Source organism: Vidua chalybeata, chromosome 6 (assembly GCF_026979565.1).
Source record: "Vidua chalybeata isolate OUT-0048 chromosome 6, bVidCha1 merged haplotype, whole genome shotgun sequence".
Classification (NCBI taxonomy): domain Eukaryota; kingdom Metazoa; phylum Chordata; class Aves; order Passeriformes; family Viduidae; genus Vidua; species Vidua chalybeata.
In genome coordinates this window covers 47,558,590-47,613,395 of record NC_071535.1, presented here as the reverse complement: position 1 = coordinate 47,613,395, position 54,806 = coordinate 47,558,590, and the positions used below count along the sequence as shown (strand labels likewise).

Genomic DNA, 54,806 nt, shown 5'->3' with positions numbered 1-54,806 from the left:
AGAGAGGAGGGAGCTAATGAGATCTGTTCACTGCAAAAAATCCCATCTTCCATTTCAAGGCTAATGGAGGGGTCATGGAGCATCCAGGGAAAGGACTGCTGCAAATTGTTGCCCAAGTGCCTTCTTGAGCATCTTGTCATCTGTGTGCTGCCACATCTCTGCTGGTCTCCTCTGATCAGAAACCAACACAGCCCAGCAATGGCATGGGGGCGCCTGGGCAGGCTGGATGGGGAGCAGAAAGAAAAGAACCAAATTTTGTGGAAATTTTGGTTAAAATTAATTTGGATTAAAATTCCTCAAGATTTTAAGGCAGAATGTCACAAAATGAAGATCACTTCAGCCTCAGGAGTCTGCCATAGGATTACCAAAGCTTTGCATTGTATTTTAGAAGTCTGTCACTCCTAAAGTAAGAAGCTCATTCCTTGGGTTATTTCCCCTGCAAAAATATTACTGCAAGTGCAAACCATGTCCTAGGACATTTCATAGAATCATATAATAGTTTGGGTTGGAAGGGGTTTTAAAGATCAGCTAGTTCCAACCCCTCTGCCATGGTCAAGGACACCTCCCACTAGATGAGGTTGCTTAAAGCCCCATCCAATTTGGCCTTGAACACTTCCAGGAATGGGGAGTCTACAACTTCTCTGGGAAACGTGTTCCAGTGCCTCACCATCCTCACAGTAAAGAATTTTTTCCTAATAACTAATCTAAACATCTCTTTCTGTCTAAAGCCGTTTCCCTCCTTGTCCTCTCACTACATGCCCTTGTAAAAAGTCCTTCTCCAGCCTTTTTGTAGGCTGCTTTGGGGACTGGGGGGTTGCTCTAGGGTCTCCCTGGAGCTTCCTCTTCTCCAGGCTGAACAACCCCAACTCTCAGCCTGAATCCACTGGAGAGGCACTCCAGCCCCCTAATCATCTTCAAGGCCAGTTTGCAGCATGTACATTCAAAGGAAAAAAGCCAGGTCTTGTATCTTGCAGTAAACCATGAAAAGCTTCAGGTGTGGGCTGCTGTGAGCCTGGAGAGAGGCTTTGCAGCTGTACCCTCCCATTGACATGTGGATATTCTCAGCTCAGTCAGAGAGAAAGAGAAAGGTTTTCTAACCAGGTGACAGCCTGGGAAACAGTTGGGAAAGAATGTAAATAAATCTGTGATCTATCTTGTTATTCACCTTGTTTATAGATATGTTCTGCTACTGTGCGTCATTCACTACACACCAATGGTGTGACATGTTTTTACTCTAAGACAAATGAAATTAGTCTTCTCGATGTTCTCTATATATAGAGTGGTACATTTGAAATAAAGGAGAGTTCATTTTCTTAGCCTTCTGATCTGGAGTTCTCTGTTCCCGTCGTGCTCAACGGCGTCACTGACACAAGAACAGCCGCAGCCCCGAGACAGGGAGAGCCCGACTTCGCTCAGGCTGGCACGGACTCTTAAGCTGTGCCGCTCTTTTGGCAGAGGGGCTTGCGTTTGCTGGTGACCGATTTGGGGGGGCAGCAGCGGGTCTGTCTGCAGCCCCAAAGCCGGGGAGCAGGGAGGGCTGCTGGGGCAGGATGCCCGGACTACCGGCGGATCCGCAGCGCCGCCCGCTGCGCTGCCGCCGCACTGCGCTGCTGCTCCCGCCCCTCACGGCACGCCCCGGCCGCGCCGAGCACCGAGACCTTCCGGGACTGCATCTCCCAAAATTCCGGCCCCTCCTTCGCCTTCCCCGGGGTGAAACAGCCGCAGAGCAGCAGGGCCCTTCTTGCCATTGAGGCACAGCTCCCACCGTGCCCAGTGTGAGTGTCTGTGCCCCTGATTTTGTCCAGCATCACCTGGGCAAAACGTGTGAGGTCCAGGTGGAGCCCCAAAGCAGATCACGGACTGCTCACACAGCCTTCTTGTCCACACAGCAGGCTGGGGATACCTGCCCCGGGAAGCAGTTCACAGAAGCAAGACTGTTTTAGTGAGGGTCTCCTCACTGCTGGGATGGCACCTACCAACCCCGGCTCCTCCTCCCTCATGGTGCACGCTGTGAGGAAGTCACTTGTTCATCACAGCCCACACTATCCTGATAACCTCAGGCATGCACAGATCACCCCTGTCTTGCACAGGTTATCTATTTCATCTGTTTTCCACCTTAAAACACTGCACAGAAAACTACAGATTTCTCTGCATTCACTGTGCCACCGGGTCATTCCTATCTGTAAAGTTTACCACCATTTTCTTTCAGACCCATGATTAAGATATCAAACTGCCTTGGCCAGAGAGGATGCCGTCCTCTCTTTTACCAAGGATGCTTTCTTTATAGCTAATTTTCCATTGTTTTTAACTGCACAACTAACTCCTCTTTGCATTTTAACTACTCATGTCCCTAAACAGAAAAGCTTTCAGTCTGTAAGTTGGGGTACTTTCAATTAAGACTACCTTATTTGAGAAGGATTTACCATGGATCTGTCCCAGACCAGCTCAGAAGCACTGCTACTCCCAAGGTGATGATACCACCAAGACCTGTCTTTGCACTGGGGCAACAACCCTGTCTTTTTCCCCATAAAGAGATCACATCCTACTATTTTATTGTGCCTCCCAATTCCACCTGCCTCTGGTGTCACTACAAAGCACAACCAAAAATCTATACTTCTTCAATACCTTGTGCCTTGCTGAGGACAGTGCTAATAGGAGAGGCAGACCACTTGAGAAGCTGATCAATAGCCCTGCCTGGGTTTGAGGGTAGGTGTCTCAGGGAGCCAAATGCTGTCCAAACCCTCAATTACCCTTCCTTCGCCTCTCCCTGCCTCCTGACAACCATGGTGGTTAAGCCCTCTTCATCACTCGCAAGTGGACTGCTGCCTAATAAAAGGCTGCAAAATGCCAGCACATCCCTGTGCCACTTCAGCAGGTCACTATTTAATGCTGAAAAGAAATACAGTGAAGCAAAACTGACCCATGCCTGCACTTATAAGGAAAGCAGTAACAGCAGAGAAAAGAAGGAAAAAGCAGGTTTAAAAAAAATACATTAAAAGGAACAGGGGGTTTAAGACCTTTTAGAAACAGTTTTAGATGAAGCCTGTGGCACTATTTTTCACAGCAGACAGATATCTAATTTTTCAAAGGTTACTTAAGTGTCCAGCTTTTCCAAAAATTTGGCCCAGAACAGTCACTTCATTACAGGGATCTCAACCAAAACCTTTTTGGGTGGCATGGATTTTGAGTGTGGAGAAAGGGAGAGGGGAAGTGGCAAACCCCTGCCCTGCTCTGCCATGGGATATGCTTATCTTTGGAGCTGTTCCCTGTCTGCTGTCAGGATACATCCCCAGGCTGCAGGTGGGGATGGAGAAGCAGATTCACATTCCCAGAGATTATTGTCAGTCAGCCTGAAGTGAAGCAGGATCCCACTGGAAGTGTGAAAACAAGGGTCTAAGAGGATGAGCGAACATGCTGTCATGAGAAAACGAGGGACAGGAGTTTTCTGTGGGCTTGGGCTGTGCGTCCAGCTGGATTCAGTATGCTTGGCTTCCTGGAAATTCAACAGGGGAATGGGATTTCAGGCTCCCTCATGCCCATCTCTACCCATTAAACAAATTAATGTTTACTGAAAGGCAGAAAGCTATTCCAAGTCCCTCTTGTTTCAGGAAACCACTTCTTTATGGACATCTCCTGAGTTGTAAGAAGCATCTGTCAGTGCAAAGGAGGACAGGAGCATGCCTGAGTGCTGCCAAAGTTTTGCAATCCTCCTTTGATGTGTCCCCCCATCAAGCAGAGCTTGCCTGCCTTGCCTGGCATGAGGGCAGGAGCAGCTCCAGCCTTCTGCCTCCCAGTTCAACCCCTGGCTGACCACCAGCAACCTGGGGCAGAAGCGGGGCTTCAGAGAAAGGGTGAGGAGAAACTTACAACATCAGGAACACTTTTGACCAATTCCTTTTGTGGATGGTGAGTCAGGGGAGCTGAGAGGATGGTTTGGATTTCACTTCCTCCCAGATGCATCTCTGATTACATCTCCTTGAGACCTAACAGAGTTTTGATAGCACTGAGCAAAAGGCAGGGTGGAGTTGGCCATGGGACTTTATATCTGATTTGCATAAAAAGTAAACACAGAAGGTTTCTACATTAGCTTTACCTCCTATTTTAAGGCAAGTTGGCTCTCAGAAGGATATTCCAGGTTCAGGACCATCTTGCAGACTTCTCCAGGCCACCAGTTCTCAAGAAACACAATAATGTAATTCCTTTCAGCCGTGCATGTTGGGATGTGAGCAGAAATTTATGTCCTGCACAGCTGCAGACTCTGGGAGAAGCTGGTCTGCTTTTCAGGCCTTGCTAGCAAGAGTAGAAGCCCAGGGACTGACCTACCCATGGTCAATCCTACCACCTACAGTGAGACAGAATAACAGAGGGATCATGAGAGCTGGTGGGGCACCACTGGGAAACTCAGCCTGTTTTTCTTGCCCTGTGTTGGAGGCCTGACAGAACAACCATTTATAGGAGACAGGGAAGGGAGCAGTGTGTAGTGTCATGATTACAGAAGAGCCTTAGAAAGGATGTGAATATGATTTTTCATGCTACTATTGAACAGAAATGCAGCGCCTTCCTGTTCTAGGAAATCCAAAGCCAGTGATGGACAAATAACAGCCACCTTCTGAAGAATCACGTGAGCCACCATTTGTCCTGGCCCACCTGCGCTAAGAACGGCTGGAGTATGTGGGGGAAAGTTCCCTGGCTATGACTCAGCGTTGGGCCAGCCTGGAGCACTGAGTCACTCTGCCAGTGGAGGGAACAGGCCAGCAGGCATGTCACCAGCAGCAGCCAGTCACCTGTTCCCATGCTTGCTTGGCCCTGCCAAGAGTCCATCTCCACAGCTCACGACTGCCCCACGGGCATCAGGGACCCAATGGGACTGAGTACAGAGCCCCGTGGTTGGTCTGGAAGCAGCTGCAATGTCTCATGGCAATCAGAAGAAGGTAATGAGGTGTCATATTATTAACAAAGGCACTAAGTGGTCCTTACATAAAAGTTTTCCCAGCAAACTGAAAAGTGTGTTGACCAGCTGGAGGGAAGGAGAATTTCTTTTTTCGTTCTTTTATTTTTCTTTCTTTTGGGTTTTTTAGATTTTTGTGGGAGGGATTGTTTCAGGTGGGCTTTTGAAAAGGATTTTTTTCAAGTGCTGCTATATTCCTTTTCTTTTGTATTCTCTGCATTGATGATCCCAGAATGGCAGAGTGGTTGAAGTTGGAAGGGATTTCAAGACTGCCCTGTTCCGTTCCCTGCTTAGGCAGAGCAGCTGCATGGGACTGGGTTCAGCTGGGCCCACCAGTACCCCTAGGGCCTTTTGTGCAAAGCTGCTTTCCAGCCAGTTGGCTCCCAGTATGTGCTGGTGCATGGGATTGTTCCCCTGCAGGGGCAGGACTTTGCACTCTCACTTCCTGGGGCTGACCACTTCTTCAGCCTGCAAAGGTCCTTTGGAAGGGCACCATAGCCATCTGGTCATCCAGTGTGTCACGTCACCTGGAGAACGGAGGATAACCTCATTTCAATTCTAGTTTTTAAGCCCTTCCCGGGAATGAGGAGCCCTCCAAGTACTTTTTGGGTCTGCAGAGGTTACCACTGGTCTCTGTCTCAAAAAGAGACCAGTGGGAGCTACCCACAACGTGTTTTCCATCTTGGAGCATGGATTTCTCTGACAGAGAAGTTCTAAACACCTTGTCACCTGACCAGCCCCAAACATGCTCTATGAGCTGCTTGCACAGAAGGCCTTTCAAATAGATCTGACCAGATCGAGAGGTTAATTTGTGAAAACAAGAAGCTAGGAAGGATAATCTGAGGATTATCTAAGCTTCACTTCTTTGACTGTGGTTTGGTGGCTGCCTGCTGCTCTCTAGGTGGGAGAGCAGTGTCAAGAGAGGAGGTCTTGTGCACAGCCAGTGCACAGCTATATCCCACTGCTGCGTCCCCAAGCTGTGCTAGAAGAAAAGAGCACTCCTTCTCTGGAATTTTGTCCTCAAGGAGTAAACCTTGAGGGAGCAGCATTTTATTTCAGCCATGATCTCCACTGCCTGCCAGCTGCAATTTACCATGAAGACACCCCGTGAGTGGAAACAGGTGCTTAAGTTGGGGGACACCACGAGAAGGAGACCAGGTGTTCTGCCCATCCGAGGTGGCATGGCCTATACTGCTCCTGCCCTGGATGATGTCCCTGAGTCCATGTGAGAAAGGAGGGGAGGGGGTAACAAGGGTGGGATGGTGACCCAAAACAGAGAGTGGAGCCACACCAGCTCTGCACCATTTGCTCATTTAAGATGCCCCAAGCTGTCATCCTCCCCCAGCAGGGAGGCATTCCAAACAGTGCTGATCCAGATCAAACAGGGGCTTAACAGAGGCCTTCTCCAGGAGCTGCCAGGGCTGAAAAGCAGCCCTACGTCATTAAACATGGGGAAAAACAGGCCGTTGTCCCTGCTCCTGGTCCGTGCTGCTTATCGGCAGCTCAGTGGGAACAGCTCCATTTAGGGATGTTTGCTCTGCCTGACTGCAGCGGTGCGATAGGGAACGTGGTGAGACATCAGGGCCCCTGTCACTCTCCACAGCCACTGTCAGTGCTATGGACAGTGTGTGCAAAGGCACACCCTTGGTCCCATCCTCAGCCTCACTGGGTCCAGCCCATGGCCACGTGCCCACCTCTTCCATGCTTCCATGCTTTCAAGCACATCTGCTCTGCTTAAATTTCTCCAGTGTGCTCCACCCTAGCCTCCACAATGGGGTTTCAGAAAGCCCCCTCCCCACCCCCTAACCCCTTAATCTCTTTGAAAAGCAGAAAGGACCATTCGTCTTTTGGTCAGTTTTTTGCAAGCCCCAGTACAAGGGAAGGAAGTTGATCCTGCATGTGGTGCTGGGATTGAACCCTGGTCTAGACCCACTCTGAGCTCCCCTTGTCTCCTCCTCACCTCATTCTCACCAGTTTCTCAGCCAATTTCAGAAATAAACCTCTGGCTAATGGCAGGGGACTCTGACTCAGTGCATGCCTTAATTACAGGTTATCAGCCATATTGATCCTGCTCCCATTTCTGAGTGCTGGAGAGGAGGCTGCAGTTCTCCTGCAGCTCCAAGAGAATGATCCCCATGACAGCCTTCTGGAGCCTGTGTATCCCAGAGCATCCTTTAGGACATGGAGAGCTTTCTTGGGATGATGGGGACTCTTGGAAGAACTGGGGCTGGGTGTCTCTTTTGTGCTGTCATGAAGGGGACCAAATTTCTGCATCTTGGACACCATTTTTAAGCATGGAAATGAGGGGATGGATGGGGTATTACTTACTTGCTGTGCTGTCCGTTCCTGTCAGGTACTTCCTGAACTGATGGAGAGCATGTGTATTAGTGCATGTTCTCTCCTAGTGATGCTGTGCTTGTGTCTCTTGGGGGTCAAAAAGTGCCCTGCACTTTCTTCCAGGTTCTTTCATGGACATGCTTCTCAGTATCCCTATGAAATGAAATCTATTCTAGTGGAGAGAAAACTGCTGTAAAATGGATTGCTTGGGGACCTGGAGAGATGTTAGGTGCAGTTGTGCCGAAGCCAATGGGATGAGTCCTTTTACACCCAAAGCTGTACATTTTCAGGTATGCTAAAGCTCAATCTGGATAAAAATTTGGAAAAGATGACAATCTGGGGAAAGATCCTTGTGTTTTTTATGACAGGAGCCTTTGATCCTCCTAGTTATGCCACATGAGTGACTTGGGAAGCAGAGGTTTGGTTACAGTCCTGAAGAGTATGGGATCTGTAACAGCCAAACCAACCATAGGAAAGTGTTAAACTAACCTTCTGCCACCCCATTATCAAAAAAAGAAAAGAATAAAAAAGGAGATAATCCTTGTTTAAATATCACAAGCAGCAGTTGAGTCAGTGGGAGCTTTAGACTGGAAATGTCAGGGAGGAATTTAGATTTTCTGAGCAGTCGCTGCTCTGCAATTATCATAAGGCACTTACAAGGACCCCTTGTCTCTTGTTGCCCTCAACACACATCTGCAGGGAGGGGCAGCAGAGAAAAAACACATGGCCCTACTGGGGACAGATAAGGAAATCCAAACTCCATCCCACTAAAGGCACAAGGCAAATCCCTTCAGGCTATGGTCAGGCTTCTGCTGCTGTTCAGGTCAAACATAGGTAGGGAGGAAGGGAATGGGGAGGTGGGGGAAGGCAAACCCACAGGAGAGTCAGGGAAGCAATATATATGAGAAAGAGGAGAAAATCACATCCTGCCTCTTCCTATAAAGGCATTTATTTGCTTTTGGTGATGTTTTGGAAGTAGGAACGAGAAGGGAGACAGAACAGTGACGATCTGGGGAGTTTTTAGCCTCTTTGTAGTGCTTTTCCTCTAGACCATCCCACCTCATTGCTATCCAGCACGTCCCTGATGTAAATTAAATAAGGGAAAGTACTATTAAACCTCCTGATGCAGGCACTGGCAGCACTGAAGGGAAAGGGAAAAGGATGAGCACTCAAACCACGTAATTTCTACCACATTAAGTGATGCAGAGAGATGAATTTTCCTAGCTGGTACACAGAGAAAGGCCAAAGACTTCCTCTGCAGGGGTGATATATTCTTACCTGTCTTTTCTCAGGAAAAACTAGAGGTTTCTGAAACCAATCTTGGCCAGGTGCAAGGTGGAAGGACCTCAGCCATGCAGTGCCAGTGTCTTGGGAGGGGTCTGCCTTACCTTCCTGAGGCTTCCTGGCTGGGGGCAGTAGGTATCCTGTCCCAGCTTTGTGCCTTGTGGTAACCACAGCCAGATCTCCTCCTGCACAGCACGCAGGCTGTCCGTCCCCATTAGTCCTGTCCTGTCCTGTCTCAGACAAAACCTTCCAGTGAGGTACCTGCTCTGGTTAGGACAGCTAAGGCAAAGGGGAACACAGCATTCCCAATGCCCATTTGGCTTGCTTGCCATCACTATTAAAAACATATGTCCTGCTGCTGACTTGGACTTTTCTTCTTTGCCTAACTTTCAGCTATTGATCTTTTTGTTCTCTTCTCCACTAAGACCTGTACAAATCTAAAGAGCCGTAGGGATCCATATGTGTAACCAACAGTCCCAGCATTTGGGAGGATAGGAAAAATAATCTCATAAATGCTTTTCCATGACATCATCCCAGCAGCTTAATGGCAGAAGTACTGAAGTCAAGCATATTGTTCCAGTAGAAATCCCAGACTCTTTTCTTTCTTTACTTTCCATGACTGTGAATCAATAAAACATTGTTGATACACCTTGAAGATCCAGAAGAGAAGCACAAGGTTTTGATGAGTCATCCCCTTAAGCCTGCTGGGTGGAATGAACCTTGTCGTGGATGATGCATTTACATTCATCCTCTGAAAAGGAGAGGAAAATATTTTCTCATGCACTTTTTCATGTATTTATTTACTTGATGACTACCTGTTAGGAATAACAGATGAGATCCCAAGCAGATGTGAATCAGTAGGAAAGCACAGACTTCACTGTGAAATTATGGTGATAATTTCCAGTAGAGATCTGGTTGTGTCTTTGTAATAAATCTCACTGTTCTATGCTGAATGCAAAACATCTTTCTGTGTATAAACAGAATGATGAATAAACGTTTGTATGAAGTCAATATGGTGACATTTTCATAGGTCTGAGACCCTTTGTGTGACATGTAATGCTAAAATCACATCAGACCTTTTGTTTGACAGGTGGAATGTTTTTATCTTCCAGTGCCTGAGGAGAGAGGGAACTGACTGAAGTAAGAAGTGGATGATTTGCTGTTCACATGGAAGTAGCACTGAGCTTAATTTTGCTGGTCCACCTTGGTGACCTGATCTGTTGTTACAGAAGATGAGAAAAGGGGTAAGAGGAGGGGGAGGAAGATGTATCTATGTCAGAGAAGTTACATGTTCATGAAAATGGAGTGTGTTGGGCAAACACTGACAAAAGTGCTGATGGAAAACCCTTGTCCTCTTCTAGCATCATTTGCTTCCACAGCTGGAAGAGCAGGGATGGGTGGCCAGGAAACTGAGGGGAAAACAACACTCAGGAAGGGACCAAGAGCTGCTAAGGGGCCAAGACCCATCCCAGCCACACTGTGCAGCCTTGCAGCCAGGTCCTAAGTCACAGGGGACTATGGGCTGAAATCCTTCAGGTTGCATGCCATCAGCTTTGGCCATGCTCAGACCAGTCCTACACACAGTGAAGGTTTCCTTCTGGAAGGGCAGTGGGAACTTGCTTTGGTCCCTCACCAAGGCTTGTCTTTATCCTTTCTGATGCTGCTTTGAGTTACATAAATTCTGTCTTACTTCATGGCATGGGTGAATGAGCAAGAAGGTTAACCATGCCAGACACCATGGTCACCAGCGATGAAGAGACTAAATTCCCCAAAAGCAGCTTTCAGGGATGAATATAGCAGGACTGGGACTTAATGAACTTGGCAATAAAATAGGGACATGTCCTTAACTTTCTTTTTTCATCTACAGGAAGAGTTGAAAAATTAAGGCCACTGCAAATCTCTTAGTGCTGGGACTTGCAAGAGTCTGGAGAAAAATTAGCAATAGCAGGAGTCCCTTTTCCACATGTATTCAGCAATGCAAAGACCAGGACTACCAGGCATCAGGTGAGAGGAATGAAAGGAGGTGAGAGCCAAATATTTCTATTGATTTCTGCATCTCTTGCCCACCATTAATTGGTTCTTCACAGCTGAAGGTCACAGGAATTACCAGCCTGGTGGCAGAAGGCAGGAAATGAAGCAGTGAATCAAATAACTTGCCCAGGGCCATGAGCTGAGCTGTCAGAAAGGCAATCCCTGTTTTCTTTGTTCATGGTTGGCAATAGAATTAGCTGTGGACATTTGATTCCTCTTGTCATAATGTTTTGGATGTTTTCTGGCTGCTCTTTAGCTGCACAATCTTTTTTTTTTTCCCAAAAAAAGCAAACTCACTGTCAAACTCAGTGTTCAAAAATCCTGTGCCAGACCTCCATATGATAATTATTGTTTCTTGAAGGTTTTTCCACTTCTTTGGGAGCTTATAGAATCCTCTTCAGTCTTTCTTCACTTCTCAAAATGATTGCATTCTTTTTTTATTTTTTTTTTTTAAGAATGTAAACTTCAGGAACTGGGAGTAAAATATTTGGTGTCACAGACTAAAATAAAATCAGGAGTACTGGTGGTGTAGAAAGTCTGTTGCAATACACATAAATTACTTTTCTGCACAAAAATGACATTCTCTGATGATCTTGTTAAAGAAATTGTCCACAAGTTGAAATACAGTGGGCCAGAGGTGTCATCAATTAATTTCACAACACCACTAAATGTCAGGTTCCAAGAGGTGTGCATTATATTCTGCCACCTGCTCCTGACTCTCTGCTTGCTGGCCACATTTCCAAAGAGAAAATTGCTTCTAAGTGCTTCCCCATTGATCTGAGACAAGATGGTTGTTTTGGATTCTGCAGTGGCAGGTGAATCATCAACACAATATTTCTGAATTTTCACTTGCCTGTTCCAGGTCCATTTGCTGAAGTAGAGAGCTGGGTTTGCTTCTGAAAATTCAGGGCTAAATTCTCAGTTCCTGAGAAGAAGCTGTTTTCCCCACCCATCCAGGTAGCCCCCAGTCCCTTTGAAAACCCTTTCCCCAAACAATTCACTGTTTTCCTGGAAATCAGGTTATTTTCCTCTGAAAAGTTGATTGCTGCAAAAACTACCCAGAATTCTATTTTCACTGTTTTCCAATGAGTGGAGATTCAATGGGTTTTGAGGCAAGATTCGAGCAATGTGGGTACAGAATTTTGTGTCTGAATATGAAGATGAAAACAAACTTATGTGACCAGCCCCATGCTTCAAAATAGGGGGCAGAAGGACATTTTTTGTGGGTTACAGGAATATTCTCAGGTTTAGATAAAGGCTAATCTGGCCTTCTGAAATGTGAAATCTCTGACATGGATGTTTGCATTCAGCTGCTGAGGGTATTAGCCTTGGTCCTTAAGCCATTGGTTGGCATCTGTGGAGCAAATCTCTCCTGTACACTACACTGCAAAAATGCACTGGCACACACTGAGGCAAAATGTCATTGGAGGAGGTTGCACAGCCCTACACCATCATCTCTAGAAAAGTGCATGGTTTGCTTTTTTTTTTTTTTTTTTTTTTTTTTTTTAATTTTTTTTTAACATAATTTGCTGTTTTGATTTTGCCTTGGAAGAGCAACCCCTGCACAGAGACCCATCATGTCCCAGAGGTTGCCTCTGCAGTGGAGGGGATTGCAGAGCTCTTCTCCCAGGGTGGCACAAAGCATCTCGCTGCCCTGACTGAAGAGTTAGCACATCTCTGCTGCTTGCAACCCCCCTTCCCCAGGGCTCATCTGTTGTGAGACAGCCTGAGCACAAAAGTCCACGTTTTCTAGATAATAGGAGGCTGCGAAGATAAGAGGGAGGTGAGCATTTTAATTATCTCTTTTATTTTTTTTTTCCTAATGATGCTGGCCCAGTCTTAGGGAGGCTGCAATGATGTGAAGGCCTGAGGTGTCATTATGGGTTATTAAACTCCTTTGTGGCACCTGGGGATGTTGAATGGAGCTGTGAAGGGAGAGGAGGAAAAAACATCTCTTGATGAAGCTGGCTCACCCCCCTCTAATTGCTTCAAAATTATGGCAGACTGTAATTATTCATGCTGTGGAGGGGAAGAGGGGGAGAGAGCGGGTGGGTGGAAGAAAGAGCAGCGAGGGCGCCTGGGCACCCCTCATGGCTAACAGGGCTGCCTTGGTTGTGATGGGAGATGGCAGCTCGCCCTCACATCAGAGTACACTGTCCCTTTCTTTGGGCCTTGCTGGGGGACTGTCACTGCACAAACCCAGTCCCTGCAGCTCCCTGGCCCACCAGAGAGACCCCCCACTCTTGCCCAGTGCTTTTGCCACTGGTTCAGCCTGGGGCTTGCTTCAAGATGACAGGTAGGTTCATGGAGATCACTGCAGCTCCCCACAATTAGGGGTGGATGTTTGGCAGGTGGGGTTTCCCCTTGGTCCCCATACCCAACGTGCCCAGAAATGGTGATTATTGTAAACAATGCTTGATCATGGGACATGGTTGGATGATCTACTCGATAAATTAAGCCTTGTACCATGGTGGAAAGAGATTTTAAAGATAGGCTTGTGAACAATATGTTGATTGTCATCATAGTTATGCTTATAGCAGTGCCTTGCCTGCTCCAATCCAGCCACAGATATTAATATCTTGTTTCTATCTCTGCACCACCAATCCCACATCCAGTGGCAGGTGAAACGAGCCTCCACAGGACCAGCAGTACTTTGCACCTTAATGCCTTTCCTGGATTGTTTTTGCGTCTGCTTCACCCTTGAGGGAAGCACAGTCAAAGCATCCCAGTTTATGGACTTCTCTCTCTAGGGACTAGTGCAGAGAAACAGTGGCCAGCCGTATTTGCTATGGCTGCTTTATGTCAGATTAATCCCTTAAAACACACAGCTGGATACACATGGCACCCACACATATTCAAGGATAGTCATGTGGTTGGAGTATGAGAAACAAAGCAGTTATGGAGAACCATCCATCTGTTATATTTCCTTTGTAAAGCTTCCTAAAGGCTCTTCTTCCCTGCTAGCAAATCTGGTAATTAGTCAAACATGACAAAAGCTGAGACAAACCTGTCTTGGTTTAACCAAATAGGATTACACCCCCCTAAAAGTCATGTCTGATATCAGCAGAACTTAAACATAGACCCAGGCATGTGGTTTAGAGAGATGTAGACACATGAAGAGATGAAAAATTCTAAGATGTGTCTGGTTTCCAAAAAGATGGGAATTTGCCTGCGAAGGACACAGGTAGGAAATGTGTTGAACAGTTTTGCACTGGACTGTCTGGGAAAAAGTAATGCCTGTCCTTTTGCAGCTGTGCTGATAATTGCTCTGAAGGACATCCACCCACCTTGCTGCCCAAAAGGAGGACCTGATGCCACATGGCTTCTCTCAGCTTCCCTCCTCTGTCAGCTCCTCCAGGACAGGATAACCAACCTGATTTTCCATTCTTAGTAGAGAGTGAAATTCTTACCATGGCAACCCCTTCACGGCAATCTGGACGTTTTGCCCTTGGTTGCGTGGAAAGCAGAACTTTGGCTCCATGCTGGACAGCATTCCATATAATGCAGGAGTCTCATCACCAAACAGGGATGGGGTGGGCAGGTTAGCAGGGCTTAAAGAAGAAGAGAGTTGTATGCCTAATTTGCCAACAGTAGGAAGACAAGGGACTAAAAATCAAGGGCTTTGGGATGAGATAACTAAGTAGAAGGATTGATGATCTTGAATACAGGACTGAATTTCACAAGGGACGTAACAACATGAAACGAGACAAAAAGAAAACAGAAAATATATTCAGAGAAATTCCGTCTAGTCATACAATAATCTTGAGAACTTGTCTGATGTTATCAGCACATATTAAAGCCTCTGCTTGTCAGAAGAGCTTTCATATGTGATCACTGAATAGGTTACAGATTGCAGGAAGGCTGAGTGGCTTGTTCTATTCCCGTATTTATTATTTTGCCAATTTTCTTAATTCTTTACATGAGCTGACATTTTAAGGCTATTCCCTTAGCAAATTTATTACAGATTTGGATAACTGGAACTTGCTGTGATGGCTGATTTTAGGTTTATCATCACTGGCAAATACTTCTCTAAAGAGACCTTTAAACTAAATCAGTTTCCAAAAAAATAGGTCTAGCAAAATGATTTCTCCTTCTGACTTTAAGGTAAGAAACAGCATGAAGGAAAAGGGATTAAATTAATAAATTAATTTCAATTTTGTCTTTGTTCTTAAATTGAACTGAAAACCTCAAATGAAAAATGTTGTAATTCCACATTCTACATGCTGTTTTAAAGGTAGTGCAAGCCAGAATAATTCGTCCACAGTTAAAACTTGATTTGGTAAATACATTCAAATGCAATTCTTGTAACTCTCCTCCTACCCAAGTCCCTATTTCCTTTCCAAATGAAATTCCACTGAAGCTGGCCCAGTCTTGACCCTTCATTGACAATGCTTCTTTTTAACAGGTATTACACTAGCAAAGTCTCTGAACAAATTTAACCAAATATTTCTGGAGTACCTGGCATAACTATGGCTTTTCATCCTTAATACCTTTGTAGCTTCATCCTAGTTTGTGCCCTTTGCCCTCTTTCTATGTCAGCTTTACTGGCATTAATGATGTTACAGAATCCCCACTGAGGTCTCTTCACTGGTGCCTCCCATGAAAGATACATGAGCGTTATTTCTGTGGCCTCTTTTAGAGTGGGTTCTTTTCTTCCTTACAGTTTTCAATGCCCTGTTCCTGGCATCCCAGCCTTCCAGCAACCATGGTTCACCTCAGCCAGGGACAAAAAAATAAGTCAACCATAGCATTCTGCTAATTTGTATCTCCCAGTAAGAGGGTCCTCAAAGCCACCCCAGCAGACAGGAGGTGACTGAGCCTGCAATGCTGCTCCTTGACTGCCTTCTGGGCAGTGGATTGCCTTGGAACCTGCTCCCAAAATATTTTCTGAGAAAACCTTGCAACACCAGGCAGCATTACCCTTCGTTGCTTTGGTGGTGTTTTAACTTGTGTTTTGAGCATCCAGGGTTTAGCAGAGAGTAAATAGACAGTTTAGGAGACTCAGAGGGGATTAGGGATGAAATTAAAGCAAAAGCAAGGGCTGTTCTCAGTGTGTGAGGTGATACCACATGTGAGGACACAGAGGCTGGGGATAGATGAGACATGATGGCTGCTTAACTTCTTCCTCTGGTTTTTACTGTACTGAACAGCCAAGTGCCCTCAGCACCTGCAATAAGAGAAGATACTCCACATGACTTAAAATCGATTTTTTTCTCACTATTGCACCAATCTTTAGCTGCTGCCAACTGCTTACTTCAGCTTCAACTCCCACCAATGAGCTTCCCAAGCTGCCTTTGTGGGGCAGGGAGTGTTGGTCATGCTGCCTGCTCCCTGGTGTTTGGTAAACATCAACAGCTTTGCATCCTCAAGGATGTCAATGGACTGTTGGTCTTCCAGAGCTTTTGGCACTGCAGAAGTCATCAGCAGGCTGGGACGAACTCAGCTGTCCTGCTGAGTGCAGGATGAGCCACTAACCCTACCAGATGTCAGTGCTGTGGTCAGCAAGGTTGCAGGTGAGCTCTTGGGCAGTCAGCTGGTGAAAGGCCACCAGCTTCCCTCCCACAAGGATTTGTGCCAGTCAGTGGCCTGTCACCAGGATGGAGGTGGCTCACACAAAGCACAGCTATGCATTCCTGCAGCACTTGTTTGGGTGGGACAGCTGCTGCAAATCTAAGCAGAGAAAAATGCCAGTTTTACTCACAACAAAGCAGAGACCCTGGCATGGGTCTGATCTGTCACACACTGTCAGCCCCAGCTGTTCTCAAGCATTTGGTCCCTTAGGAATTTCTGCAAAAGGAGCAAAGCACTCAGGAAGTCAGGACTGCAAGGGTTTTTCAGGTTATTTCCTCTAAAGCTTTTTTTCATTTCTGAGGAGTCAGATTCTGCCCTCCTGCTGTCAGAGTGACATGGCCAAATCAAGCTCTGAGGTGGTGGGGGAGCCCTGGAAGGCACAGCGTTGTCAGTAGCCAAGTGCTGGAAGGTGCACACATTAAAATGGCATCCAGTCCTGCAGCTGCCTTGCGGGAATCAGTGTTATTTTCCTATTACTTTACTGCCTCCATGACAAGGCAAACAAGGGGGGGGGGGGGGGGGAAGGCTGCAGAGGGCTAAATCTCTCCCTTCCTTTTATTTTGTCCTTTCACAGATCAAAATCCTTTGATGCAACTCCCAAGCTGGGGAAGCAAATGTGCCGGACTGAAACATGTAATGAGAATGAACTCCATCAAGAAGTGGGGGGAAGGGGGAAAGGAGAGAAGGGGTAAATTAGAGAAGAAATCTTTTGGATCCAGGCAAACAGGTGGGGGATTGTCTGGTCTGTGAAGGCAGGGTGTCTGCAATCTTTGTAGCAATTAGATTTAATGGGACAGACATGTTTCTCTCCTTCACATCCCCTCCTCCTCTCAGCCCGAGGGGGAGAAAGGAGGGAGGTGGTGATGGGGAGGTGGCAGGGAAAGAGAAGATTTGAAAGAGTCTTTGACGTCAGCCCTGCCCTATAAAAAGCTGGCAAGGAGCTGGAAAGCAGACAGCAGAGCTCGTGGAAGAGCAAAGATGCCAACCCCGAACATCTCCACCTCTGCAGCTAAAGGCTTCCGCAGGGCGGTGTCGGAGCTGGACTCCAAGCAAGCTGAGGCCATCATGGTAAGACAACCCTACCCCACTTCTTTCCCTCCCCCTCCAAAAACCACAGCCTCTTCCATAGCTATAGGCAGAGGAAGGCAAGGATAGATGGACCAACACTTTGTTTGTGGGGCTTCCCCAACATGGGCACCTCCGGGCTCCAGGCTGGCAAAGGAAAATTACTCCAACAGTTCTTGCTACATACTGATACATATGAAATGAAAACATATAAGGGGGTGAAAACTTGAAATAATGATAACACTTCAACCAAAAGTAAGGTGAATAACCCACAGACCTACGGCAAGAATAGCAAGGAGTCCCCCTGTGAAAGGCAATTTGAAAATCTTAACGATTTCCAGGTTTTAGGGCATTAAACTGCAGAGATTTCACCTGTTCTAGCATAATAAAAAAAAGTGGGGCTGCCATTTCAGACAGCACACAAGGCACAGGCAGTTTAACTTGTTCATGACTGCTGTATCCAGTTTATTTCCCAGAACATCCTTCCCCCATTTCTGTTCCCAGTCCTCCTTGATGTGTCCTCAGCCTTGTGTTTACCCCAGGGAAAGCTCCTGCACACACCAAATGTGTGAGGGAAGGGAGAGGAGTGTCAAGTGTCTTTAGAAAGCCAAGCCTGGCCAACCCATCAGACTTGCTGTAGGGACAGGGACATTTCCGCGCTTAACTTCGAAGCCTTGCCAGGCAGGATGAGCTTGAAGACTCCCAGTATTGGACATTCCTGTGGGGCAAAGATGTGGATAGGCAGCAGGTGACAATGCAGGAGCCAGAGCAGTGGCAATGGGTGCATCAGGAGGGGACCTTAGGAATAGAGATGGGTGAGGTAGCAGATATGTTTGGCAGATGTCTGCAGTGTGACTCCGGCAGGTCACTTTTAGAGCTCCCCATTTCTCTCCCTTATACCTGTTGCCTTTTTCACCCACTCTCCTCTTAACCCTGTGCAATGCTCTGCCTCACTAAAATCAACCACTACATTGGCAGAAAGGTGTTTTGAATAGTGGAGTTTGCTGGAAAAGAAGGGAAACATTTAGGAAACAAGTATGTAAGCTTGCTTTCTCTAATAAGTGGAAATCAGGGAAGGCTTCCCTCTCACGCAGTCCTTTTCATTCCGCAAAATAATGAACACTTGAGTGGCCCTTGAAAACCTGATATTTTCCAGGCAACTTGTAAAATCAGTATTTGAGATGCTCAGTGTCTGGAGGAGTGAAGAGTGTTTAGTTATTACACCCTCTGGGGTGTTACTCTGTGTTTTATGAAAAAATGGGCCACTGAACATAGAGGCCAGGGGAGGTCACATTCAACAAGTGGGCTGACAAGAGTGAGGCAAGCTGCTTGGGGTGAGTGGCTCCTCCAGCCTGGAGGATACATAAAACCTTAGCCTGTGATTGTTTTTGAATGAAAATTTTCAGAAAAGGGAAAACAAATGAAATTAAAACTTTGCCCCGTGAGGATCGCTCTGAGAGTTGGATGCATGAAAAGATTTTCCCTTTGCTCTCGCCTAGCACAGGAGATCTCCACAATCCTGCCTTCTACCAGGCAAGAGGCATGATTCTGCATTTGCATGTGCCATGGCATGTCCCTGGCCCTTGTGTTGTCACTGTGCCGTGGGTGATCTGCCCCACAGCCATCACCCACCATCACATCACCTCCAGCAGCTCTGAGGTGTTCCCTTGCCAGGAGAACTGCAAACTGGGGGGAAAATTCAGATCTTTGCAATCCCAGAACTCCTCTACACCAGCAGGTATTTTACATGTCAGCTGGGCCAGCCAAACATCAAACTCCATGGAAAAATCTTTGGTTATGTATTAAGGTTTTCTGCTGCTAATAGTATGTTGCAAGAGACCCTGTGACTGTAGCTGGGGCAGAGTTTGGTTACAGAGCCAGGGAGGAGACAGCCACTGGAGCCAAAAAAGCAGGGAAAAGCACCCAGGAAAGCAGGGGTGGGACATTAATGTCCCCAGTCCTTACAGACCTTCCTGATTGCTGCAAATAATGAGCCAGAGGAAAAAAACCAACAAAATACCTCAGAACACAGTATTTTTAATGACAATATGTCGGATGGGCACTCTGACTTGCAGCAAATTCAAGGAAAGAAAAATGAACATACCCTTCATAAGAGGTGCAAACTAACCTTCAGAAGAGGTGAATGAGTCAGGCCCTGGTTAGGCAAATAAATGCTTTGCAAAATCAAATTACAGTTCTCACTGTAGCCAGGTATGCACTCAGGGAGAGAGTCTGCAAGACAATTCAGAAATATCATGTAATGGTGCCTCTGGAAGAAAGGAAGGCATTTATCATGAGATCAGTTTGGTTATTATATATGCCACATTCCTAATATCCAGCAAAAGGAGAATATAGCCCAATGAGCATAAATGTGAGGAGCAGAATTGAGGACAGTGAGGTGGGGAACATGCAGCCAGGCAGCCTCCAGCTGGCAGAGGAGGCAGCAGGCAGGCAGATTCCTCCCAGCCCTCTTCTCCCAAGCAAAATTCAGCCTTTTTTTGCTTTGTTTTGATTTTTTTTCCCAATTTAGCCACTTAAACTATGCCATCATGCAGCTACGAAACTTCCAGGACTCCTTGAAGGGACCAAAGCCCCCACTCCTGTCTGCCAGGGGCCACCCAGCCCCAGCACATGTGTGGGTCTGGTTGAGTCTGCTTCTCCTGGTGCAGCTTTCCAGTCACCCAACCCTGGCATTTTAAACCCCACTCAGCTGGATTTTAACCTGGTTTACATCCTAAATATGAGGGTCTAATTACCCTCCTCTCCCCTTCCCCAGCCCAGAAGTAAAATCCTGCTGCACCTCGGGGCACAGTGTGACAAAGCACTCTTGGGTAAAGCACTGTCTGGCTTGGGATGGCTGTGGAGCTCATTTTCTGTAGCTGGCACAGGGCATAATTTGCCCTGCTTATTTCAGACACTTTAAAGTAAACACCAGCTTAGCTTAAAACACTGCAGTGATGGAAAACACACATTTAAAGCCAAGCACATACTCACCAGATTTTTAAAGTTACAACTGAGGTCACCTGTTAGATGTCTGCTCTCTTTGGGCACAAATACCACCAATTCAGACAAGCAGCAGCATGCACATATTTATTAGAAGGTGTTTTTCTGTGCCCTGATGAATAAAGGGTGGATCTCGAAATATAATTTTGGAGGTGTATCTTTACTGGAAAAGGACCAGATAGAGGTGTGTGGGCTGGTGCCTCGATGTGCTGAGTTTTTACGGCTGCATTTAAAGTGCATTTAAAGCATCCAAGAGGATTCTCGCAGGAAACATGAGTTACTGATAGTGGGCTTTGAAAATCAGAGAGAAAATAAACTTAGTAGTCAATCAGGCTGTCCTGTTAAAAGGAAAACACTCTTAATTTTCACAAAGTAGGGAAAGCATGGCTTGGTTAGCATGTTCTAAATATTTTCAATATAATCACAGGGAAAACTGCAGCCAGTCCCACTCTGTGTCCTTCTTCAGTGCTGCACCAGGTTTCTTTTAGCAAGCTCTGGAGGTTTGTCATCTGGTTTGGGTCTTGAACACAGAAAACTGGAACCAGATGCATTGCCTCTAAATAGGAAACTGGATGTAAAAAGACCAAGAACAAATAAGTTGGTATATGAGCTATTTGTATAACAAAAGAAACAGCAGTGATTGAAATACTTTGTAGTTCACTATAAGTATAAACAGGTGTCCTGACATGACCTTAGGCACAGAGTTGCATTTTAGGTTCAATTCCAAGTAACAGAAATCTGCAGGAGTTTGTTGAGACAAAACAAATCTACAGATAAGTGGGAGAAATTTATTTTCTGGGGTATATGGTTGTGGTTTCAATTACACTTCAATAGATAAGCATCCACTTAATGTTAAAAGTAAATGTCATATTGGATCCTGGGAGCAGTTTTGCTAAGCTGCCCTGCTAATACACCTGCAAACAGTTCCTATTTCCTGGCCAGGCCACAGCTGTGGGCTTCACCTGTCCCTCACAAAGTATCTTTTCTCAGATGACCTCAGGTTTATCTGATGTCTCTCCACTTGAGTTCATCAGACACCTGAAAACCACTTAAGATTGTTTCTGGGTTTTGTTTTTTTTTCAGAGGATGCTGAAAACTGTTTCTAGGGGGGGTGAGTGGAGAAGCCCACTCTCCAGTTATGCTAAAAAGATATTTTACACAGTTTTTTTCCCCCAAAGCTTCACATTTCTGAAAGTTCAATTCTAAAACCTCAGTCCTTATGAGCAGATCTTTCTTTACAAAGCCAGGCAAGTCAGTCCACACTTTCCCTGCTTCCTCTGCTGACACATACCAGTCACATCTCATCCAGTCACATCAGCTAGTGGGAATGCCTCTGATCTCCTACACCTCTTTGAGCAGTGTTATTTATTTCTGTTCTGCCTTCAGTCTCCACGGTTCATTGGGAGACGTCAGAGCCTCATTGAAGATGCCAGGAAGGAAAGAGAGGCTGCGGCTGCAGCCACTGATGCCACAGAGTCCACAGAGACCATTGTATTCGAGGAGAAGGATGGGAGAGCCATGCTGAACCTCTTCTTCATGCTCAAGGGAGCCAAGACTTCTCCACTGTCCCGTGTCCTTAAGGTATTTGAGGTGAGTACCTAACCTGTTGTGTGGTACTCAAGGAACACACTTCAGGTTTCATGACTGGGCTGTGACAAGCATCACTTGAGTGTAATAAAGAAACCTCAGACTAGGTCTGCCTACTTCAAATTATCAGTTAGTTGTCTGATATCTCTGAAGTCATGCTTTGCTCATGGCCCAGTGTGTCCTCATGTCATCACTAAGAAGGAGGCGTGCCTCTATCTTGCACTGCTGTTAAGCTCTGGCCTTAATTTTGCTTATTTTCATTTTCACACTCCAGTCCACAGCCTTATGGTTTGTACTGTACTCTGACAACCCTTCCCGCTGCTCAGCACTTCAACTTCAGGCACAGGGCTCTGATCCCACATTCAAAGTAAGCTGTGTGCCCTGCCTGTCTACAGACCAAACTCATCCCGCTTGTGGGTCATTACCATACTGGTCCTCAGTCAAATAGTTACAGAAACAACTTTGCCCTGGGTGTAAAACTGGCGTATTGATTTCAAAATTATCTTCTCTATTCTGATTCACATGTTAAAGGTTCTGTTGGTTTCCCTCAGGAGATGCATCCTCTCTATGCCTTTAATACCAAGGAAAACTGGTAACTGAGCTTTTTCCCCCTAGCCAGCAATGTAATGTTGCATTATATAGGATATCAGTGGCATGAATGGAAAGGCTGAGATAAGTGCTGCCTATTTAAACAAAAATCCAAGCACGACAGCTTGCATTCATGTAGTGTGTTTTCATCCAGAATGATTCAAAAGTGTTTTGCAAACTGAGGTTCTGAGATGCGTTTTATCTATGGTAGTTTAATTTCATTGACTTTAGCAGTGAGAGGAGAGGACAATTTGTTCCTATTAATCAGTCATGCGGCTTGTAAGGGGCCCCTGGAGGTCTCTGGTCCAACCTCCTATTCAGAGCATGTCCAGTCGCAGCAGTTTATTTGGGGTCATGTACACTATACAGTAAGCCTGCTACTTAAAAACTGGAAACACACAAAAAGTGTTTTTGGGGGATAAGTATTTCCCTGAAATTATAGGGCATTCTAGTTATTCATTGCCCATTTAGTATTTCCTCTGATAATCTTATGAAAAACATTTAGATTTTCAGCAATTACAATTCCTCTACGAGGACTGTTGAAAGAAAAGCTGTTTTCTGGGCAATTGTCTCAAGACTGACTGGTCCTTGTCTCAAGACTGAAAGAACTTTCATGACAAACTTTTCAGACAAAATCCATGTGTTGCAATGACTGGAGTCTGCTTCCCAGAACACACAGATGCCAGATATAGCATGACAAATCCATCAGTGTAGCATTCAACAGGCTGCTCAGTGGGTATGAAACAGATGTGTAAGCTTTTGTACTTGGTAGATTTTATGTTATACTGCATTTAAATTCTGTAATTTAAACAATTTTTAAAACATCAAGTGAGAATCTGCAGCAGCTTATGTTCAAATATTGTTTGTTTCTTCCTGAAGCAAAAAAGCTCTTTGAGCTTGTCACAGAGAAAGCTTTAAATATAACAAAAAGACAAGCATGTCAAGTCCCAACAGAGGAAGATTCATTTCCCACATCCCTCTGGCAATGCAGGTACAAGATATGAAAGCAGATGGGCATAATGACATTTACCTCATCATGAACCAGGCTGCAGGGAAGCTGGCTTCACTCTTCTGTATGTGTTACATGCAGCTGAAGCATAGGTAATGCAATCACGGCTGTCAGATTAATGCAAAGGTATCGATTGTTGACAGAAAAATGTAATAGTGAACTTGGTAGGTACATTAAAAAACACCATTTTAAATTTAATTTACCTATTCCTTCTCATCTTTTTGCCTCTGATTAACAAAAGAAACCAAGTCCCTTCCTCTAGCAAAGGTCCTACAGGAACTTTGAAAAGGTTGGGTCATTGCCTAGGGCCTTGGGCTTGTACTGCCAGTTTTCACTGAGCTAAAGAAAATACCCACAAATCTACCAGGGCCCCTTGCGAGACTACAGACATAATTTTGTCCCCTTATTCCATGCGGGAGGTCAGTTCCTACAGCAAGTCCAAATGACATCAGTGCCGGTAGTGAACCCAGACCAGCGCTGGTGAGGGCGAGCCGCGGCAGCCCTGGCGTTCAGCACCACGGCCAGCGCCAAGCCGCCGGCCCGCCCGGGCAGCGCCCGCCCCGCGGGACCCCGCCGGACACGCACCCCACCCGCCACGGGCCCCCACTAACACACGCCTCGGGAGTGCCTGGGGTGGGAAAATGTAACGTGGCGCTCTGCCACATCAACTGCTTCTCTTGGTCTTCTTTGCCGTGGTGGAAGTCTTCTGTTGGTAGTTTTTGAACGGCCTCGGTGTTTGTGCAGAAGGAGAAAATGTGGAATTAATGGGTAAGTGTGTTTATACGGGAGGGAGGTGGGGGCATGAAGAAAACGACAAGAAGAAATGCATCCCAGACTGGGATTGTCCATCCTGGAAAAGAGAAGGCTTCTGGGTGACCTAATTGTGGCCTTCGAATAACTGAAGGGAGGTCTAAGGGAAAGATGGAGAGGGACTTGTTACAAGAGCACGTAGTGTCAGGATGGAGGGATGGATTCAAATTGAAAGAGAGTAGGTTTAGGTCGGATAGTAGGAAAAAAATGTTTATTGTGAGGGTGATGAGGCACTGAAATAGGTTGCCCAGAGTTGTGGATGCCTGGGAGTGTTAAAAGTCTGGTTGGATGGAGCTCTGAGCAACCTGGTCTGTGAAAGTTGTTCCTGTCCATAGCAGGGAGGCTGGAACAAGACGATGTTTAAGGTCCCTTCCAACCCCAACCATTCTATAATTCTGTGTCCACATGGGCAGCTTTGGGTAGTAGCAGAAGGTATTTCAAATGTTGCTTAATTTTTTTTTTTCTTCCTTTCCATGTCTCAAAAGACATTTGAAGCTAAAATTCACCACCTGGAGACCAGGCTTAGCCGAAAGCGCCGTGAAGGGATCGCTGAGCTGGAATACTTTGTGCGCTGTGAAGTCCACAGCTCTGACCTCAATACTTTCATTAGCTCCATCAAGAGGGTAGCAGAAGATGTAAGGACCACTAAGGAAGACAAATGTAAGGAACTTACAAACATTTTCACTTGTGTGGAGAGGCTAAGCTCTCCCTGTAGAAACAGGGTGGAGGCTTTGTTATTCCCAGTAAAGGGAAAGGGCTGTTGTGTGCTGAATTTGAGCAAACCAGAAGGGACTGCCTCTGGTATACGTGAATCCTGAAAGTAATTTCCCTCCTTGTCCTTTTCTCAACAGACTCCATTATTCATAGCTCATTCTTCTGGTAAAAGATTGAAAAAAAATAGAAATAGGAGGTTGAATTTCATGCTTTGCTCACACCTCTCCTCATGAGTTCTCCATCCCTACTCCCGCATTTTGTATTATAAATACAGTAGTGTTGCATTTTGTATTATGAATACTAAAGTAGTTTCCTACTTACGTGTTAGGTCCTCTGTACAGGTACCAGCACTAATCTACAAGACACTTCCTGTGCCATCCTGTTCTGAAGATAGGATGATTAATGTAGAATAATATTGTAGGAGAATATCCCTAGAGATCCATGACCAGCAGGATCTCTGGGTGTTTGTTAACGTGAATCATTCAGTAAAATCTAATTTTCATCATCTTCTTTAATTTTGCCACAAAATACTCTGCTGAGAGATGGGCAAGGAAGTAATGAAATGCAGATCATGGCATTAGACATGACTCTAGGAAAAGAGTGCTGAGATTGTGAAACTACTGCCTGGACGTAGCTGTGCCATGTTGTATGTGTGCATTTGGTACAGCAGATGAGGCATATCTTATTCAGCCTCAGAGCCCCTTCTCTTTAAGGGATCTTCACTTCCACAGACAGACTGTCACTTTCTCTCTCCCCATAGTTCACTGGTTTCCCAGAAAAATCTGTGAATTGGACAAGTGCCACCATTTGGTCACCAAGTTTGACCCTGACTTGGATCTGGATCACCCGGTGAGTCAGCCTGTGTGCGCACCCTGTCACGCTGAGCTCCCCAGCTGTCCCACAGAAGCAGGGAGCTGAGAACACCCATTAGTGCAGCTGATCAGGGGACCAGAGTGCGACTGCCACCTTGAGAGATGTCTCTCCAGCCAGAGATGAATTTTCCTGGGTGAGAAACTTTAGCAACTGATTAAAAGTCCTGTCTCTGTTCCTGTTTGTCACCACAGGGCTACTCTGACCAAGTATATCGCCAGAGAAGGAAATCAATAGCAGAGATTGCTTTTCACTATAAGCAGTAAGTCTCCTTCCTAACATTCATGTGGGGATAATGACATGTCAGCGATCCTATTGGGAAGTCATTGTATGTCACCTGTATGACACTTCTCTTCCTTTATGTTTTTTCTCCCCATTCAGCCTTTCCAGCTCCTTTTGTGTCTCTCTTCTCTCTTTGCATTCTAGTCTCTCTTTAATTAAAAAAAATCTGTTGTCATTAATTCATACATTGGTAAAAGTATAGTAAGAATAAACCTCCTGCATAACAAAAGCCAGATATATATCCATCAGACCTCAAACTTCATTTGGAAATGTAGCATCTCTTTAGAATGGCATCTAGTTTTGACTTTGGTGCTTCAAGTACTGAAAAAGATACCCATGCACAGAAAAATTTGTTCCAAAGGTTCATTATCCCGGTCATGAAAAAATGTGAGTTTTATTTCTAAGCTGGACTTCAATAGCTTTAGCTTTTACCCAATGGATCACACATGCCATTCATCTACTAGATAAAATACTGTTATCGGATTTTTTCTTTTTTGCTATGAGGGTATTTATAGGCTAAATTATTTGCCTTCTAGCTCTGCTAAATTAAATAGATTCCAGTAATGTTCTTATCATTGTCTTATATAGATTTAAGACTATGTCTTGTACTCTTAATTAATACTTCTATTCTGATACATGCAGTGATAGCACTCACTGTGTTCACTACAACATCAAATAGAGTCTGATATTCAGTTAGGTTTGTAAAATATTCCCTAGATCCTATTCAGTGACACTGCCTTTCACCGTAGCATTCTCTCTCTGAGCAGGACTTTAAGTGCTGAAAGCAGACTACAGAAATTATATGGGTCACCTGTTTGAACTACCCCTGCAACTGGTGTGATCCCAGCAAGGGTTTCTGCTGTTCTCATGTACTTTGCCAAACTGAAGCCCAGAATATGGACACTGATGGTTTTATCCTGTTCAAATACTAAACATATAGAAAGTCATGGTGCCAGAGGAAGAGTCCCAAGTGACATAGGGTTAAATACTGTCCTAAGATGAGACACCAGTTTAAGAGGTCTTCTCAAACATCTCACCAGCAGGTTAACATTTCTGAGCCACTGTGTAGCACCTCTTCAGGCATCCCTTCAGGAACTGTGCTTTACAATATATGAATATCTCATTTGTCCAAACACAGAAAAGAAAGATTTAGGAAATACAATTGCTAACTATGATGAGAAAACACAAAATTGTCATTTCATCAATGCCCATTTACATCAATGTTGAAATCTTCTTTTCCTGCCCTCCTTAACCTTATTGACAATATATTTTTATGCAGATCAAATGCATTTAGTTTTCCTTATTAGCTGCTTCTATTTCCCAGCCACCGGTTCTTTCTTGGAGCCACCAGCTTTATTTTCACACATGAAGTCTTTCAATCTTTTCCAGAGAAACCCATTTCTTTTCCCCCTGGTAAATATTACACCTGCTAAACTTTTGGTCATCCCTTGTTCATTCGTAATCTCTGACTAGACTCATGCTTTTCTTTGCATCTGTGTATTTGTTGCACCTGTACAAATGACCCACTACTAAGGCTTTGTCTTTCCTGTCACCCCTTTGTTTGGTTGTTGAAGAAGATTTAACTCATGCAGAGCTCCTCCAAAGTGCTTCCTTCTCATAGGGAAGAGGAGCCTGGCTGGGGCTCTGCTCAATAATGCTGCCTTTGCCTTGCAGTGGGGACCCAATCCCTCATGTGGAGTACACGGCGGAGGAGACAGCTACCTGGTGAGTGCTGATTTCATTATTAGTGCTGATTTCACTATTAGTGCTTCACCACTAGAAGCTGGGAATCAAACCCCAAACATTTAGGGCACGACCTCTTGAAAAATGTGTCAGGAGTGCAAGCATCCTACTTAATGGCTTGTTATAAAAAACACTTTCATGCTGCAGCCTTCAGGAGTTTCCTCCAAAGGAGCCTCCCCATAGAGCAAGATAGATAATTTGGAGCCTCACTTCTCTAAGGGTCCTGACTCAGTAGCAGCCTCCAAACAAAGAGCAGTTATCACAGCTGCATGAAGAAGTGTGAGGCCCATGGTGAATATCTGTGTGGTACCTCACAGGCCTCACTTAGGAAAGCACTCCCTTTGAATGTGATTTTTTTCCAGGAGTGTTGCTGCAGGAGTGTTTCTGAAATCAAGGCCAGCTCATATGAGCTGAGTACACAAGCTTCTCAACAAGGTCATCCCCTGGTTCTATTGACTGTCTTCACAGTGCAACTTCAGGAGTTAACCTACTGGGAATATTTTAATTCCAGCTGATACCTTTTATACAGTCTTCTGACCTCCAGGTCAGAAATAGGTCTGTGCAGACACAGCTGCCACCTTTGCAGGTTCATTTGAATGTGTGTCTGTATGTTTACATACCTCTATCAATGTGCAGAGACATAGACTTAGGTGGAGAAAGGCAAAAGGACATGGAGCCTAAAGACATGAGTCCCTGATAGTGCATAGCCAGAGCGCAGGGAAGGACTGGACGCATTAACCACTGAATGTCTGCTGCCTCTCTTCTTGAAGGAAGGAGGTGTACAGCACCCTGAAGAGCTTGTACCCCACCCATGCCTGCAAGGAGTACCTTGAGGCTTTCAGTCTACTGGAGAAATTCTGTGGCTACAATGAGAACAACATCCCTCAGCTGGAGGAGGTTTCCCGCTTCCTGAAAGGTGAGTACGAGCCCAGGGGACCCAGGTTCAGGGTCTGCCAGTGGGGGCAGCTGCAGATGGGAAGCCTGAACCCAAAGGAGTAGTGAGTGAGCTGAGATTTAGGAGGAGAGCTGGTGCCTTGGGCATTGCTGACAGAGGACAGAGGTAGAGCCCAAGTGGTGGGGCCTGCAGCTATACACAGCGGGCTGTGGCTGAAGGGCAAGCCTGTGTTCAAATGATCCCACTGGGCACCTGAAGAGTGGGTGTTGTTCCTTGGAGGAGCAGACAGATTAGGCTGGTGCAGCCCTTTAGCTTCCAGTGCTGGGGGCAGCAGCACAGCCCATGGGCATGCACCTCGCACAGTCGGTGTGTGCTGTTTCAGAGAGGACCGGCTTCCAGCTCCGGCCGGTGGCCGGCCTGCTGTCAGCACGGGACTTCCTGGCCAGCCTGGCCTTCCGCGTCTTCCAGTGCACGCAGTACATCCGTCACGCATCCTCACCCATGCACTCCCCCGAGCCGTGAGTATCGCCCAGCCCCATGGCCTCCCTGCCCACAAAGAACCAGCTGGCCAGCAATCACCCTTTATACCCAACAGATGCACCCTGTCTGCTGCTGACTGTGTTCTCCTCCTCTCCCCCCTCCCATTGGCAGGGATTGCTGTCACGAGCTGCTGGGGCATGTCCCAATGCTGGCTGATAAGACATTTGCCCAGTTCTCTCAGGTAAGGTGGTTATCTGCTTTCTCCCCCTGAGAGGCGGGAATCCAAACCCTGGTGTTGCCACCTAAACCTTTCTTGCTCTTATTAACCATGATGTTCCAGAGCTCTACTGAGGGACCAAGACCTTAATACCGTCTCTGCAACAAAGTGGTTTTAGTCTGATCACGATAAAGTCCCAGCAGATGCCTGGCACTGCAGGGCAGCAATATGTATGGTCTTGAGCCAATAAAACAGAGCAATCAATGTCTAAGGCCCTCAGTCCCGATGTTTGTCCCTTCCCTTCTCTTCCTAGGACATTGGGCTGGCATCTCTGGGAGCAAGTGATGAAGAAATTGAGAAACTAGCAACGGTAAGTTTTCCCCTTTGCTGGATGGGGGGCACAACACTTCCAGGAGTGCTTCTGTGGTATCAAGGGGACCGGTCCAGCCTGGTATTCCGAGATTTGCAGGCTCAGAGCTCCCACCCAAGCTGCCCCATGCTCTTTTCATGATGACTGTGCAGAGCAGAGATCAGTTAAACAGCAGAGCTCAAGCTCACTTGCACATTAACCCAATTTTCTCGGGCACCAGTAGTACCACCAAGCATCATATTTCCAACAACAGCACTGCTGGGACTCTTTGGGATGGGATTGAATGACATCTGCTTCCTTTGGCTCTCTCTCAGCAAGTTGACCTGTCCTACTCCAAGGACACCAAACAGCAGCATCTCACAACAGATGGAACAAGCCCAAGGACACAGACTCTGTCCTGGTGTAGCAGCAACTTAGTTTAGCACTTTTCTCTGAAAGCAAAGTGTGGAGAGGGGACAAAGAGGCAGGTGCCTGTTCCTTTAAACAACCCCAGACCCTGGCCATGATGTAAGGGCTCAGAAGTGACAGAGCAATTAGGATGAGGAGCTGTGTCCCTCAGGAATTTTTATTTTTCTTTTCACAGCTTTACTGGTTTACAGTGGAGTTTGGGCTCTGCAGACAGAATGGAATAGTCAAAGCCTACGGAGCCGGGCTCCTCTCTTCCTATGGCGAGCTCATAGTGAGTCCCACAATAACTTGCCTCTGCTCTAGACCCTGTAGAGAAAAACACCTCCTGTTTCTGCACAATGACATTCCTCAGTGTGTACTCCACCTTTGCATACCCCATATGTGCTCTCCCATCCCCTTAGTTTTATGCTGGATTTTTTCTGCCTTGTTCACAGCACTCCTTGTCAGATGAACCAGAGGTGAGGGACTTCGACCCTGATGCTGCAGCTGTTCAGCCCTACCAGGACCAGAACTACCAGCCTGTTTATTTTGTGTCTGAGAGCTTCAGTGATGCCAAAAATAAATTGAGGTAGGACTGGGCAATGAGAGAGACTTGAACGGTAGGAAATTAAGATGTTATCTATTGAAATAGGGTTTGACATTATGGCTGCTTTCAGTCCAAGTTCTCAGAAGTGCTCTGAAGACTTTGATCAGATCTTCTAAAGTAAAGCAGTTCTCCAGTTCCTACAGGGAACATGGCTGACATGAATAGATCTATCCAGGGGAAAAGATGAACTTTTGCCTCCTAAGCTGGTTTACATGTGTTACTGGACCCCAGATACAATCCCACCATGGTAATTGGGTTTCCCCATCCCATGGGACTGCAAACAGGATGGTAAGGGTCAGCTCAACCCACAGACATCTGTACAGAAGAGCATTTTCTTGGTCATACCCAGAATTGCCCACAGGAGGAAAGCTCAGTCCTTGGACTGCTTTGAGTGACAGAGGAAAACTTTGCCTATAACACTTTTATCTTCACTTAGGAAAGAGACAGGATGAGGCGAACATGATGTACATGACTTTACAGTTCCTGCAAGAGGGGTATTTAATATAAATAACGTGGTGAGGACTGCTATATTTCAACTTCTGTTTTTATTACCCTCACTTGCACTGTTCATACAACCTGGAGTCTAGCCGCTCAATAGCAAGCAGGGGGGAGCCCATGCTCACACACACACACTAGGCTGCTTTAAAAAAAAAACCCAGCTGCTGCCTAATGAGTAATTTCCTTGCATTTAAAAAGGGAAAATACACCACATACACAGATTAGGCTAGAGGGTCTTGACTGTGACAAGCACTGTAAATTATCCTCTTTAAAGAGTTCAGAGACCACACAGATGCTACTCTATGAGGTGAAAACATTAAAGCATCCTCTCTTTTATATTACTGGCAGTTGCCACCACAGGCCTGACTATCAGTGTTACAGCTGGAGAAAAACCTCTTTTCTCAGAAAGGACACACTCCCCCAGTGCCCTTCCAAGCAGCCATGCTGTATCTAGTTGCTTCACAAGGTGTCAAGTGTGCACACCCATTTTGGAGGGCAGGTTTCTAGCCATTAGCAGCCGTGCTACGAGCCATGGCTGTCGTTGCTGACATTAACAAGAGAGGTGAGCAGGACTTTGCCTGGTAGAACTGAGAGGAACCTCGTCGTTTAGGAGAAGGACAATGTGAGTATGCAGAAACCTCCTTTGTTTATGCTTTTTTCCGTTGTTTTCCTGCAATGGCATGGCAGCTCCCTGCCAGCGCCAGCCTGCAGGACCGTGTTTCCCCTTGGCCCTCTGTGCTGTGTTTTCCTCCAGATCCCTCCACTTCCGGCCTAGCCATGAAGTACCAGCTGGAGGAACATCTGTCTCCATCTGGGAAAGGGCTGCTCTTCCCCGAGCCCTGCACCAGAGCAGACCCGCGGTAGCCACAAGAGGGTAGCCTAAGCTAAGCAATCCAGGAGTGAAAGGGTGAAGCCTCAGCAGAGGACAGGAGCATGCCTGTTGATAGTGCTGTTTGTCCCCTTATGTTCCCAGTCCTTTCCAGCATGAGACTGCAGCCATAAGCACCTAATTATAGATTTTCAGCTCCATAGTCACACAACCCACAGATGAAAAAAGCCTACCTTGTCAAGTATACAAATCTTAGTGCTGGAAGTGAATGTGGGCAACTTTGGGGAAACCCTACCCTTACTTTCACTTCTCCATTAGAAAAGCAGCAACAAGGTCTTGCTCTTGAGAGATATCAGGTAAAGTCAAGCTCATCACTGAGATTCAGGCTGCATTTGGCTTTGGGTACAGCAGTACAGCTTTGCTGAAGCACAAGGCTCTGGTGACACTATTCTCATCCTCTAGCTCAGGTCTGAGCCGCTGCCCGTCAAGTTTATCCTTAATATGCCACACAGCTAGTTCCCCCCTCCCCAGAGATTAGTCAATAAATGCATGTCAGAAAGGATTTAGTAATATACTACAATAATACCATGGGCTTTCCCTGCAATTAGCTTCTAAATCTCCTTTGCCTTTCTGAAAAAGGAATTGCAGCAGAGGATGCTTGGCAATGGCCATGGAGATGACCAGTTTGATGTACCCTCCTGTTTGGTACAGCCCACAGAAAGCCACAGTCAAACTCATGGTGTTCCTTGACAAACAGAAGGGATCTCAACTACTGCTGTAGTGGAGCTGGAAATTCTGCCTAAAGGAGGCATTAACTGTGGTGATCTTCCTGGGTAAATGGTGATGAGGAGACTCGGGACCCATCTCCTGCACCCTTCCCTTGCAGGAGCTATGCGGCGCACATCAAGCGGCCCTTCTCGGTGAAATATGAGCCCTACACCCACAGCATCGAGCTCCTGGACAGCCCCCAGCTGATCTGCCACTCCCTGGAGAGCGTAAGGGATGAGCTTCACTCGCTGATTAATGCGCTCAATGTTATCAGTTAATACAAGAACTGAGTCATTTCTGTCCCCTCCCAGCCCCCAAAGTGCCTGCCCTGCCCTCACTTAGTTCCCAACTGATAATTCCTACCTGTCTTCTCCAAACACTGGCACTGCTGCCTGTCACCACGCGACCCCAACAGCTTTCCACTTTTGTATGTAGGGCCAGCTCGGAGGAGGGCAGTGGGATGCACCCGAGGCCTGCTAGCTTTTTGGGTAGCTTTTCTATTGACTGATGGAAGAGGCTTAGCAGATAGAAAAAAGCATGGCCAAGCTGAAAAGTTGAAGTCAAGAGCTCTGTGCTAGGCTCCTGAGTGCAAGGAAGAGGAGAAAATCTACTGTATTTAGAAAGAAAAAAAGAGAAGCAATAATTTTTTTAAAATTGCAATTTGAGAGAAAAATTTAGTCTGCCTTTTTTTTTTTTAATCCCCAAAGCAACTCCATGAGTCTTGTTCTTAGTTATCTTAATGTTAGTATCACCTGATGTAGCTCAGGTGTGTGACTAAGGTTATTGCTGGCCATTTCCAAGGAAGGTAAACATCTGGTTTAGATGCTCAAACCCAGTTTCATGCAGTTTTCAGTGTAGATATTAATGGCTTGATCTGACCCAAAGCTCTTGGTTTTCCTCCCCCTGCTTTTGCCCTTCTTATCTTCTTGCAGGCTGTCTCATAACTTAGCAGTTTGCTCAGAAGTTTGGCCCAAGGTTATGCAGCTGTGCAGTATCAGAGCTAGGCTTGGCATGTGTGGAGGCTGCTAAACAGCTGTGGGGGACAGTGAAGGGGAGAATTAGACAGAGTTGTTTGCATGATCATTTATAACATTTCTATGTCGACTTTTGCCGTCCTTATCCACGATATGTGATTTTTATAATTTCCTCTTTAAAGAACTACAAGACTTGGCAGTGAAGTTATGGCTATTAACATGGCTAACATTGTTCTCCAGTGTTACTTCTACTGTTGCTCAGTCATAATAGTTTACAAGCCATTACTCTTTATCCCATTTCAGACCTCCACATATATGTGCTTTAACCCCAGTTCTCTCAAATTTTAACTCCTTAGCTACTGATGGCACTTAGTCCCCTGCTGATTCAATCTCTCCTTTCTGTTTCTTTTCTTATTTGACCCTTCCTCCTAAATTCCTTCTAAATTGCTTAAAAGGCCATTACTGAAATCAGCAGTTTGACACCAGGGCTAGCTGCTTTTCCTCAATCTGTTCCTTTTCTTTGGATTTTCCTCTAAATCAATAAAACTACTGAGTTAATTCAGTTATTGTCATTTTAGAGCCCTTTTTCCAAAGCTGCAGCTATGATTTCCCAATCTGGGTGGATCCAGATCATGAGCTCTAACTCTCAAGACTCCCTTAAGTGCTGTAAGAATTTTTCATTTGGGTTCTTCAGATATTACTATTAGATTAAGTAGCTGGAGCAAGCTATGCAAGACTAAGTCAGGCTAGGCCATAGTTTAGTATCTAGCTGTGAAAATCTTACTGGTGACTTCAGTAAAACAGACTAAAACAAAAACAAAAAACAAACAAACAAACAAAACAACAAAAAAAACCAACAGAAAAGAGAAAATAAACAGGCAAGCAATAACAATTTTGTCTGTATAGTTAATGCATGGGTTATGATCTTGTTAACAAGAGCAGTGCCACTTTGCTGGTCTTCAGGCTGCTATTTCTCCTCTCCCTTGGTAGTGTCCAGCTCCTGGCTTGCTGGCCATGAAAGCAGCAAGGATGCTGCAAACCCTGCAGCAATGCCAGGCTTCTGATCAGGACTGGGCAGGGAATCTCTCTGTAGAGGCATTTGCTCTCTGGTCTGGCCTCCAGAACCGTAGAGGTCTGAAGGGGATCATCTCTAAGTCTCCAAAGCACAGTCATTATCTGCCTTCTTAAATATCTAAAATTCATGCAATTTGTAAAAAGACCAAACTCATTAATATGGAGTGAAAAGCCAATTTAGAAATCCTTGCAACTGTGGGAGACCTCAACTCCTCTGCCTTTCCTTGGAGTTTGCTGCTCCCTGACTCTGTCAGCTGCTGCTTTTTTGTGGAGCTGTAGTAAAATCTGCTGCAAAATCTCTCCTGCAAAAATAGCAAATAAGCAAGACTTGCAGCATAATCCAGCAGCACGAGTATGCAAGCACACAAACAGATGTGCTGCAGCCAGGGGAAGGTGAGCACCAGGAGAATTGCATTCCCTTGCTTTTGGGACACGAGGCTGAGCTGGGGCAAGCTCTGAGTGCAGGGGCTTGGGCTGCACAGGCCCCAGAGGTCCCTCTTTGGGCCATTTTCAGTGTCTCTGTTTTTCACAAATTCATGACAAACTCTAGAATTTTTTGGCCCCTTATGGAGACATCTGAATACATGAACCTGTTTGTATTTACTATTATCCTCACCTATTTAATATCTTAGAGGATTTGTCGTATTAGTAACTTAATAGGTCCCCTTTCACTTTGTTTCTAAGCCTTGTTCTTTTTTATCTGTTTTCAAATGCATTACTTGGCTCCTTATTTCATAAGCCATATAGGAATTGGATTCTTGCTCTCTCATTTTTCACATTTTTCTCATGTTGCTTCTTCTACCAGAGCATTGCTTTCTTCTTTATCTTGCCATAATATTTTAGACTCTTAGACATAGGGCCACTAAGAGACAGGCTATCCAAACAAAATATAGTAGAGTTGTAAACCAATCCTGATCTGTCACTGCTTTTAAAGCTACTGATAGTGAGGTTAACTTTTTAACCCATAATTTTGGATATTGTCCTACAGTTGTCTTTAATAGTCTGACTCATTTCGTTCTACCATTCTGATTGCAGGTGGTAGGGTTTATACAGTCCTTGCTTAATCCCCAGGCTAGTTATTAAGACTTAAATTCTTCACTTAAAACCTCCCCCTTTCCAACCCTCCCCTCTATTCATCTTATCCTGTCTCAGGTGCTGTTCCACACCTTTGAACAATTTTCTGTAACAGCATTGTTACAGTTCCAGCAGTTGTATTCCTTTTAGGTGGAAGAACCTCAGCCTGCCCAGGAAAGGTATTTATTGTGGCAAACAGATACTGATTTGTGACGGTTTATTGGGGTGATCCCTTGGCAGCATCTGTCACAGTCTTTAGTTTAGCCAATGCAGTAGAGTTGGCAGCTTTCTTTTACTAATCCACTTTTGGACACCTTATGCAATTTTTATTTATTTCCTATATTTCTTACTTCATTTGAGGCCAAGTATAAACTCTTTGCACTCTTTTCAGAGTACCCTACACTTTTTTATGTAGCTCATTGTGACAATTGCCTTAGACTGTCATAATGAGATACATAATGAAGTGTAGGATGCTCTTATTCAACTGGCCATGCAATTCAACCCGTCTTTTTTTAGCTGGCATCTGGTTGGGGCTGCAGTAAACAAAGTCTGAGTTAATTTATCTACTTGCTCACTAAATTACTTCTCACTATTTCTTGTAGACTTCACATTACTTTAGCACCCTTTACATATGTTTTATTCCCACTCTTTTTCTAAGCTCCTGTTTAAAAGAAATAGAACTCCTGTTTTCTTCATAGGTGTCCCACCATGTGCTTGCTGTTGCTTTTCTCCCATTATGCAACCAGCATTTTGTTCTACTACCAGATAGTAGCTGTCTGTAGAGAGCTGTTGATAGAAGGGTTTGTCATCTACTCACAGCCTGTAAGTTCCTTGGCATGATCCTTTCTCTAATTTGCCCACTAATTGTTCCCTCATTCCACTGATAGGAGTGTCTTGGGTTATTTTTCCTCTTTGATCAAATGTAGCACTCCCATGAGTGTGCAGTACCTTTGGTTCATTCCTGGTTTCCATTCAAAGGATATCCACATTAATATCCATTTCTTCCCTTTGTGTGTAAGAGCAAAGTAGGAGCAGACTGGGGTACAACTGCACTGTCGAGGGGAAAAGCCTTAAACTCCATCACAGCCCAGACTGCCTCTAACCAGGTTTTCTCATGGCCAAGGAAATTTTGGTCCAGCCACTGGAGAGGACTCATGCTACTGGTATCAATTTTCCTCCACTCTTTCTCTGTAACAGCACTGCTCCCACAGTATCGGCTCATATTGAAATTCTTGTTATGAATAACTTTCCTTTAACTGGGAATATGAGTGCAGAAACTTTTCAAGCAGCTTCTTTCATGTCAGATAAAGCACTGTCTTGGTCTTTGCTCCAGCTCCCTCCCTGATTCTTTTCCTGTCATTTCCATAACGCTCTGCTGCTATTAGCAAAGATGGATACACTGCCATAAGATACTGGCACAGCTATAGATATGCTGCCATAAGAAATTAAATTCCCCCAGCACTCTTCAGAGTTGGGATTGATTAGTGGGAGTATTTATTTTACAGAAAGCTTAACCCTTCTAGCATTTATCCATCTTCTTGTTTCACCAGTTTCAGAGTCCAGGCATTTAACTTGAGGTTGTTTTAATTGTGCTATATTCAAGTTGACATTAAATACTGCTTGGTCTATTAATTTTAAAACTCAGCTGCATCTCTCTTGTACCTCTTCTTCTGTAGCTGCAGTCCCCCAAATATCATCACATAAGGCAATCTCTTTTCTTTGTCACCCACAAACGTCATTCACACCCTTTGCTCACATGAGCATGTGCAGCAGGGCAGGTGCTCGGCCCTGTGGGATGCAAGTAAAGATATATTGTTTGTCTCTTAATGTGAAAGCAACTCTGTCAATTGCTTCTTCCCCTGCATTTTGCTATATGGAAGCTTAGTGTGAATCGTAGGGGTGCATTTGTGCCACTACCACTCCTAATTCATCTGCTGTCCCAGGAGCCTGACTCAGCCTCAGGGCTGCCAGGGACCATGGAGATGCCTGTGCTCCACTGGGAGTGGTTGATTGGTACATGGTATCATGTCCTGCTGCTCATGTCCACGACATTCAAGCAGATTCCCTATCAGTTTACTAAAGACTCTCCATCTTCCTCGAGCTTATGGACTGGTAGTGATTGTGCCAATTGGATCCTTGTCTTACCATCCTGCTGAGCAATTTGATTAAATGCCCATGGTGGCAAGATTAAAGGTTTATCAAGGAGGTGCCCGATGTACAATAGATAAAAGCTGGTGGAGCACACACTCTAATCAATTTACCACATAATCCCCATTTAATTCTAAATATAAGCAGTTTCTCTACTGTTGTGCTTCCTTTCAGTGGCTTCATATCTGCAGCTACCTGCCTTGGGGTAATTTTGGTTTTTTTTTCTTCATTTTAACAGCTACAGCAGTTTGATCTGCCATACCCATCTACCCCGGGACAGCATTTGGAGTCTTTGTGGGATAGGCTGCTATTCTCAACTTCTCTTTCTTTTCCCATTTGCCCATATCATCCTTGAAATAATCTTCCTGTGATGGCTCCCGATTCAGTTCTCTACGCCACTTCCTGGGACTTCAGCAGTTATTTTTAATTTTTGCATCCCAATCTGCTTTTGCAAGTGTCTAATTTTAGCTTTGCATTTACTATGATCAGGTCCCTTTTGAGCTCTCCCTTGCTCCAGGGTGAACCACTGCACTATATATGTTAATCACTCTCCTTACTTCTGTAGTTTTTCCTTCTTTTTTTCTAAATTCATCCGATTCTCTAATTGCCATTGCACATCTGTATTGCCTTTTTGGGCCACTAGATGGTATTCCTTTTCTAAAGACAGGCTTATTTCAAGTCACTGGATAGAACCTTTCAAAACACAATTTTCCCATTGAAGGTGCTGATGTTCTGGTGTTGCCTTGGTATAGATTATTGCTGTTTTCTGTAATAGTCCCGCTAATAGAAGCAGTGAATTCTTTTGTCTCTTTTCATCCACTCTTTCATATCAGGAAACATTTGGTCTCCATCACCCATCAGCTTCCTGTGGGCTAGAGAGGTGCCCACAGCCCCTGCTGTAATCTCTGATATTGTTGGGATTTCCTGCAGCCCTTCAGTATTCCTGCTTTTAGGCTTTTTCCTGAGTTGTCATGGATTTTTCTCATGCTTTCAATTTTGTCTTAAGGTATCCCTCAAGTATTATGCACAAGGCTGGTTAGGTTTGTAGAGTTGCCTTGAACTAGGTCATAGAATCACAGAATGGTTTGGGTTCCAACCCCCTGCCATGGGCAGGGAGCCTTCCACTAGACCATATTACTCAGAGCTCCACGCAGCTTGGCCTCGAGATCACTCAGAGAAAAAGACTTTGAGAATCTACCCAGTCACACCCTTCACCAAAAGATGTTATGAATTCCCCTTTCCTAACTGTGGAGCAGATTTGTAGGATTATGTGGTGCTTAGAGCTAAGCACAAGCTCATGTCCTTTGTGTGTGTCATGGGATCCTTCCCACCATTCCTCCAGACTTCACCAAATGTGACTGCAAGCTCTATAGAAGTGACTGGGGAAAACCAACGTGATGGGTCAGCCCAGGTTAAACCCTCCCCTAGAAGGAGCATGGGCTGGCAAAGGAGGAAGAAGGGGGAAAAGCCTTCCTCAGAGCCAGGCCCCACCACCCCTCTGGTGTGTGCCTGTCTCAGTGCCTCGCTGAGCGGTCTCACTGTTGTCGCTGCTGCTGCTGCTGCTGTGGGTGGATCTGTCTGTCTGTCTGTCTCTCTGTGTAAAGAAATATGAAACATAATTATTTTTCATTTTGGAATCATGCTGCTGCTTACATGATATTAAGAATAAAAAAATATATTTCTGGTCTAGCATCCTGAGTTTGACTCTTGAATCCTTCTGCTGTCCAGATTCAGGTCGGCTGCCTTGCCTGCGGGCAGTATCCAAAATCCAGCTTGGGGCACATGATGGTGGAAGACCTGCAACTTGTGCTCATGCAAAATGTTTATTTGGAGGTGGAAAATGCTTTGCAGACGAGATGATGCCTTTCTTCGGCAGGATATTACCAATTGCGCAATTGTGCATGAAACAGTAGTTGGGAGGTCTCTTTTAAACAGTAAAACATCAGAGGACTTGCTTTCACCAAATACATTTTGTCCCAGCATTTCTCACTATTTCTGTGTCTGCTGCATCCAAGTGGATGGGGTGCAGGATGCCCAGGAATTGGGATGCAAGTCCAGAGACCAGAAGGTATGCCCAATCACGTAAGTGTTTCCTACTCTGGAGTTATCCTCATGCTAAAGGAAACTAATTCCAGTCACCACTGCAAGCTTGGCTTCTACATGAAAGCCAGACCCTTTCATTAAAATCCCTTCCAGAATCATGCACAGAGGTGGATTAATATATTGCCGGCACAGATCTGGGCCATGTGCATCCAGGCACCCCAGCGCACTCTGAGAGGGAGTTTCCTAATTTAGGACTTGTAAGGATACCCTGTATCTTCACAGTGCTTGTTAAAGTGTTACAGCTGTAATGAATTCATCTTCATTACATGCTTGGGAGGTAGAGGAGTACTCTTTTCCCTGTAAAAAGCTGACAGTTAAAAGGAGGCAGAGAATCAGACACTCAGACCAGGCACAGAGCCGGAAAAGTAATTACATGCCTAAACAGCTTTGGGAAGAAGTGTCTAAGTGGCAGATCTGGGGCTTGAACCTCTGTCAGCCCCCTCAGGACCAAATCTTCCTTCTTCTGCTGTGGTGGTAGGGATCAGAAGAACTCAATTATTTACAAATCCTATAGCCCCAGGTCTGCATGCACACACGCACCACGTCCCTGGAGAGGGGAACTGATTCGGATGAGGCTGTGGCTGACCTGAGCTGTCATTCGTGCTGCTAATCCAGCTCAAATCAGACTTGTTTTTTTTTTTTTTTTTTTTTTTTTCCCAGGGACCAGAATGGATACTGCACTTTCCACTGCAAGAAATTTGTTTTCAGTTTTCTGACACTTGTTCATTACAATGTTTGGAAGAATGCTAGGTTTCCTAGGTGGAGAGATGATCTTTTGACATTTTTCTGGCACGGCTGAAAGCAGAAAGTGTCTGAAATGTCTTGAAAACTTATCAGGAGGGGGTTTTAGGTGGTGATTTTATTTTTTGTTTTGTCCTGGTTTTGTTCTTGTTTTTAACTGAATAGAGAGGTTTGCAAAGATTAGGTAAGGGATTGAAAAACCCCACGTGTCTGCACCCCAGATGTGCTACTGTAGCTTTGCAGTACTCTCGTTGTGCAGCTGGCGGGGTTGGCGGTGACAGGACAATAAAACAAGCGTTTGGAGATTAGATGTTTTTGAGTCTAGCAAGTGCTGTGCTCCAAATAGATGAGGATTTATTCCTGTGTCTCTTAACCAATACACTTTGAACATCTTGTGTGAGGTGTGAATCACTCAGGGCAGCTGTAGCACATGCACATGTTTACTTCTGTACACAGCAAAACTCCCAAAACCCATACACATCCCAACAAGGATGGATGGGACCTACACAGACTCCTTGTGCATCCCCTGAACACTCTGCTCCAGAGCTGTAGAAGGTTTGGGTCTCAAATCTAAATTTTCCCAAATCTAAAATAACCTCTGCAGCTCCAACCAGCCACTTATATTATGTTCAGAGGTTCATCTTTAGTTACTTGGGATGAAGCAACTGCTTTTCAAACTCGTGATACAAAGATTTGAATTAAATCTGAACTACAGCAATGCAAGACTGAACAGGCTAAGTGGTGAACTCCATTCTCTGATGGGTTCAAGGCCCATCCTCATTGATTTTTCTGGAGGAATAATGACAGAAAATCTTTTTTTTTTACTCCTGGCATTAGTTCTACTTGGTATCCTTGTGATTATTTTCTCTGGGCACAGCAGGGTGAATTGATCTACAAAATATTTTCAGGAATGGTGGTGGATTAAGTATCTTGCACAGATATTTCAATGCAACAGTTGTTACCAAGAGCTGTGAGAGAAAAACAGGGTGGGGTAAGGGAGTTGTTCATTTTCCTTCCACTAAGGTCAGCCTTAAATAACTCTCCCACCTCCCTCAGAGGCTGAGACAAGATAATAAGACAAAAATGTCAGAGCAAAGCACGGGGCCCCTCTATTTACAGCAAAGGCCAAATCGCTAACCAACAGATCAGAGCTTGCTTTCTAAACACCGATAAGCGGCAACTTTGAATTAACAGCCCCGGTTCCTCTGCCGCTGTAAATCAGCCTGACCCCGACTGCCCGCAGCATCCCCGTGCCTCCCCGCAGCCAGGGACTCTCCGGCAGCAGGAGGGGACTGCAGCAGTGGGCTTAACCCTCCCGGCCCTGGAGATCCCTGTGCCTGGCTCCAAACACCCCCCCCCCCCCCCCCCTTCTTCCCCTCCCCAGCCCCCTATCACTAGCAAGCCTTATCAGCAGGATTTACACCTCCTTGTCTAGTAACCCATAGGAAAGCCTATGGACTAGTTACCGATGTGCATCCAAATCCCTAAAGTAGCTTTAAGTGCTCAAAACAATCCACTTACCCAGTGATAATTAATGGTATGGACCTGGGAGTTCCCGTTCCCTGCCAGGGGAGATCAGGACACCTTACAGTGGGGTTGGACCAACAACAAGCAGGAAAAGGGGCAGCCCTTCTGCAAGTCCTCAGCACCTCCAGGCCCCAGTGGAGCATCCTGGAAGTGATGCGTGACAGTGCCAGGAAGATGGATGCCTGGAAGCACTTCATAAGAGCAATGGTGAGCTGGGATGTTATTCACTGCCAGATGCAGTGTTGGGAAAGGTGCTTTGGCACAGAGCTGTGCCAGTCGGCAAAACACCAAATGCCACATGGATGATGCTGTTGGAGTGAGGGGGAAGGAGGAAAAAATCACAGCTCCTGTCTCAGGTCCCAACCCAGCCGGAGGAACCTGAAGTGCTGAAGCTTGAGGTATACCCTGTGAAAGTGAAGGAGCAAGCAGCACCTCCAGAAGCCATGGAGGAAAATGGGGTTTTAGGTCAATATACAGTGGCCAAAAACACAGATGGATGTGACACAACAATTTATTTTCAGTCCATGAGACCACTTTACAGCTGGGACAGATCCAGTCTGAGCCAGTAAAACACATTCCTTTGTTTTTTGGCATTTCCCTCCTTACCCACTTGCTGCTTTGACTGCTTATAGCACCCAGTTGTAGCACCCAGCACTTTCTGCTGTCTCTGCCCATCTTTTCCAGCACCATGACCAAGGACCATCCTCTCCTCTGTTTCACCAAAGGCTTCTCCAGGTCCAAAAGGTACCTGAGATGCCACCTGCTGTGGAAACCATGGTGGTGGCACTATGAGATTTTAGTGCCTACAATTTTGGGCACTGGAGAAAACTCCCTGACAGACTCAATGGCCCCTCTCATGGCTGTTTCCTGAGGGCTGGGTCAAGATCCTCTCTATTTGTTCTCATGTACTCGACGACACAAAGGACAGATATGGTATCAGTGCTGAAAATGGGTATTTTTAGATTGGTGCTGATCAGGCTACTTTTCTAGTGCTCCTCCACTCACTGGAAGTTATTTGTTACTTTTGTTTCTCAGTACTTGTTCTCTGGCAGGGTGTCATCACCTCTTCTAATGTTTCTCCATCTCCACCAAGGATTACTTTTGGGCCATTAATAGCCACAGATTTAATTTTCTCCTCATTGATAAACAAACTAATTTGTTCTGCTGTGTCTGCTAATAGCTGTTTCTAGGAACTAATAACAGCTCTTAGGTGCTATTTTCTTCTTTACCTTCTCAAAAAAACATGTGGCTGCTAATATTTTCACAGGGTTAAAAGAAGCATAGCTGTTTTTTCCATCTCTATTTATAACCTTGCATATGCTCTTCCCAAAGTGGACCGGAAAGATTTTGGGAGCTTTACTCTGGAGATCATTAAATTCAGTTGAGCTTACTTGAGTAGCTGCATTTGTGGCGAGGTTTGAGCCTGCAGAGGCTGACGGGACTTGAACAAGGTGCAGCCAAACTAATTTGCAAATTCAGTGGTCCCTGGTGACCTGGGCTTGCCAAAGGTCACCATTTCCCTGTGAGAGGCATTCTGTACTCAGGAGGGGTGGCCAGTGGGTTTGAGCCTCAGGAGGCTGTTCTCAGAGCTACAGCACACCTGGGAACCTCCCTTGTTCTCTAAGGAAAGCTACTGGCTCTTTGGAATTGCCAATTGCATCTTCTGCCAGTGAGCTGCATCTCCAGGGGTGTGCCTGTGCTCACAGCCCTCTCTGCTCTTTGCAGCCAGCCCAGAGCTGATGGGAATTGATGGATCAGACCTGGTTGGCTACAGTGAGCTTTGGGACACCCCCTGCTGTTTTACAAACCCATCATTTATGCTCTAAGCAGCAGGATAATGTCTCTGGCCTGGAAGAGCCTGGAAAATTGTCAAGTCCACAGTCCAGCAGGAGCATCTTGCTTGAGCCTGTTGGCCAGTGGGGGAATGGGGGTGGCTCACACGGCCAGGCAGCCACCCAGATTAGTTTATGGAAGCAGCCGAGATTACTTGTATCGAAGCGAGCACCTCCCTGCTCTGCTTGCACAATACCCCCTCTGAAGCAAGGACATCTCTCATTGTGAGACAACTGGTAAGCCAAAGCCTCACCCTTTGCTACAGCAACCCCTTCTCTCCCCAAGGCAACGTACCTTTGCAGGCATCTTTGCAAGTATTCCCAGAATTAATCCCCCTCCTCAGTGCCAGGTTCACCTCCCTGCCTTTCATCTCACACCCGTGCCACTGCACATGTGCTTGGACACGTCCCTGGGAGCAAAGCAGCTGGAAACCACATGGAAACAAGTTTGCTCCCACATGGGAGCACCAAGGATGCTGGTCACCCCCAAAGCCTGTTCTTGGGAGTGCACACCAGTCAGGGTAACTGGAGCTGTGCTCCAGCACGCTGCTGGCACAGTGCAGATGAGCACTGGGGCTATTTGATTCAAAAGCCACTGAATTCACCCCACAGGGAAGAGGAGTCATGTGGTCACTGCTGTGTGGATCCCTGCTGCTCCTCTGGGACAATGCACACACAGGCATGGGAAGGACAGTGGCAGTGACCACGGGGCATCAGAGCATCAAGGGGGATGTGGGTGGCATTTTGGGGTCCCTGAGTGCTGAGAACTCCAGCCCTGACCTTTGCTGTCACTAAGACTTGCACAAACTTGTAATTGTTAACTAGTTCCCCTGTAGTGTGCTTGTTATTTTTTTGGGACGAGGTTTGAAAATGCGAGACATCTACAGTAGTAAAGATTCTATTGGGCTGGCAGCGGACTGTAAAACTTGATTACATGACACTGGGGATTGCCTAAACCTTGTTCCCACTGATGCAACTGCTCAGGCTTGGGGGGGATGTGAGGAAGGGAGGTGGTTTTGAGTCACTCTGGAGGTGCTTTAGCATGAAGGGCAGGAGCAGCCCACTCCCACTCAGCTGCTCCCACCCTTCAGCCAAGTGAGCCCAATGTGGACCTGAGGGTCTGGGGGATCACAGGAACTATGCATAGCTGAAACAATGCATGAGTGCTTGGCCCATCACTGCCTAATGACATGAAAATCATGGGGAAGCCCAGCCTGGAAGGAGTAAGCAGAGATTTTTCTGTAGAAAAACTTTTCCATCTAGAAATGGGCTCCCCTGTTGGCCCCCTCTCTCAGTTCACTGCTGACATGGGAGTTTTCCCTCTAAGACAAAACTTTCCGCAGTTTGTATCCCTTTTATATCCATTTATATGACTGCTAGCATTTTTCATATTCCAGAGGACCATTTATGGTAAGAAAATACGTTTTCCAATAAATAATCAAAGTGATCACTTTTGGGAAAGGGAAAAAATTGTAGTAGGAAACCTTGGGAAAAAATTGGCTTGTGCTGAACATTGAGCCAGCATGATATCTTTTTTCTTTCCAATAAATCTTCTGGCTTATTTCTGTACCCAAACTACTGTGAGCCAAGAGGTATTCCTGAATGCTCAGGTACAGTCAGCCTTTCCCCTGCTATGGCATGCTGCAGGAATGCCACGAGCTTTTGAAGCTACCTCCAGGATTTGGTTAGCCAAGAGTAAGAGAAGGATGAGGATAAGAACATGGCACTTTCAAAGCAAAAGAAAGCAGCTTCTTTTGTGACATCAGTGGTGCAAGCCTCAGGGAAGGGGCTAGTCCGGCAGGGAAGCTGCCTAGAAGGGAGACAATAGTGGATGGAGGAGTCTCCTTACAAAGTCCCTCTGTCAACAAAACTTGAGTTCAGGTGAGCTCAGGTAACACTCAAAAGTGCAAGCAGGAAAGCCCTAAATGGCAAATCTCAGCATGTGATTAACCTGGGGAACACCCTGCTCAGGAGCCTTTCCAAGGCAATCACTTGACTGAGGTCTGTTGAATCTGGAGCAGTTGAAACTGCAGCCAGCAGTGCCTGATGACTGCAGGCAAATGATTACCAAGGGGATCTGGAGGGCTGTTCTGATGGTTGTCCTCTCTGTTTGAGATTCCAGGTGCAAAATCCCTGCTCTGGAGGACGCATGAGTCAGACAAGACTTCTGCTCTTGGCTCTGGCAGCCTACTTCAGTTGGGGTAAAATGCCAGGTTTTATCCTATGCAGCTGCTAATTCCCCACTAATTTACCCAGTAGTAAGAAGGTCTCAGTAAGTGAATTCCCTGAACTCCTGTCTTGCTGAAACCTGAGGCCCTCTCCATGGGTATACCACTAGGTCATTCAAGTACATCTAATATCTTTTTTGAGGGGAAGAGAGGCAGAGATAGTGTTACACATTGTGCAGAAATGCTATTAGCTGTAGTTGAGCATCACAACTTGAATTTATTAGCAGGGAGCTGAGAGACCTACATGGCAGGGGATGTAACTGATAACCTTGTCTTGCATCCATTTGAGCAAATGGGTCCTGTCCCTGTGTGCTCATCAGAGATTTAGCACTTCTCACGAGCTTTTTTGCAATCACAGTCATTTAGCAAATATATGATACTTCACACTCACAGCCATGATAGGGGCATATGGCACTTCCTACCTCCTAAATGTTGATGGATGGAATTCTTTGACTATTCAAGGAATCAAAGGCCTGGTTTGAATCTCAAGGCCTTGTGTTGATTTCGGTGAACTCCCTTCTGATTTGTCCTGTGTATGGAGAATCAGGCTTATTCTAAGTTAAACAAGCAAGAGAGTTCAAACAGATGAAAATGTCTCCTACTCAGTGATCCTGAGCACTTGCAGTCTCAAAAGTCAGAGCAATGTGAAGTTTGGAGATGATCTCATCCCCAGCATTTAAAATGGGCCTTTTCAGGGAGAAAAAAAAAATGAAAGGAGAAAAGAAAAAGTATACTTTAAGCAGAAAAAAGTACAAGCTCGCTATTGGTGGCAGAAATGTTGAGCACAAAGGTACTCAAAAATTGGATAATGTTGTGAAAAAGAACAAGAACCAGCTCTATTGGCAAAATCAGACCCATAAAAGCCAGTGGACCACTGCTGACCCACCATCTATCTCCTTTTAAAAGCAAATGTACCAGCCAGAATGTAGGTAATCAGATATCTTCTGGTTTTCACTGGGATTAATCAGAAATGTTTCTTGGTGGTGAAGACACCATTTTGGAGAGAGCCCCAGAGAGAAGAGCTGAGATATTCAAAGCTCCCAGCTGCACATGGCAGACTGAGCCTTTACTCTGCTTAATCCCAAACAGGTATTTGAAGGGACAGGTGAAAGAGGGAACTTGTCTTTCAGTGGGAGAAGGGGAAAAGGCTTACTTTTTTTCACAGACACAATTTCAAATGTGCAAACTCTGGTCCTGTGCTGAGCCAAAATGACCACCCAAGGTCTCCTGCAAAATGCAGATGTTATTCCTCCCCCTGCCCAAGCTGTGGACACGTGTCTCTCTCTGTGCACTGCGTGGCCAGTGAGCCTGAGCACAATAATGTGTTTTCCTTCTCCTAACACCTGACAGGAGCATGATTTCACCAACCACTTGGTCCCACTGCTGCATACTTTCCAAGGTGATATAAATCAAACAGATTAACAAGTTTGCTTTTAATTTTACATTTTAGAAGCAGGTGTTGAACCACCTCAATGCCAACAGTGTCTATTGCCAGCATTAGTGTCATTAGTAGTCATTGCAGCTGTAATAGCACCATTATCTCGTACTAAAAGGGTCACTGATGGCTTAGGACAGAGCTTAGGTGAACCAAAAAGAGCAGACTAAATGAGATGGAAACTGCAAACAGTTGCTTCTGTCTTAACTTGCATAAAGACCTGTGGATGCTACACAAAGAGAAATTAATTTGCACAAGTAGCAAAAATTTTGGCTGGGGTGTCATCAAGGAGGAGGAGCTCTTGGTAGCTCTTGTGTCACTTGGGCTCATGTAAAGCATATAAATATGGGAAAGAGAGAATGGGGACATTACTACCAACCATCAGAGTGAACTTCTCTCCATCTCTTGCTGCCATCTCTGGGGTAAGTTGGATTGCTTCCCTTTTACTTTCTACCTGTTGTGCAGACCTGTCTTCTTAAGTTGAAGCAGGCCGTGACAATTGTGGCTTGTTGACCCAAGAAAATGAGGCCTCTTTAGGTCTTTGAGGACACTGGCCTGGTTTTGGGCCATCATCACACATTACAGCCCCTTCTGAATGGGCAGAGGGTTTTTCCTCTGAAGGGATCTGCTGATCATGGCTCTCCAGGGCATGTACACTATAGGGCTTGGTGGGATGGCTCTGCCAACCTTTTGAGGCAAGACAGAAGGGAGCCTGAGACTGATAGAGCATGAAGATGGAGATGGACTTATGGTTATAGTCAGAGGTCATTTACTGACACTTGCAAATCCTGGTGCAGAAACCTCTCCTTCCTTCTCAAACTAGAAGGTCTGTCTCCTACTTTGGTCTCATTTCCTTGCCAGAGGAGCTGAAAGATGCAAGATGCTTGATTACAACCTATTTTTACCTCCTAGACTTTCCTGTGTCTCCTCTGACTCTTAACCCTAGGCCTCAGCCTGCCCGCCATGGCTCTCTGGATCCGATCTCTGCCTCTCCTGGCCCTCCTGGCCCTCTCCGGCCCTGGGAGCAGCCATGCGGCTGTCAACCAGCACCTCTGCGGCTCCCACTTGGTGGAAGCTCTGTACCTGGTGTGTGGGGAGCGAGGCTTCTTCTACCAGCCCAAAGCCCGGCGGGATATTGAGCAGCCTCTAGGTAAGTCAGGCTGACCATGCAAGAGATGCAACAACCAGCTATCTCTGACAGTGACACCAGGAATGTCCTTTGTGGGGAATGCCAGGAATACCTTCAGCATACCGACAGCATCACATTGCCAGTGAAAAGCTCTTCAGGTTAAAAAGGTAGATGAGAGGGCAGGCAGGGAGAGAGGATTTATGAGGCAAAAGGAATTGTGCCTGAAAGCTCAAACTCGTATATTTCTTTGCGTGGTTGTTACACCAGCCTGGGACTATTCATAGAAAATAAAGGTGGGAGGAACTGAAGAAGCCTCTTTCTGCCCCAAGACAGGATCAGTTGTCCCCATTCCATTTCTTAGCCATGTTTGTCTCGTATGTTCATTAAAACCTCCAGAGAGAAAGCTTCCTCTGCCTTCTGGAGATGTCCATTCCCAAACTTAACTGACCTTCTTCTTGAGTGTTTTTTCCCAATATCTAACCTGAACATCCCTTGCTGTAAATTATTTCTTGTCTCCTCAATAGTGGACATGGGGAAGAGCCTAGTCCTTTCATCTTTATGATTGCTTTTCAAAATATTTGATTACTGTTTCCATGTCTAGTTTTGACCTCTCCTAGCTACACAACCCTACTGCCTTCCTAGGTCATATTTTCTAGATCTCTAAACATGCAACTCTGCATTTGTCCACATCCTTGCTGGCTGGTGAGGCCTAGAGAAGCACATTGAACATTCTGTCTCCCAAGCTTCTAATCAAGACTGTGAATAGATGAAGAAGAGACCCCTGTCCAAATTGCATCCATTTCAATCCATTAATTTCAAGATCAACCTTCACTTAACATCCCCTGACTACAATACATTTCTCCCACCATCTGTCTTCCCATCACATACTGTTTTCATTCATATCCAATTCCCTCTCCTGTGTATGTAACCGTCCTGTGAAATAGTCTTTGTAAGGTGAAACAAGATAATGCCCTAGCAGAGGGTTTGCCCATGAATTGTTTGGGATGTCATTTGCCCATTCTCTGATTATTGTTTTCTGGAGACCACCATGAATGGATTGGAGGTTTCATTCGCCAAACTACTTAAATACTGTACAGAGAATTTTAATTGTGCCAACAAGAATGCAAGTATTTGAGGATTTTCTACCTTTTTTTCAGTACTTTTGCCTGAGCCACCATCTCTTTGTCACACAATCTGGTTATGTTTACAGTCTGCTCACAGCTGGCTTGAAGGATGAAGACAAGTAAATCACAAAACTTTGACTAGCTATTTCCTCTTCTACTTAACATTGGACCAAATTTTTCCCAAATTTCCCTTCTAGCACACTAGCATAATGATTTTGTGTTACTCTTGTGCCTTGTTCATTGCCTCATGCTTTGGGGGCTTGGGGATTTTGCATCTTGTACTGTTCTTGTATTGCCCTAGAAACCACATCTCATTCTCACTTTCCAGGCATTTTCTCTTTGCTGTTAAGGGCACTTTTCTTCCTGCAGGAAAAACTCACTGATTTATTTGCCATTTTCCATATTTTCATTGGGCAACTAAAACCTGAACAGATCTGTGCACAAGTTTTCAATTCTCACCAGCAAATAATCATTCTGTTGAGTGTTATCTGTGTCCAAATACCCTAATTTATCATTGCTTCTAAAAACTTGCCCCCAGCTGTGAACACAGACACACACAAAGGCTTTTTCTGTCAACTTGGGGCTATATCCCAGCATCCAACTGAATCAGGCTGTTCGGGAACAGCTGGGAAATGCACCCAGCCTCAGAACTGGACTGTCCCTGCAATCCTGTGAACATGCCAGTTGTCTGCCCAGGCTCCCAAGAGAGTGGGTAACTGCCTAAAGGGCTCTGCAGTCCCAAACTCTTCTCTATAGAGCAGACAATCCCATTTTTACATCTCACTTACTAGTTGCTCACCCCAGGGAGGGCTCAGGATTTCTCTTCTTCTCCACACAGCTTCCCCAATAAAGCCCCTGTATCCCTTTATCCCTCACACTGCTCATAGTCACTCAGCTTGGCATCTTCTGAACACCACAGGATTATTTTGAGAGAGAAATCAGGGAGCCTGAAGGTGCTACAAGCAGCATCAACCTGGGGAAACCTGTGCAACTTCCTTCCCATTTTCCAGCCAACTCTGGATTAAAAATTCGGTGCCTGCTAAGGGGATGTCTGAAGGGCTCAAGAGCCAGGGCTGATGCTGTATGATATCCTACAACTTCTCTTCTTCTCCCCTGCAGTGAGTGGTCCTTTGCATGGTGAGCTGGGAGAGCTGCCCTTCCAGCAGGAGGAGTTTGAGAAAGTGAAGCGAGGGATTGTTGAGCAATGCTGTCACAACACCTGCTCCCTCTACCAGCTGGAAAACTACTGCAATTAGCGGCAGGGCTGGCGCTGGGGAGCTCATGGGCTGTGGGCAGAAACATGCACTTATGCTACTGCACCTTCAAAGCAAATGAATAAATGTTGTGGATCTATTGGAAGGACTGTGCTGGTTCATGTATCCACATCTTTTTGTCTGCTTTAGAGTGTCAGTGTCCATGCTTGGGTAAATCACTTTTCAGCCATCACTTCAAATTATCTTTCTGTAACACAAATGAATTCTGTGGGAGCGAGGGAGGGGAAGGGTATTACACAGCTTTGGAGCAGGTATATGGAGCATCCAGCACACCCAGTGCTAGGAGAACCAGAAGGAGAAGGCAGAGAGGTTTGAACAAGACTTCTCTTGCTAGGGAAACATTACATCTGTAACAATGTCATGCTGATCAATTTCCTGCAGTTCACAACCCAAATATAGCCAGGCAGCTGGAGACTGAACTTCCTCAGCTACATAATGGAAACAGTAAAGATTAGGCAAATAATTATGTCACCTATTCATTGTACTCAGAAAAATAATGGATGACCTCCATGGCCAATTCAGAAAGTGTGTCTACTTCCTACTTGTGCTTGTGGGAAGCCCAGGGAGAGTCCCTGCTGTGGGATGTGCTTGTTGTTCACAAGGATATCACAAGCTGTGTACTGAAAATAGATTTAATCCAAGAAGGAGTTTTGAATCTATTGGCCATGTGCTGGGCAGTATCCTTGCTCCTGGTGCTGCAATGCTCTTTCAAGTATCTGGTCCCAAAATTGCCCCTTTCTGTGAGGAATATCTGCCCAGCAGTGCCAGCTGGCCAGAGTGTCCCAGAGTGAAGGGAAGGGCTGCGTTCCCTCTGCCGAGGGACTCCTGTGGCAGTCTACTGAAAGCCATGCAGAGGGGCTCTGTGGGATGGGCTCAGCCTGGCAGAGGTGACAGCAGCAGCCAGGGCTGCATTTTGCTGGTGACAGATTTTGAAAGTTGGTCTGAGAGGAGCCTGTGGTTTTAACAGCCTCATTTCCCAAACCAGTTCCAACTGCCTCCAGTGGAGCTGCACAGATGGAAGCTGCCATCTCATCCCTGCCAGGATGCATTACTCCCAATCCTACCACAAGCACAAAACTGGCCAAACCACTACAAACTGAAAGGCTGGAAGAGCAGCTGGATGAGCTGCTGAAAAGAAGATACAGACATAAAAAATAGAATCAGAAAGCACTCATGATTCCCCATGGTGACTTCCCATACAAATTCCCTTGATGCAGCCAAAAGCCCAAGACAGGGGCCTCCTCCTGCAGATGCCACACCAGTGCTGCAGTGCTACTCAGCCAGTCCTGCTCTCCCTGACCATCTTTTCATCCCTCTCCCTCACCCTTTCTGCTGGGCCCCACTGAATATTGCCAGCAGCAGAGCTTTCAACTCTGACAAGCAGCTTCAGGCCAAAATCATGTGGTTATGAAAGCACGGCAAGATATATTCTGTTCCTGAGCTACTTGGCTCCCACCAAATCTCACAGTGTATAGCTCCAGTGGTTTCTAGAGAGGACTCCCTAGAAGCTATTCTCCTACCTGTCCTGGTGAACCATGAGATCAGGGCAAGTGTTACTGAAAAAAAAAAAAAGCAAGAAAATAAAAAAGCAGAGCTATTGCTTATTTTAAGGCCACCAATATATTCAGGCATGCAGCCAAGCATCAGCAATGCCATCCGTCCAGGAGATACCACCCTGATCCAAAAGGCAGATGTTCAGGTCTGCTTGGATGTTCTTGAGGGAAAGGACAACCAGCCACGGTGGTTCTTCCATCTGACACAGCTCTGTATATCTGCTGGCACTCCTACCCTGGCAGCGATGCTCTGCTGGGGTGAGGACAGCTCTTCAGAGATGGCCAGCTCATTTCCTGCCCTCTGCCATTGTTTGGTCTGATCCTTTGTTTGTTTGCTTTTTCTGAATGCTCTCAATTAGGACTTGTTGGGAAATTGCAAATGCCACTTTTTCTGCTGGAAAATGTTGATTCATCAAGTCAGCACACCCCGCAGGACCAGACTGGTTTTAGCAAGGCAGGGTTTGAAAGAATGAAGAGACATAGAAGGTTTAGGTGATGCTCTTCATCCTCTGCATCCAGTTGCCCAAGACCACAAGCCATCACCATGCTCTGGGCTACCCAAGGGTGGATACTTTTGCTTCTGCTGAAGGATTCCAGAAGGTGACCACCCAGGTCAGGGAAGGACAGATGGCCCCATGTCCAAGCTGTCTGAGCTCTCTGCAGAGCACATGAAGATGTTGTTGCATCCTTCCTCCCCAAAGCAAGAGCTGTCCTGGAGATGAGTGGCCTATGGTGAGCTACACTGCTCTCCAGAAGGTGCAGGAGAAAACAATGCATCAATTTTAAAACTGTAGAAAGCCTAAAAAAAAAAAAATTATACACTTTTTCTTTCCAGAACTGAAAACAACATAAAGGGCCAGCTCTTCACTTTTTAAAAGCTGCATGCAGTAAGGTGAAGGCCAAAGGAGAACAAAGGTTCTTTTCCCCCTTTTTCTGGAACTCCAGGGAAGAAAGCCTGAAGGCAACCCTATGCATTTTCCACAATGGAGCACATGGATCCCTGGTTTGCAAACGTGCTGCTGCTGGCTTGCTGACCCTGTGTTGTGGCAGGAGAGGCAGCTTTAGCCCCCTACCCCATCCAAACTCAAGAGTGGGTGTCCTAAAGGTCCTTCCCGACATCTTTAATGGTGGTCCAGGATGGAATTTCTTTATAAAGCCTCCCTCAAGTCCTTGTGCCCTTGCCCAGGCCATTCCCCGTTCTCAGATGTGCTTGGGACATGCCAGATCTTAGGAATTCGTGCAGAATAAATGATTCAAGGACAGGGAATGCCTCATCCATTGACCTCCCTCCCTGCTTCTGCTCTTGCCAGGCTTTGCATTGTGATCTTTGGGAAGCAAATGCATCCAGTCCCCTTTATTCTGACTCAGCAGTTGCTCTGAAGTGATTTTTGTGGTAGCGGTGGGGCATCATGCCTGACTAAAATATCTTGGCTCTGCTACTCTTGCAACAAACTTCCAAAGGTCTCATGCTCGTGGTGGAGGGCAATTTGAAGAGAATGCAAATAAAGGCTTTGGTTCATTCATGCTTCTTGAATAGAGAATAGAAAGCTGAGCCGCAGAGGGGATTGCAAGGCAAATTCTTTGGGCTGCTGAGTCATTAACACTGCCTAGAAAAGAAAGGACCAAAGTGTCCCCTGTCTGCCACGTGCACGAACCCTCATCCAAAAGGGCAGCGCTATGGTTTCGAGGAAAAGGGG

General features: G+C 45.8%; 2 protein-coding genes across 2 annotated transcripts; both read left to right on the top strand.

Annotated features, from left to right (window-relative positions):
- The first annotated feature begins 17,149 nt into the window (after window positions 1-17,149).
- TH (tyrosine hydroxylase) lies at window positions 17,150-33,171 on the top strand. The gene is made up of 13 exons (XM_053945802.1): window positions 17,150-17,239; window positions 21,626-21,829; window positions 24,719-24,893; window positions 25,708-25,796; window positions 26,012-26,079; window positions 27,774-27,824; window positions 28,613-28,758; window positions 29,120-29,255; window positions 29,389-29,458; window positions 29,748-29,804; window positions 30,388-30,483; window positions 30,647-30,780; window positions 33,012-33,171. Exons 1-13 carry the CDS (start codon window positions 17,150-17,152, stop codon window positions 33,169-33,171), a joined length of 1,476 nt encoding a protein of 491 aa, XP_053801777.1.
- A 15,806-nt stretch (window positions 33,172-48,977) lies between these two features.
- On the top strand, window positions 48,978-51,538 carry INS (insulin). The gene is made up of 2 exons (XM_053946554.1): window positions 48,978-49,179; window positions 51,402-51,538. The coding sequence occupies exons 1-2, from the start codon at window positions 48,993-48,995 to the stop codon at window positions 51,536-51,538; spliced, it is 324 nt and encodes a 107-aa protein (XP_053802529.1). The 5' UTR covers window positions 48,978-48,992.
- The last annotated feature ends 3,268 nt before the right edge of the window (window positions 51,539-54,806 follow it).

Coding starts and splice junctions, on each gene's coding strand:
- INS (XM_053946554.1), top strand. CDS start 48,993: ATGGCTCTCTGGATCCGATCTCTGCCTCTCCTGGCCCTCCTGGCCCTC. Junction 49,180..51,401: donor GGATATTGAGCAGCCTCTAG/GTAAGTCAGGCT, acceptor TCTCCCCTGCAG/TGAGTGGTCCTTTGCATGGT.
- TH (XM_053945802.1), top strand. CDS start 17,150: ATGCCAACCCCGAACATCTCCACCTCTGCAGCTAAAGGCTTCCGCAGG. Junction 29,459..29,747: donor CATTTGCCCAGTTCTCTCAG/GTAAGGTGGTTA, acceptor TTCTCTTCCTAG/GACATTGGGCTGGCATCTCT. Junction 30,484..30,646: donor CTTCCTATGGCGAGCTCATA/GTGAGTCCCACA, acceptor CCTTGTTCACAG/CACTCCTTGTCAGATGAACC.